At 42.8% G+C, this 72,089-nt stretch overlaps 1 protein-coding gene across 2 annotated transcripts; it reads left to right on the forward strand.

Annotated features, from left to right (window-relative positions):
• The first annotated feature begins 14,098 nt into the window (after window positions 1–14,098).
• On the forward strand, window positions 14,099–33,735 carry FAM177B (family with sequence similarity 177 member B). Of its 2 annotated transcripts, none has more exons than XM_044292341.1 (5): window positions 14,099–14,214; window positions 15,406–15,555; window positions 17,496–17,562; window positions 19,976–20,073; window positions 32,954–33,735. In XM_044292341.1, the coding sequence occupies exons 1-5, from the start codon at window positions 14,191–14,193 to the stop codon at window positions 33,134–33,136; spliced, it is 522 nt and encodes a 173-aa protein (XP_044148276.1). In that variant the 5' UTR covers window positions 14,099–14,190; the 3' UTR covers window positions 33,137–33,735. The 2 variants fall into 2 exon arrangements, with proteins under 2 accessions (XP_044148276.1, XP_044148277.1); XM_044292342.1 differs by having other exon boundaries at window positions 17,499–17,562.
• Window positions 33,736–72,089: the final 38,354 nt, after the last annotated feature.

Here is a 72,089-nt window from a genome sequence, read left to right on the forward strand (position 1 = left end):
CATATGCATTAGTGTTGGCCGAACCAGCATCTCAGAGGGTTCACCTGACAATACACTAATGGGTACGGGGGACTTAAAGGTGAGGTGGATGAATAGGATAAATGCCTGAATAGTGCTGGAGATGTGTGAGATGGTTGCTGAAAGACAACAGCTAAACACTGATTGATTTGAACTCAGAAAAAATAGAAAATATTACAGATTTAAGACACGTAGTAATTGACTTAGCATAAGTGAAAAGGAGGTATATACGGGTTTTTTAAAATTACCTTTAATAATTAAATTGGGGTAATAAGATATGCCTATTGATACAAAGTGTTACACTCACCTAACAATAACGATATATCAAATACATAACAAGGGAATGGTATAGGTATACTCTGGGGGCAGCAATATATAGTGAACTGGGCGGTTAGGAGATCTGTCCCCCCCCCTGTACCTAGGCCCTAGACCAAACCCTAAAAAAAAACTACAGAATGAAGATACCCAGCATTTCTAAATATACTGATAAAGGTATCAATAAATTGTATAGTAAACCCAACGCGTTTCTTCCGCAACCCACGGTTCATCAGGGGGTAGTTAATTAATCAGATGTTAAAGTAGGGATAATACTATAGAAGGATAAAAAAGATACTTAGCTTCTCTGAGGTCAATGTCAGAAATTAAGATGAAACAGTGCCAGTCCGTATAGAAAGCTGAAATGAGATATATTTAAACAGATAGAAATGTCACCATCAACTTGGGGTAAATTCCTGATACTGTCGCATATATATACAAAATCATACTTACTGGCAGCACACGCACAAGACCTGACCCAACGATAATGTGGGGAGCTCTACTAGCTAGTGACAGCCGCCAACACTCTGAGATTTAAACACTGGTGCCAATCATCATTTCCGGACGCCGGAAAGGACACTTCCAGAAAAGTGGAACGAATGCATGGAACAAATGCGCGTCACTTCCGGGATTCGGAGCGCATGAATGGAACACATCGTTTCAGGTATAGAGAAAGGAAGACACTAAAACCCAGACAATGACCTCAAATAGAAATAAAGGCACGGCGCTTCGATCTGATAGAAATATCTATCATTAAGATTAAAACAAATTTATAAATCATTTCTATACTATATACACAACTGCTAGGTGATCGCATGCTACTCCAACCACTGGAGGTGGAGGCTAAATGGAAGGCTCTTGACGCTGAAGAATGGGAGGAAGCTTTGTTAGTGCCCACTAAGGTTTCTCCATCGGTAAACAATAGACTGACTCAACTGTTCATACTACATAGGAGCTATTTATCCCCTCTAAGATTGTATAAAATGGGGAGATTGCCTAGCAGCAGATGTCACAGATGTCAGGAGGAGAGAGCTGACTTTTGGCATTTGATATGGGGATGCAGCTACTTACAGGTCTTTTGGGGTAGAGTTGTGGAAATTCTTTCAACGATGGTACCTGCCCCAATAGCAGTCTGTCCTAAAATATGTATCCTGGGAGTATTGGATGAGGAGAGGTGGACACATCATCAAAGAGTGTTCTTGGGGGAGACTCTCTTCCTGGCCAGAAAGGCGATAGCTTTGAGGTGGGTGGCGGACAGGCCCCCTACAGTTAATCAATGGAAAGCTTTGGTGAATCATGCCATGTCTATGGAAAAAGTGGTGTACATCCACAGGAAGTGCCCACAGAAATTTCAGAAGGTATGGGGGGAGTGGTGTTCCTCTACTCAATCCCTACATCCTACGCATCTACATTCTGTGTTAGAGGTCCCTCCTGTAATTGGTGTCTGAACACTATGTTACAGATTTGAAGTGTCTGTTGATGCCATATAGAAGACTTTGTGTGGATGATCGCCTCACTGTGCCATGTACCTTGATAATGTGCTGTGAAGCTAGTGGCTCCCCTGCGTGGGTTGTGACTGCTTCAGGATGTTATGATCCATGCCTGTTGTTAAACTTCAATAAAACGAGTTTTAAAAAAAATAAAAAATTTATAAAATTGCCCAATATTAATCACAGTCACTAACTATAGTTTATTGACAGGGGAGAATAACGTATAGGGGATAATAGTGATATGATATCGATTAGTTATGGAAGTCCCAAATTATAGTAGGGACACCAAATCACCAATCATTAGATAATGGGGACCCAGATATAAGTGGTAACCCAAACTAGAACCGGCACTTCTCGTACCGAAATAGGCCAACCAAGAGGAACACTGCCACAGAAATTACCAAAAGCTAAACCCATCAGACAAAAAGAGACCATTCTAAATAAAACACGTGAAAGTAAGTCTATCATTGAGCCCAAGTGGTGACTGGGATCGGAAACGATAGATCCATTCACTTTCTTTTTGAAGGATCCTCCGATCCCAGTCACCCCCTCTCGGAGACATTGGAACAGACTCCAATGCAGAAAAACTAATGGAATTAAGGTTCCCCCCATGATGTTTATTTACATGATTTGCAATGGGGGTGTCTTTATGTTTCACAATATCATTAACATGTTCACATATTCTCCGTCTAAATTCTCTAAACTTCTTCCCAATATAGTCTCTGGGATATGTGCATTGGCATATGTACACAACTCCCCTCGTCTTACAGTTGATAAAATCAACAATTTTTGATGTCTTAATAAACTTGCAGGCCTTACATGTGCCACATTTAAAAACTCCCACCAGCTTTCTGTCAAGCCAAGTGCCCTCTTTTTTTGGGCCAGTATAATGACTGTGTACAAGTCGATCTTTCAGGCTTCTGCCCTTCCGATAAGTAATCTGTGGAAAGGGCACAATGGCTTTGGAAAGATCTTTGTCCATAGACAGAATAGGCCAGTAGGTTTTTAAAATGTTCACCACTTCCTTATTAGCCACGTCAAATGTCCCAATCAGACGAATCAGATCATCAGTTTTTTTTGGCCTGGGTATAAGGAGATCACTCCTTTTACTACCTTCCGCTACATGAAAAGCTTCTCTTGGGGTTGGGGCAGGGTAGCCTCTGTGAGAAAGTCTATTTTTGAGTTTCTTAGATTCACAATAGAATTTCTCGTTACTTGAACAGTTTCTACGTATGCGGAGATATTGTCCTTTAGGGATACCTTTCTTGACAGTGAAGGGATGGTGACTATTCCAATGTAATATACTATTTGTAGCTGTGGATTTACGAATAACTGATGTAGTCAAGCTACCAGAAATGAGTTTGACTTCTACATCAAGAAAGGTAATCACATCAGATTGTATTTCATACGTGAAACTCTGCCCTCGTCCCCCACCAGATAAGAAAGACGTTGTCAATGTAGCGCGTCCAAAAAGGAATCTTATCACTCCACCACACTTGATGATCTGGAAAGACATATTTGTCTTCCCACCAGCCCAGGAGGAGATTAGCATATGTCGGGGCACAGGGACTCCCCATAGCCGTCCCCCTGAGCTGGTGGTAAAACAGTCCATTGAACAAGAAGAAATTATGAGTGAGAGTGTATTCTAGAAGGTGTATAATGAATCGGTTATGATTCTCACAATGAGAGCCTTTGGTCATTAGATAGTGTGCCGTCGCTGCCAAACCTCTATCATGAGATATCGATGTATACAGAGATTCTACATCTATGCTGGCGAGAAAGCAATTAGAATCTATGGAAATCGCCTCGATCTTTCGTAAGAAGTCCATAGTGTCTCTCGTATATGATGGCAGCAACATCACAAAATCCCTCAAAACTTTATCTAGATACACTCCACAATGATGTGTAAGGGAGTTTACGCCCGACACAATAGGTCGACCCTTAAGGGCATGCAGTCCCTTATGCACCTTCGGGAGACAGTAAAACGTTGCCAATTATGGAAATTTAGGTAAAAGAAATAAATATTCTGTCTTGTTGATGACTCCTTTCTCCAGACCTTCCTGAAGAATAGATTTAAATTGTTCCTGAAATAGCGTTGAGGGATCACTAGGGAGGGTCCTATAACTTTAATTATCTTTCAATAGATAAAGAGACATTTTTTGATATTGCACATGGTCCAGGATGACCAAATTACTACCTTTATCCGATGACTTTATTACAATTGTGTTGTCATTTTGGCTCCTAAGAGCTTTTGACTCACATTGGGATAAATTATACTGTGTTGATTTCGTACTCGTTAATTGCTCCAATGCGGTACTCACCAGCTGTAAAAAAAAGTATCAATATGTTCCGAATTCATCGGAGGTGGCAATCTGGTGCTCATTAGACGTAAGTTAGTAAAGGGGCCCTCACCTTGTTCTTTAAAACCTTCCCCCATAGGTCCATCAAGATCTGTAAATCTGGGAAATCATCAACATTAATTCCCAATTCAGAACATGTTTGTTTGTTGGTATTCAAATAAAACTTATGCATTTAAGTAGTCTACAAAAAAGAAAATCCATGTGAAGACATTGAATTTAGTTGTAGGTACAAACGAGAGGCCTCTCTGTAGTACATCTATCTCCAATACGGGAAGAAAGATTGATAACTTGGAGACCATGAGTTATAGACGATTGTCCCCGCCCTTTGTACGATCTCTCAGCTGAATGGATGGAGCTATCGTTTCCGATCCCAGTCACCACTTGGTCTCAATGAGAGACTTACTTTCACGTGTTTTATTTAGAATGGTCTCTTTTTGTCTGATGGGTTTAGCTTTTGGTAATTTATGTGGCAGTGTTCCTTTTGGTTGGCCTATTTCGGTACGAGAAGTGCCGGAACTAGTTTGGGTTACCCCTTATATCGGGGTCCCCATTATCTAATGATTGGTGATTTGGTGTCCCTACTATAATTTGGGACTTCCATAACTAATCGATATTATATCACTATTATCCCTTATACGTTATTCTCCCCTGTCAATAAACTATAGTTAGTGACTGTGATTAATATTGGGCAATTTTATAAATTTGTTTTCATCTTAATGATAGATATTTCTATCAGATCGAAGCGCCGTGCCTTTATTTCTATTTGAGGTCATTGTCCGGGTTTTAGCGTCTTCCTTTCTCTATACCTGGAGCGATGCGTTCCATTCATGCGCTCCAAGTCCCGGAAGTGACGCGCATGTGTTCCATGCATGCGTTCCACTTAACCGGAAGTGCCCTTTCCGGCGTCCGGAAATGATGATTGGCGCCAGCGTTTAAATCTCAGAGTGTTGGCGGCTGTCACTAGCTAGTAGAGCTCCCCACATTATCGTTGGGTCAGGTCTTGTGCGTGTGCTGCCAGTAAGTATGATTTTGTATATATATGCGACAGTATGTTATCAGGAATTTACCCCAAGTTGATGGTGACATTTCTATCTGTTTAAATATATCTCATTTCAGCTTTCTATACGGACTGGCACTGTTTCATCTTAATTTCTGACATTGACCTCAGAGAAGCTAAGTATCTTTTTTATCCATCTATAGTATTATCTCTACTTTAACATCTGATTAATACACTACCCCCTGATGAACCGCGGGTTGCGGAAGAAAAGCGTCGGGTTTACTATACAATTTATTGGTACCTTTATCAGTATATTTGGAAATGCTGGGTATCTGTTGGTTTTTTTAGGGTTTGGTCTAGGGCCTAGGTACGGGGACAGGGTGCCTCCACCATTAGGGGGGCATCCCTGGGCATAGATTTTTTTTAGGGACGGGTAGGGACAGATCTCCTAACCACCCAGTTCACTATATATTGCCGCCCCCAGAGTATATCTATACCATTCCCTTGTTATGTATTTGATATATCGTTATTGTTAGGTGAGTGTAACACTTTGTATCAAGAGGCATATCTTATTACCCCAATTTAATTATTAAAGGTAATTTCAAAAAACACGTATATTCCTCCTTTTCACTGATTGATTTGGATGCAAATATTAATTGTATAGTTCTTTGTATTTTTCTTTCTGATACCAAGAGAAATAAAATTTTTAGATAGGGCGACTGCTTGAAAAATAACTGTGGCCTTCAATACTGAAGGTGGATTTACACGGCCCGAATATCGGGCCGATGATCTGGAATGATTGTTTCTATGAATGCTTTTTACCAATTATCGGGCCAAGCTAAACACTCGTTCATCGGGTAAAGTGATCGAAGGTGCGGACACCTCAATAATCGTTTCCGGGCAGCAGATCCTGGTGTCCAAACAGCGATCTTCTGTCCCAGAGTAATGACTATGTATGAGGATGAGCCTTAGTGATCACTGTGGAGATGATCGCTGAATGTAAATGTAGAGGTCACATCCACTTAACTAGCAGCCGACTGCCAGGAAGGAACGCTTCCTTCCCGACAATCTGATGCTCATCTGAAAGTCTAAATGCAGTTTAAGACTGAAAAGTAATGGCGGTCATAAATTGTTTTAATACACTAACAAGGGCGGGTGAAAAAAAAGGGAAAAAAGAACCATATAAATTTGGAGGAATATAATCCTCACTACCGTGGAGTCGATGTATAAAATTGACAAGTTATGAAAGTCCCCACCTTTCCAAGATGCAGAAAGGTGAGGTTTACATTGGGAAAAACTGCCCATGGATGGGAAGTTTTAGTACTGGGGCTGTCTCATTCTAGTATCTCTTCCAATAATACAGTTTAGGTTAAATAACCATAAGTTTTTACTAAAAAATAATACAGTGAATATTACTCATTCCCCGCCAATATGACATTGAATACAAATTGTAATTTTTGCAAATGACCACAAGGGGTCGCCAAGCTACGTAAGGGAAAGATTAAAAAAAATTATTGCTGCCTTCACCAAAGTAATAAACAAAAATGTAAAAGCCACATAGAAAACAAACAAGGCGGATAATAAAAAAAAAATTGGTAAGACAAAATTAAAACATCCTGGGTTTTTAGTCATGAATAAAACAATATAAACTATTATCCTTTGATGATTTTATGGGATTCCGATTCTTTGATACTTTTCTCCTTTCATTCTTATTCTTCTCTCCTCCAGATAGGATCGTTTCGGAAGTTTCATTAAGCCCATATGGGTGAAGGGATTGCAGTTTGTAGATCCAATACACTTCTTGTTTGTGGAGAGCCTTGAACCTGTGCACATATGTGCAACAAGACACTTGATTCATAGAATGTGTCGGCAGATAAGAACCATTTGGCCCATCTAGTCTGCCCAATATACTGAATACTATGGATAGCCCCTGGCCCTATCTTATATGAAGGATGGCCTTATGCCTATCCCATGCATGCTTAAACTCCTTTACTGTATTTGCAGCTACCACTTCTGCAGGAAGGCTATTCCATGCATCCACTACTCTCTCAGTAAAGTAATACTTCCTGATATTACTTTTAAACCTTAATCTAGTGTTATAGGTTAAAGGTTCTATAACATTATAAGTTATATTAAGTTAAATATTTGATGATCCAGTATATAGAATGATAAAGATCCACAGGTACATTTTTCAATTTAATTTGCAAATGTTTCATGGGAATATTTTTATGGGATTTACTTTCTATACGAATGTTTGTTTTATTTTTGTTTTTCAAAAAGTGGTTTTATTTATTTATAGTGATGATTTATTATTGATACTACACACTCATACACAACTATATTCTCATATACAGAACTGTATCCTCATATACAGGAAAATATGATATATGTTATACATGATAGCAATATATTGGTCTTGATTTAAATTTAAATTTTATATATTTCAACTGAACGTTTGTAAGGTTTTCAAGATTCTTAAGTTACTTTATAGTAGACCATGTTTTGTTTATACAGGAGGGATGGCAACAGGTAGTCAAGGCATACTCATGTCTCCCAAGAGTTAAAGTCTAAGAATAATAGTTAAATTTAGTTAGTTTGAGTCAATAAGTATTGGTATATGAAAGAAAGTATGCAAATACAAGGGTATATTGAAATATTATACATTTATCAATTACACAATTGTATGAATCACCTAATCAGGATATGTGAGTATGACATACATGAACTACATGGTAATCATGAAGACACTGTAGTGTTATTTGGGATATTGTATTCCAGAGAGGCTCCAAATATGGAAGGATTTAATCCTGGATCAGTGATAGGAATTGAACCTCATTAATGGTCATTTAAATATAAGGGTCAACTATATTTGAAAGCATTTAAGCTATAGGGATTATGTTAATACATATTTGTTGCTTTCATAAATAAAGGTTTATATTTATAGCTGTATTATAATTTTAAGAAGAAAATAATGATATTTAATAGAGTAATATGTCATATCTCATGCAGAATATTACTTTATTAAAAACTTAAAGATTTGGTTTTACTGTAGAAAAATATATTTGTTGTGATCACTTAAATTAATCAATATAGTTTGTATTTATAAAAATTCCACAAACATACACAAAGATGCATGACTGAAGGAATAAAGATAAAAAAGTTACACTTACATAAAAGATTTTGTATAAGGGTAATATTTTTTATAATATATAAACATCTATATTATGCTGAAATATTATATGGTAATAAATTAATGGTATGGTACACTGTGATATTATAGGTTAGATATAATCACCAACTTCAATCAAGACTAAAGTCAATAGGAAGTGTAATGTTTTCTAGAGACTGTGATATTCATGAAGTCTATAAAAATAAAGACTGATGTGCACAGAGTCCCAGGAAAAGACTTGGATGTAAAAAAAAATCTGTGTTATATTCTGGGTAAGGTGTGAAGATAGAGGGCACTGCAGAGTGACCCAAGATAAGGGTGAAGAGCACCTGAAGCACACCTGTCCATAGACAGCTCAAGAGGTAAATTTCATATAAAGAAAGTTCTGTCAACACAGAAAGGAGGTCTGTGACAGAAGGATTGGCATAAAAAATGGAGAACTGAGCACAAGGAGAGCGAGTGCTGAAAAGTTTCACTAAGTGATTTAGATTAAGAATAGCGAGGGTTCAAAAAGTGAGATATTTAGCGCCTATGTACAGCCTAGATTGTTTTTTTTTTCATGAAAAAACTATTCCATTGGATTTCCATAAACACCTCTGTGAAGTTCAGGAATCTGCTATATTGATACTAAATCTAAAAGCTTTGTTAAAGGACTACATTAATTACACTTGATTGTCAACAATCAAGCTGAGAACCTGAAATTCTTCATATGAGGCTGAATGAACAGTTACTCCAAACTCCTTATAATGTTCTATCAAGTTATAACTGATAAGAAAGAAGCGGAATGACAAAGAAGTCACAGCTGCTCAAAGACGCTTCTGAAGAAAACCAAGGAATTCCTGATATGCAAGTCAAAATCTGTGCCCAGGAAAGCTGTGTGTCACGGTAGGGACGGAAAGGGAACACAGCAAAGCAAACAAAACAACTGACTAGGCCCCAAATGCTAGAGAACAAAGGGGTCACCTCCTAGCAATCCCTAAAACACTTTCCCTAAGCTGCTATGCCCATGTGCATATCACGATGGTAGATATGCACATGCCCACGTACCTAAGACTATAACACACTGAACCAAACACTCAGCGTAAGGGAAATAGGCACCCAGCTCCTTCAACAACTGAAGGAGCTAGCGTCACCCTAGAGGCCTAGTCAAAACAGTACCACCCCCCCACCCCCTTTCTATGGGTGACCTCCAGACACCCAGGCCCAACTTTATCCACGTGTGCCCTGCGAAAGGCCTTCACAAGGCGGCTAGCATTAACATCGGTAACCGGAACCCACATTCTTTCCTCGGGATAGTATCCCCTCCAATGCACCAGGTACTGAAGGGAACCCTGAAGAACACGTGAGTTGAGAATTCTAGAGATCTGAAACTCCAGATTACCATCAACCAAAACAGGAGGAGGAAGCAAAGGAGATGGTTCCACATATTTCTTCAACAAGGACCTGTAAAACACATTAAGGATCTTCCAGGCCTGCGGAAATTCCAGACGAAATGCCACCAGATTGACAAGGGGCAATAAATCTTGGACCCAATTTCCAAGAGGGTACCTTTAGCTTAATGTTTTTAGTGGACAACCACACCAAATCACCCACATACAGGTCCGGACCAGTCATACGTCTCTTGTCAGCCATCCGTTTAGATCTTTCACAAAAAAAATTTTCAAATTAACTTGACTCTTCCGCCAGATAGATGACAAAGAGGAAGAGAATCTCTCCTCTTCCGGTATTCCAGAAGATTCGGTCCCAGAAAAAGTACCAAACTGAACGTGAAAACCATATGCGCCAAAAAATTGTGACTTATCAGTTGACTCCTGCCTACAGTTATTCAAGGCAAACTCAGCTAAAGACAAGAACGAGGACCACTCATCCTGATTCTCAGCGACAAAACACCTCAAATAGGTCTCCAGGTTTTGGTTAGTGCGCTCAGTTTGACCATTCGACGGAGGATGAAAAGCCGAAGAGAAAGACAACTGAATACCCAGACGAGAACAAAACTCCATCCAAAACCTGGAAACAAATTGCGTCCCTCTATCAGACACCACATCAGAGGGAATGCCACGTAATTTCACAATGTTATCAATAAAAACCTGAGAAAGAGTTTTCGCATCGGGCAAACCTGATAAAGGTAAAAAGTGAGCCATCTTGCTGAAGCGGTCCACTACCACCAAAATCACAGTTTTCCCAGAGGAACTCGGCAAATCAGTAATGAAGTCCATGGACAAATGCGTCCAAGGACGAGATGGGATGGACAAAGGAAGAAGAGATCCTGATGGTCGAGTGTGAGCCACTTTCGCGCATGCACAGGTCTCATAAGCTGCTACATAACCCTCAACACCTTTATGCAACCCTGGCCACCAGAATATCCGGAAAATAAGATCTATTGTGGATCTACTTCCAGGATATCCCGCAGGGACAGTATCATGATGTTCCTTGAACACTTTGTATCGCAGTTCCGAAGGAACAAACAACTTGCCTGGAGGACAAGAATCAGGTGCCTCCTCTTGAGCCCCCAACACTTCCGTCTCCAGCTCGGGGTAAAGAGCGGAAACCACCACCCCATCAGCCAAAATCGGAGCGGGATCCTCCGAATCTCCCCTCTAGGAAAGCTTTGTGACAAAGCACCGCTTTGAAATTTTTAATCCCAGGGCAATAGGTGAACACAAAATTTGACCTGGTAAAAACAATGACCATCTAGCCTGCCTAGGATTTAAACGCTTTGCAGATTGCAGGTAATCCAGATTCTTATGGTCAGTAAATTATGTAATCGGATGAGTAGCCCCTTCTAGCCAATGACGCCACTCTTCAAAGGCCAATTTTATGGCCAACAACTCTCTATTCCCAACATCATAATTTGTTTCAGCGGCCGAGAGTTTCTTAGAGAAAAAAGCACACGGGCGCCATTTGCTAGGAGAGGGACCCTGCGACAAGACTGCTCCGACTCCCACTTCTGACCCGTCAACCCCCACAATAAAGGGTCGAGACACATCAGGTTGCATCAGAATGGGAGCAGAAGCAAAACATTTCTTAATACCAGAAAAAGCCTGTAATGCATCATCCGACCAGAGAAGACAGACCCTCATAAATATCAGGACATCAGATCAGACCCCCATAAATATCAGGACATCAGATCAGGCCCCCATAAATATCAGGACATCAGATCAGCCCACAATGTCAGACTCCCATCAGACCTTATATCAGCCCACATAGTGAGACCCCCATCAGACCTCAGATCAGATTAAAATAAAAACCATCTATTACCTGTCCTGCACCGCGGCTCCTCTCCACCTCTGGCAGAAGTTTGTTTGGGGAAAAAGTGCGTCTTTTAAATAAAAAAATACGGTAGGTCTCAGGGGACAATAGATGTCAATCAGCTGCCCAGCAAGTGCCACGAACAAACAAATGTGGCCTTTTTAGTACATTTCAGACTTGATATCTCAGAGCGTTTACTTTACTGAGCTGTGCAAACAGCGAGTGTGTACCGTGTGTACAACTCCCTTGTGCCTGGGCCAGGACTGTGATCTGACATGTGAAGAATCATGGAGCTGCCCTAAAACTAAACATGAACGAAGGAGCAGGTCCTAGTGCAGGGCACAGTGGTAGCACGCTGACACCACACTTGTGAACATATCCTTTAAGAGAATCCTTCTTTGCTGAGATTATTATCAATGGCAATAAAACCTGCCCTACCTAAAAGTGGACAATTCAAGGATCGTCCTGCATAGGCAGTGCTCCCACCACTGACTCTTGGTCTGTACATTGAGTACGTATTTACTACGCAGCATCCATGGCAGCTCCGGATATCACTGCTCAGTTAGTCACTTGGCTAAATCCAGAATGGGGTGGCATAGAGATAGGAGCTTTGGGATTAGCAGACAACTCAAACTCTGGGAAAGTTATGTTCACACAGAGTTATTTGGTGAAGGTTTTGAAGCAGGTTCTTCTGCAGGTTTTTCAGTCAAAGCCAGAAGAAGTATTGAAAGGAATTGGAAATATAAAGAAAAGGCTTGTATTTCTCCTTTCTGCTGGATCCACTTCTGGCTTTGGCTAAAAAAAATACCTGAAAGGAAACCTGCCTCAGATCCTCCTCCAGAAAACTCCTCCAGTGACCCAAGTCACTGTGGGCACACCCTTGCTCTCCATGCTTTCTCTGCCAGGCCCTCCCTCTCCTACCTGATTGGCAGGGCTAGGTCCCTGCATAGTCATCTCACCTGGTCCTGGCAATTATGGAGAGTTGAGGAGCTATTAGAGGAAGCAGGAGGAGCAAGGATGCACAAAATGGCAAGGACCCGCCTTCAGGGCTCATTTGCATATGGATTAAAAGTACCTTTTCTCCAGAATGAAACAATGGATCACTAAAGATACATTCACATGATGTGTGTGCGCTGATCAAACTCTATGACTAAGGGCAACAGATTATCTGATAGATTTTATGACCAATCGTTGGTCAGATGGCCGTTTACACACACAGATCTTTCGTTATACACACTAACTATTGATCTTATTGGACAGATTTTGGTCAGATAATCTGTTGGTGTAATACAGACCTAAGAGAGCAGACAGCTGCCCCACAGACTTTTGGACTGGAGCAGTGGGGTGCATGCTTGACCATCACTCAGTTCAAGCCATGATTGGCTCTCATGATGGGGGAAGGGGGGTCCTCAGCAGCCAAACCTCCACTTAACTAAAACCTGTATAACACGAGACGATTGTCGGGCCAATCATCGCTAACAACGTTCACAGGAACACTCAGTCTAATACTGCCGCTGGTTATCTGATGAACGAGCAAACGCTCATTCATTGGGCAATCAGGATCTTTTAGCATGTTTAAAAATCTCAGTTTGTCGGCAGCAGATTGTGCCGTCTAATCATGATCTGCTACCGGCAAACAACTAGACAGCATGGTGACGAGCGATGGAATGACGATCGCTTCCCCCATGCATGTATCTCCTCCGCTAATGAGCAGGCGAAGGCTGGGAAGGAATGCTTCATTCCTGACAATCGCCTGCAGAATCAGGCCGTGTTTCACACAAGAGATACGAACTTGAGTCATGGCCTGTTCAAGAAAACAACTGATGGTTTTAGCACACAAGTTGGATCAGTTTTCTCTGCGACTACGTTCAGTTTTTTTCCCCGTAAGGATTTTATCTGGATTGCATCCGTTTTTTCACACACAAGAAGAAAAGCTGAGGAATATCAATCTGCATCTCCTAGAAACAATCAATAAAAAACACCTTGTATCAGGATGTCTTCCGTTTTTCACACAAGCCCCATTCACTTCTATGGAGCCAGAGCTGCGTGAAGAAAGTACAATATAGAACATGCTGCAATTTTTCCTGAATGCCAAGATAAGTGAAAAACTTTCACAGACTCAAATCAATGTGTCAGTATTCAGTCTGGATGTTATGTGCTCGCAACACACATATATACGGGTAGAAAACCCACTCTTTTGAAAGAGCCCTAGAGGGGCTAAACCTGTTGTTACGGGGCACTATCCTGTTTATGACAGTTGTACCCATGGGATCAGGTGTAAATAACTCCTTAACGACGCAGGACACAATGCCCTTTCTCCCGCCACCCTGTTATAATATTTTTTTATTTGCAATCAGCATTCCTGCACAGACACGATGGGGCTGGCCCTTTAAATCTGAGAAGTTCTACATCTACACGTACTGTGGCTCATTTCCTTGTATTCCAGCCTTGTAATATTTGTCGAGCAGCCCTGTCCTGATAATATCCAGTCCAGCCTGTTCCCACCCCCGGGGAGGACGGTACAGGAACTATGAGACCTGTAACTCTTAAATCTTGATTTTCTGGTTTTTCAGAAAGCAGGTGGCAGAGAACATGACAGACGGGGACATGGCCCTGGTGAGTTACACAGGCCTTCAAGTTATTTCCTATGTTTGTGCAGGGTGTGGAGATATTTTATAAGCACCACATGAATAGAAGGATGGTGCTGACATCCAGTGAGACGGTGGGCAGCTCTCCCCAGTTACCTTTGGTAGACCTAAAGGATACCAGTATGTTAGATAATTGCTTAAAGGGCATCTGTCATTGCTAACCAGTAGGTGAAACGGCCGTCCGCTGTAGATTGGTGCTTGTCTGCAAAGTCTGATGATATCTCTGGTATCTCCATATGTGCTGGCAATCTGTAAATTAGGTCCAACAAGGGCAGTGCCGTTGCTCCGCTCCCTGTCTGCTATGCCACGGCCCCTGTGTTGTGGTGAACATATTCACTCTGGGCCCTGAAGGCTTGCTTGAGCACATTCGGCACATGCACAGTAAAGGGATGGAGACCATCGTACATATGGGCAATCTCCATCCCTTTACTGCGCATGTGCCAAACACGCACCCGCAGGCCTTTAGGGCCAGGCGGGAATAAGTTTTCAATGCCTGGCCTGCCTGCCAGAGCAGTGGGGGCACGGCATGGCAGACAGGGAGCAGAGCCTCTGGGTGCAACAATGTGCAATGACACCTCCCTCGTTGCACCTCTGGGGTAATTTGCATATTATAAAAAGCCTTTTTTCTACAGACTGCCAACACTCCCTCAACACTAGTATGTGTCGAATGAGACGTAAAAACACCTGTGTTGGCAACTATTTTTGCACAAGGGTTTAAAAAGTCACAAAAAGGGGCCATACAACAATTTTATACCAAAAAGAGGCATAAACCTGTTCGTAAATGACCCCCCAATGTCCAGATGATAGAGGCTGACAGTGCACGTGGCTGGAAGTGTATTTTAATAGGAAGAGAAAAGAGAAGCTACAGAGAAGTCTGCTTTTATGAACACTCCTCTTAGCTCTCCTTTAGAGTATACATGGTCTACTGGTCCCACTGGGAGTGACAGATGACATTTCCAGTTATTTGATCCTCGAGTTACCGTCCACACACTCAGTGATCACTCTGTATCTGGGGTGAGGGACAAAATATATTACACAGGAGCTGGAGGCAGAAGTAATTCTGCACATTATATTACACCTGAAACTGGACTGGATGCTGAGGGCAACATCTTGAACCAACATAATATAAAGGTTCTTGACATGTTCATCTTCTCTCCAGAAAGAAGTTGAACTTGGCGATGAAGAGAAGAAGAGGGTCCCCAGGAAGATAATCCACTTTGCAAGTGGAGAAACCATGGAAGAATACAGCACAGAAGAAGAGGACGAAGAAGAAGAGGACCAGAGGGTTGATTTTCAGAATGTAGACATGGTATGAAGTTCCTCCTCAAAGTTTCCAGCCTAGAAAATGCTCTGTGATCTACACATCCCGAACTCCAGACTGACAAACTGTAACCAACTTAGGCCCCCTGCACACGAACGTGTGCTTCCCGTTGCCGTATTGCGGACCACATTTGTGGATCTGCAATACACGGGTGCCGGGTCCGCAAATCCAGAATGGTACGGAACGGAACCCTACGGAAGCAGTACGGAGTGCTTCCGTGGGGTTTCGTCCCGTACTTTCGTTCCGCAAAAAGATAGAACATGTCCTATCTTTTTGCGGAACGTCCGGATCGCGGACCCATTCAAGTGAATGGGTCGGCGATCCGCTGCGGCTGCCCCACGGACTGTGTTCGTGCATTGCGGCCCGCATTTTGCGGGCCGCAGCATGACCAGGGGGTGCACATGTTCGTGTGCAGGGGGCCTAAGAAAGATCTGTACAGCTTCTACTGATGTATTTATTGTAGTTTTTTCAACCAGTAAAGGAGCTTCTTCCACAAAGAGAACACATTTTTATATTTAGAAGAGACTGTAAGCACTGAAGCTGGTCGGACCCCCACCGATCTAATATTGATTACCTCTCCTGAGGATACATCTAATATCTGGTAAATCATTTAAAGGGAATCAATTACCCCAATTTTGGACTATTATTTAAAGTAATACACGAGTAGTACTGCAGAAAAGGAGTCCAGATCACTTTTTTTTTTTTATTACTGTCTGCTATCAGCGCTCGGAGAAATACATTGTCAGGACTGTGAAGCATGCGCACAGGAGTCCTCTCCATTATGTTAGAACGGTCCAGCAGTCCTGACTGTGTATCTCAGCGCAGCTTTGAGGGGCTGTAGGAAAATAAAAAATAGTGATCTGGACTCATCTACAGGACTACTCATAAATTACTGTAGATAACAGTCCAAAATCGGGGGGTGACAGATTCCCTTTAAATGCCACAGCATCTCACAATAAAACGAGGTTCCTAGTAGTGAGGAACCTGTAGATTGTTCCTGCTGCCTGTGGTGGGGCTGGAATCTGCACAGGATTTCTTTAATATTAGGTACCCCTTCCTACAAACTAAAAACCAAATTAGCAAACTATACAATATGAATAGTTATCATTTGATATAATTTCTGCCTGTCCGTGTTGGCAGCTCTCTATCTTATGGTGGCCGTGGTGTCTTATACACCTCTATCTGATCAATGCACTGAACTACAAGCACTTCGGCACTTGCTAAAAGCAAATTAGGCCCCTTGAGAGGAGTTGCAATGGATCAGATTCTTGTACTGGCAACGTCAAGGCTTTTAGAATATACTGTCTGTGTCCACCATGTAGCCCTTCTGCGGGACAGCTGCCTTCCAACAGGTTGTACTAGAGGCGCAGCTTTCAGGTTTTTTTGTTTGGAAAGCTAATTTGCATAAACTATTGCTGGATGTATGAAACAAATTACTGCCTCATGGCTGATCCTGCACAAAATCACTGCATAAACTGCTGCCCAGTGACCATGGTCAGGCGGCATTTGTTTTACCAATCCTATGCTTAAAAATGACCTCTCCTGACTTGTCTGTTTTAGCAATTACCTGCACTCCCCATGTAATAACAATTCTGGAGCATCTATTTCTAGGACTCTATGTTGTGCCATTCCTCTAATATTCCTAGTAGAAGTTATGAATTAATTACTAGCAGTTCTCAATGAAAGTCCAGATGGGTGTTACCAGTTTGGGGTGTGTCCCTGTACAGTCTGCACAAATTCAACTGCACAGGTCCTTACCCCATATTATACATCACAAATACAACTACACTGGTCCTTCGTCCACATTACACATCACAAATAAAACTGTACTGGTCCATACCACATACTATGTATCTTAAATACAACTGCCTCGGTCCTTACCCCACGTTATACACATATTATAGACTTTGACTCTTTCCTGTTGACAGAAGCAGATGAGCTGGAGAACATACGTGCAGTTTTGGATTCTCCGAATAGCTACAACCGCCTTTTTCAGTAAGTTAAACTACTTATATATGTTATGTTTCTAGCACATAATTTCCCATGACATTATAACTTTGCCCGGCTGATAATAAGCCTAAGACAAATAATCAGACAAGAAATTACATCAGAAAAATAATTTTTATTGTTGCAAAAGGAGCTCCTTTAAAGATCAAGATCCCGAATGTTGGTTGGATAGCTGATAATTGTCCGGTCTATGGCCAGCTTACAGTGGTCATATAATTGTCCGGTCTATAGCCATCTTAAGTGGTCGTCCGATAATTGTCCGGTCTATGGCCAGCTTACAGTGGTCATCTGATAATTGGCCGGTCTATGGCTAGCTTACAGTAGTCATCTGAAAATTGGCCGGTCTATGGCCAGCTTACAGTGGTCGTCTGATAATTGTCCGGTTTATGGCCAGCTTACAGTGGTCGTCTGATAATTGTCCGGTTTATGGTCAGCTTACAGTGGTCGTCTGATAATTGTCCGGTCTATGGTCAGCCTACAGTGGTCGTCTGATAATTGTCCGGTCTATGGCTAGCTTACAGTAGTCATCTGAAAACTGTCCGGTCTATGGCTAGCTTACAGTAGTCATCTGAAAACTGTCCGGTCTATGGCCAGCTTACAGTGGTCGTCTAATAATTGTCCAGTTTATGGTCAGCCTACAGTGGTCGTCTGATAATTGTCTGGTTTATGGCCAGCCTACAGTGGTCGTCCGATAATTGTCCGGTCTATGGCCAGCTTACAGTGGTCGTCTGATAATTGTCCGGTTTATGGCCAGCTTACAGTGGTCGTCTGATAATTGTCCGGTTTATGGCTAGCTTACAGTAGTCATCTGATAATTGTCCGGTCTATGGCTAGCTTACAGTAGTCATCTGAAAACTGTCCGGTCTATGGCCAGCTTACAGTGGTCGTCTAATAATTGTCCGGTTTATGGTCAGCCTACAGTGGTCGTCTGATAATTGTCCAGTTTATGGCCAGCTTACAGTGATTGTCTGGGTTAGTCTATTGCGATATTCGATGATGATTCCCCGGGCTGGACCCCCACCTAATTGCTGGAGCAGACAGCAACTACAAAGAGGATCTCTCGCTTTTGAGGACCCAGCATTTTCATTATACAGAAAGTTCATTGCTTACAGTGAGAATATATTTTTTCATGTGTCCTAGTGGTAGGATTCACACCAGATTGAAGCTGACTACTGGTGACTACTTGGGGGAGGGTCCTAGGCAGCACAAAAAAAATAAAAGATCAGCTTTTTGTTGAAGCTAAATGTTTCAAGCACTTTTTTTCCCCAAAAATAAATCTTTCCCACAAAATGATGTACACGTGCATCAGAGAGATCCATTAGTTAAGGCAAACTAGTGTAAATGTACGTCATGGTGATTATATGGGCACGGAAGTTGCACCCAAGCAATTAACACAGGAGCCCAGTGGTGAATGACAGCTGGGCTCAGCAGTAACTCCAATCTCGGAGCTCCTCTGCTCCCCCATAACACAGGTGACTAACTAACTAACTGCCATGACTATATGCCATGTAGATAGATCACTTCTTAAGAATACAAAATCATTGCAGAAATGATCTCATATCAATTGGATAAGAATTCAGCTTAAATAAATGTTTATAAGCTATTAGGAGGGGACAGGATAGTTTTTATTTCACTCCTTAACACTTCTTTCGGGGGTGCTATCTCTCCTTGGGAAGAGAGCGCCTTAATCGGCGCGAGGAGACTTATAGGCCGTATATGCACCTCTAGGATTCTGGGAAGAAAGGGATGCAAATGAGCTCTTAACAAGCTCTGCCTCTGATGACACCAGATGTAAGGCAGCTATCCTTAACACAACACTAAAACAGACTCAGTCCTTAATGGAACTCTAATCAGATGCTAAACTACTTACAGCACTAGGTAGGGGAGAACGGGGAAAACACTATTTCTGAAGCTTTTATCATCAGGAGTAGTGTAAATATGAAATTTTATTCTGCCAGATTCTGCTCCTGCAATTGCACTGGAGGCAGGACTTCATTTGCTGCTTCACAGTCCTTCAACTCTGTTCTGAGTGGTACCTGTAGCATCCAACCAGGAGACCATCACAGCTGTTACTCAGAGCAGAGGAGAGGGGTTGTAGCTCAGTGCAGAGAGCACTTCACATTGTGCACTTGCAGAGGCAGAATCTGTCAGAGAAAAACTTTGTATTCACACTATTCCTTTTAATAAAAGCTCCACAAAAGGGATGTTTGTTCTGCTTATCCCAGCCCCTACTTGGCGCTCAGCAGATTAGCTTGGTCAAAGCTGCTGACGGACTCCCTGTAAGTGGTTAAACATACTGAACATTACAAAAACAACTCTGGCATTCCATGGAAGTGTTAACTGAATTAGGATAATTTTTAAGAATCTATTGCTAGACTTTAATCCTGTCATTTCCTTTCAGCTTGTGACTACCTTGGTGGGCAGCTGGCAAACCTTTTTGGTCTTAATGCTTCTAAATATCAGTACGCCATTGATGAATACCACAGAGCGCAGGAAGAGGTAAGAGTATACATTTCAGGAAAAATCTAAATAATCACTTAAAGGGATTGTGCATGGTTTTTATATTGGTGACCTATCTTTATGATAGGTCATCAATATCAGATCGGCGGGGGTCTGACTTCTGTCACCTCCGACAATCGGTTGTTTGAAGAGGAAGCAAGACTTGTGCAAGCGCTGCTTCCTCTTCAGGATTAGGGCTCATGCACACAACCGTATGTTTGGTCCGCCTCTGATCAGCATTCTTTGCAGATTGCATGCAGACCCATTCATTTCAATAGGGCCGCAAAAGATGCTATCGGCACACTGTGTGCTGTCCGCATCTGTTTGTCTGTTCTGCGGGCCAGCAAAAAAAAGATTTTGCGGATAGGACATTTGAAAGAAATGGTGGCATGTACACGGCTGGGATCTGTGTTCTGCGGATCCGTAAGTTGCGGAGGGAAAAACGAATACGGTCATGTGCATGAGCCCTTACACTGAGTGTTGTCTTGCTTGCAGTGCAAATGCTCTTCCCATTCAAGTGAAAGGTGTCAGCACTTGTAGTTACACTGTGCTGCTGCTGTAATCTTGAAGAGGAAGCAGTGCTCACAGGAGTGCAACCTCGTCTTCAAACAGCTGATCGGCAGGGGTGATGGACCCTTCACCGATCTGATACTTATGACCTATACTGAGGATAAGTAATCAATATAAACTTCCTGCACAACCCCTTTAAAGTTACAATTAAAGGGGTTGTCCAAATAATTTATTTGTTCTTTATATGTTTCTAACTAATCAAATGTAACAGCTTCACCATGCACTTACTGCATCTCCAGTTGCTGCTTTCTTAGATTTTACTGAGGGTCACATGACCTGTGATGTCAGCTTCTCACTCTGCTCTGAAGATGTTTCTTGCACAAGCCTGAGAGAGCAGATCTGTGTCTGTACAGGAGACGTCACTGTGCTGGCCACACCCCCCTGCACTGCAGGCTGCTGTCTGCTCTCTCACTGGATTCTTCAGAAAAAAACTTTAACCCCTTCAAGAGCACAGACTCAGGGCTTAAGGCTTTACTGAGTAGCTGCAGGCAGTAAGGAAACAAATGCTGGGCACATGAGCTGACAGACTAGAGGAGTTCTGCAGAGCATTGCACAGGAACAATTAGGGAGTAAATCTTGTGTGTATCAGCAGTGTCATCGTACAGCTGAGACTTGTAGTCCTACACATACAACATGCTGCTGAGTATCCCAGCAGTCCCATGTCACTCAGGGCAGCACTTGTATTCACTCCCTTTGCAGAGCAGGGGGAAAGGCAGAGATTGTTGTTATTGCAGGTAAAAAAAGGCCAGAGAAAAAACAGGGGAATTAGGAAATATTATTTTTTTGGGCCTAAAACTTACTTAGCTCAGTTATATATTGCTGCCCATAAGATTTACAGTGCTATATTTTTTTTTCATAACTCGGAAAACACATTTAAGAGAGTAAAATGAAAAATAAGTAGCAATACATTTAATAAATGCAATGAACTTGAGTCAGAGGTAAAAGGTTATGTACACCATGTATACTTATGTTTTGCTAAAAATCATATTTTCAATTGGCCTTTAAGAAAAATATTGAGCCATTCTGTCACAAAGGGTTCACTGTTTTTCTAACTGTGTGACTGGTGCTTTCACTTTGTGCCGGTCATCTAATAAACCATATCTCTAATTTACTAATAGGTCATAAATAGGGTTGAGCGAACCCGAACTGTAAAGTTCGGGTTTGTACCGAACTTTAGGATTTTTGGACCCCGGACCCGAACATTTACGTAAAAGTTCGGGTTCGGTGTTTTCTTGGCGCTTTTTGAAAGGCTGCAGAGCAGCTAATCTATAAGCGGTGAACTGTCTGACCTTAGAAGCCATCACAGCAGCTCTGGGACTAGCCGGTTTGACGCACATCCCTTGCATGGCGCATGTGCTGAATTTGGTGGTGCAGAGACTCCTTAAAAATTACCCCGATATGTCAGAGCTGCTGCATAAAGTGAGGGCCGTCTGTGCGCGCTTTCGGCGTTCTCACCCTGCTGCTGATCGCCTGTCAGCGCTGCAGCGTAACTTCGGCTATCCCGCTCACCGCCTCATATGCGACATGCCCACAAGGTGGAGATTGTGCGAGCAGCAGCAGGCGATAGTGGAGTTTCAGCTGCAGCATGCACAGGCGAGTAGCTTGGCGGAACAGCACCACTTCACCACCAATGACTGCCTCAATGCGAGAACTGTGTTCCCTGTTGCGCTGTTTCGAGTACTCCACCAACATGGCCAGTGCCGATAATGCCGTTCTCAGCGATACTATCCCACTTCTATGCCTTCTTGAAAAAAAAACGCTCCTGGCGATGATGGAAGAGGATGTGGCACAGGAGGAGGAGGAAGAGGGATCATTTTGTAGGGTTTCCGGACAGTCATTCCCAAGTGGCTCCGAGGGTGGGTTCCTGCACCTACAAACCCAAGGTACACAATTGTCCAGCCAGGGCACAGTTCTGGAGGATGACGAGGTGGAGGATGACGAGGTGGAGGATGAGGAGGTGGAGGAGGAGGAACCATGTTTACAGCAGGGTGGCACCCAGACCAGCTCATGGCCATCACTGGTACATGGATGGGGGGATACAGAGGACACAGACGATACACCTCTCACAGAGGACAGCTTTTCGTTGCCTCTGGGCAGCCTGGCACACATGAGCGATTACATGCTGCAGTGTCTCCGCAACGACCGCCGAGTTGCCCACATTCTAACTTGTGCTGATTAATTGGTGGCCACGCTGCTGGATCCCCGTAACAAGGACAACGTACCGTCCTTAATTCCGTCACTGGAGCGTGATCGTAAGATGTGCGAGTACAAGCGCACGCTGGTAGACGCGCTGCTGGTGGCATTCCCACCTGACAGCGGGGGCACAGTGGAAGCACAAGGCAGAGGACGAGGAAGAGGTCGCCAACGCAGCTGGGGCACCGCCAGCACCTCAGAAGGCACCCGTTGAACCAATGTGGACAAGCTCACGTTCATTAAAATGAACCAGGCATGGATCCCACAGGACTTCTCCGTACCTTGTGCAGAATAGACATGTATACCGGCACTAAGCAGCCATTGTTATACTGCAGCGCAATTGCTCATGTTTGTATTTCGGATATTTCACACTCTTTTGGAGTGTACCTTAATTTAAAAAAATTTCATTAAAACCAAAAACCTGTGTTGGCCATCTTGTCCTCCTCCACCGCCGCTTCCACCTACTCCGCTACGTCCACCGCCTCCTCAAACTCCTACTCCATTTGGAACTCCACCTCATAAATCGAAAAAAAATTGTACGTGTTTTATTTTATATAATTTCACTACTTTGTCATTAACATTTTCTTGTGAAATTAACCAATTTTTGGGTGTATAGTACCACTGCTATACTTAGTAGGGCGTTTAAAAAATAAATAAAATAAATTGTCATTAACATTTTCGGGTGAAATTCACCAATTTTTGGGTATATAGTACCACTGCTATACCTATTAGACCGGTAAAAAAAATAACAACATTTGTCAGTTACATTTTATGATCAAATTCACTAATTTTTGGGTGTAATATACCCCTCCTCTAGTTGACAGCTTAATAAATTTCAATAATTTTTATATTACGTTTTCGGGTGACAATAAACAATTGTTTTCTGTCATAACCCCTGCTCTACCAAGTAGACAGGTTAATTAATTTCTGTAATTTTTCTGTTACATTCTTGGGTTGACATTATACAATTTTAGATGTTGATAAACCACTGCTCTGCATAGGTGACTGGGAATAAAATTTCTGAAATGCTCCTTTAATTGATGCGCGCCACCTCCTTTGATTCAATGCTTTGTACCACATTTAAGCTTCAATACTTTGTCCCACATTTCCACTATACTCTTTTGGCCAACATTTGGGCTTCTGTAATTTGGCCCACATTTGCGCCTCAATAGCTTTTCCAACATTTCTTCTCGATCCCCCAAATTTTTTATAAATTTATCTCCCTTAAATTTGGGTCTCTTTTTCTCACGCTCCCTCTCCGGCCTGGAACCCTGATTCCCCGCCACCCATAATCACCATGGTAGGTGCATAAAAGAACATCGAAAGTTGATATCAAATTGGATCGTGAACATCACGGGGACGTACGACATGGTGGGGCAGTAAGTATGCACATGCCTACACAAACTAACTGACAGGGGTCAGCCCCTGCAACTTCTGGGTCTCCAAATTGGGCACATGGCCTGAGCTTGCCCTTTACGCCTTGGAGGTGCTGGCCTACCCTGCAGCTGGTGTATTGTCTGAACGTGTGTTTAGCACGACTGGAGGGTTATATTTCCCAAAGTTTTGGGGTGTACTCTAATTAAAAAAATAATAAAAAATGTAAAACAAAAAGCAGTGTAGGCTACCTCCTCCTCCTCCACCGCCACTTCCACCTACACCGCCTCCTCAACCTCCTACTTCATATGGAACTGGTCCTCCTAGATCAAGATTATCTTTTTTTTTTTACGTATTTTATGTTATTTAAAGTCATTTCCCTATCCGCACTTGCCATGCTCTTAACCACATTTTGACGACATTTGCAGCCCTCTAGCCCTTTCCATGACATTTTAGTGCTCAAAAGTTCGGGTCCCGAACTCGAACTTTATTCCGAAGTTCGGCCGAACCCGTTGAACCCGAACATTCAGGTGTCCGCTCAACTCTGGTCATAAACACTTATTTAAGCCAGATTATTATCAGTAAGATAGGAACTGCGCTATAATGATGTCAGAGAGCAGAGATAAGGAGCCTGTCTGCTGCTGGTGGAAAAAAAAGAAAATCCACAGGCTGCTGCTAGAGCATATGAGCTCTATAGCCAAAAAGGGATTACATTTTTTTTTTTTATAAAGACCAATTGAAAATTATTGTTAGCTCAAAATAAGTACAATGCTATAACAAACAAAAAAAATCCTCCCGAAGGTGTACATAGCCTTTAAAGTGCTGCAGAAGCTTCAAATAGCTGATCGTGGGGAGATTCAACCAATCTATATAAATATACTGGTAAATTCAGAATTGCTCCCTTGGAGACCTGGCAGAAACATTCTGAGATTATGGGGACCCTTTTGGAGCGCAGCAATTTTCCATTTTTGAAACAGTTAAATCAGAGCAACAGGCCCTCGACTTCTGGAACCACACAAAGAGAATATGTATAAATACATATAAATAGAATGTATTATATAGCCTAAAAGAACTCTTAAACTAGGTTAAAACAATGTATCAAAATCACAGAACATAAAATGATATAAATTATTCAAACCAATAAAGTGCAGTCCGCATGAGAATATTCCTGTAACATAAAGATATTCTTGCAACATAAAAGGTGGGAGCAAACATGCAACCGTGTATCTCAAGGAATCCACACAATTGGCTCCCCCTTACAAATGGTTGCTATTGGGATGAAGGTGGCCCTTTAAGGTGTTTTTAAAAAGTTAGGATTGTATCATTACATCCTCCGGAGGCCGTAGTATAATCCGGATAGATGTGGAATAGTTTACACCAGTTTATATGTATCTGTACTTTCAGTCCTCTATGTGCCACTACTTCTTAGATCGTGGTATTGTGTACACATATATGGTATACCTTAACCAAATGCTGGTGATGTTGTTCACACTGGCTATGGAAAGCAAACAGCTGACAACAGATGTGTCCGTTTAATTACGACACGGTCTCCATTGATTTACTGACTACTTACTATATATATAGTCCCTTTGTAAACGTAGGTGATATTATCGTATGCAGCCACTACTGCGTGGCGTCCCACGCAGCAGCCGGTGTCTGGTTGTCTATTACCTCCTTCCTGAAGACCGTTCCGACCGAGGTAGCTCACCTCCCAGCTGCGCTGAATACAGTTGTCCAAGGGCAGTAACTGGCGTCCCACGTGGTTAGGGTTTGGCATCCCACGTGTTCAATTAATCAGTCTCCGGTACGGTCTTGGCCTCAGTAAAAGGGGGCGGTTCATATGATAATTATTCGACAGGTTTCTGTGATGTAAAACAATTAGACACAGATAAATCATTTCAGAACTTGTTTCACTTTTAATGTGACCTATAAACTGTACAACTCAGTTGAAAAACAAACTGAAATCTTTTAGGTAGAGGGAAGAAAAAATATAAAAATAAAATAATATGGTTGCATAAGTGTGCACATCCTTAAACTAATACTTTGTTGAAGCACCTTTTGATTTTATTACAGCACTCAGTCTTTAGGGTATGAGTCTATCAGCATGGCACATTTTGACTTGGCAAGATTTGCCCACTCTTCTTTTCAAAAACACTCCAAATCTGTCAGATTGCGAGGGCATCTCCTGTGCACAGCCCTCTTCAGATCACCCCACAGATATTCTATCGGATTCAGGTCTGGGCTCTGGCTGGGCCATTCCAAAACTTTAATCTTCTTCTGGTGAAGCCATTCCTTTGTTGATTTGGATGTATGCTTTGGGTCGTTGTCATGCTGAAAGATGAAGGTTTTGTGCCAATATTGACTGGTATATGGAACTGTTTATAATTCCCTCTAGTTTAACTAAGGCCCCAGTTCCAGCTGAAGAAAAACTGCCACCACCATGCTTCACTGTGGGTATGGTGTTCTTTGGGTGATGTGCAGTGTTGTTTTTGCACCAAACATATCTTTTGGAATTATGGCCTAAAAGTTCAACCTTGGTTTCATCAGACCATAACACCTTTTCCCACATGCTTTTGGAAGACTTCAGATGTGTTTTTGCAAAATGTAGCCTGGCTTGGATGTTTTTCTTTGAAAGAAAAGGCTTTTGTCTTGCCACTCTACCCCATAGCCCAGACATATGAAGAATATAGGAGATTGTTGTCACATGTACCACACAGCCAGTACTTGCCAGATATTCCTGCAGCTCCTTTAAAGAGGCACACTTACAACTAACAATTGCCACTGCCTTGATTTGCGTGCGGGAGCGCTGCCACTGCATTAGGCGCCCTGGCGCTCTTGTCTTCTTGTCCCTGAAGAACCACTACTCCTAGTGGTGAAACACGTCAGACAGACTAGAGGAATATTAGTTGCCAGGGTGATTTAGTGTTAGATCTGAGGTTCCAGCGGTTGTGGGTCGCCCTTTTAAGGGCGAGTGCCCGGAATACAGCCAAATAGGGTTTTCCCCACTTACCACGACTAGTAAGGATAGGGATAAAGCCCAGGTATAATAGCCTATTTGAAAACCTGTTCCAAGAGCGACCCTATACACGAGAAAACCGCTGCCAAAAGAAATATCGGTATCCTCTGGTCACGCCTGACACTATCCTCAAAGAAGCAGTGTGATACAAACATTGTTTCACTATAAGTGTCATATATTCTAAAATATTGATAAAATAAAAGTTATGTTTTAAAGTAACTATAATATAGGTACACTCAGCACAATAATTATATTTATAGACACTTCTGAGTTATAATACACTGGGCCACGACTACAGACCTCCTGACCCTGAGTATTCTTTAATTATATTTGACAATTACAAAACGCCAATGGCAGGTTTCCTTGCAGCGAGTCCGGACCTAGAAGCTTGGGCAACAGAAGCAAAAATTGTCTTTTCTGAAACTGACTACGTACAAATTTCTTCTTCAAATAGCATAAAAAATGTATTCAGAGACCTTACTGGGGCATATAAGGACTTGATTGTGTCCTGGTGGGAGATAAAATCTCTAGAGCATTATTTAAAAGAGAATATAGTCCCAAAAGGTCTCAGAATAAATCTCACTCCTGCAGATAGACTGAGAAACATCACTCTAATCAAGAAGTGGGAAGAAGAAGCCACAGCTAGTTCACATAGATTCATGAGGCTCCTTCTCGAGGAAGAGAAAGTAAACCTTGACTCAAAACAAAAAAAAGTCAATAATCTTAGAGAACAAGCTTTAAAATTTAAAGACGAGGCACAATTTCAGAAAAAGGAGGAATATCTTCAAAACACTGTTGATAGATTCCAGTATATGGTGGGGGAACGCAAACACCAACAATATATCCGTGACTCCACTGAATTCAAAGAGAATAGAGCTTATTTATTTCTGAACAAAAACGCACAAAGAGAAGCCCAAAGTGAAATATCATCCTCTGAGGCCGAAGGGTCAGAAACAGAACAAAATAGGACAACAAGAGGTGGAGGGAGAGGTCAGAGAAATAGAGGAAGGGGAGGGGGAGGACGAGGACAAGCAAGGGCAGGTTATAAAAGAGGAAATTACCAACCATGCAACCAAGTGGACCCCTTACCATCTACTTCATCCTCAGTTTTTTTAGCTCAACCCCCCATACAAGCTCCATATCAACTCAGGAACAAAGTATAAAGGGGAGTATAGCAAATAAAAGAACTAAGAGGAATATGGAAATCATTAACCTCTCCTCCCATGTTTTAACAAGTGACGAAATCTCCCTACTCAATAAAGGTCTATCCTTTGTCCCTACGGTCCTGTACGATACATTTGAATGGAGCAAAGATTTAGCTCTCTTTATAAGAAAACTCCTCTGGCATAAGCATTTTGCCTTACAGGAGAAAAAACTGTTTGAAGAATTAAATATGAGCCCCCAGGAACTAGAAGCAACTAAGGCGCTTGCAAATCTCTTAGAGGAAGGTGAAAAAGATAGGGCAGAGGGCCCCTTTACACAACTAAGACTGAAAAGTACACAAATGCCACCTCCCCTACCAGACTCAAATATATCCATTTTTAATAAATTAGTATCCAGAGACCTAAGGCAAATTCAGACCTTTGGTTGCAGGAATAATTTAAATAAAAATGAACATGAAGCCCTGAAAAAGCTGGAGAAGGATCGGGATGTGGTAATAAAAGCCTCCGATAAGGGACATAGGGAAATATAAGAAAATGTGCTTGGATATCCTGAGCAATAGAGAGTCATATGAACTCCTACCCAAAGACCCTGGCCCTATGTAACGAATTGAGAGACATCCTGAATGAAGGACTCAGAAATAAATTAATAAATGAAGGAGAAAGGGATTTCCTTCTGCCTTACCACCCGGTCACGGCTACTTTTTACTCCCTGCCCAAGATACATAAAGGGCATCAGTCCTCTTAAAGGACGCCCGATAGTATCTGGGATAGGAAGTATAGGGCAAAATATAGGCATCTATGTAGACAGGATCATCCAGCCATTTGTAACAGCATTACCATCATATATACGAGATACCTCTGATCTCCTTTTAAAACTGAATGGCATATGTCTGGATGACTCAATGATCTTTGCATCCATAGATGTCGAAGCGCTGTACAGTTCAATCAGACATGATCTGGGCTTGAATGCAGTGGAATACTATTTATCCATGCGGGATAATAGGATGAGAGCACACAATAAATTTGTTCTAGATCTATTGAACTTCAGCCTTACAAAGAACTACTTTGTCTTTGATGATCGCCACTACCACCAGCTCAGGGGTACCGCGATGGGCAGTTCCTGTGCGCCGTCGTATGCAAATTTGCTCCTGGGCTGGTGGGAGACCAACTATATTGGGTCTGAGGCTCTAGCAGAGTGGCAGGACAGAGTAGTTCGTTGGCTGAGGTTCATAGACAATGTGTTCGTGCTGTGGAGGGGTACCGAAGAATCCTTCACTGAATTTGTTACGATTATTAATGACAATGATCTGAGCCTCAATTTTACATCCACTTGCGACAAAAACGCATTACCCTTTCTGGATGTATTGATTGAGAGAGGCATAAACCAAAGCACTGTCACCTCGGTGTACCGAAAAAGTACAGCGGGTAACAGTCTCCTTCGCTGGGATAGCGCTCACCCTTTTCCCCTACGCAAGGGAATTCCAAAGGGCCAATATTTCAGGATCCGGAGGAATTGCTCCACTATGAAAAAATTTAAAAAGCAGGCAGCGGACCTGAGAGTGAGATTCAGGGAAAGAGGCTACCCAGATGGAATTTTACGTACAGCTTTTGAAACAGCGTGCAATGAAAATCGAGACCAACTCCTCATCCCTAAAAGACAGAGAGTAGGTGCACCTACAGATCAAAATAAAATCCGAATAATCAGCACCTTTGATAGCGGACAGCGGGAAATTAAAAATGTGCTCTCCAAACACTGGGACATCTTAAAAGCGGACCCAGATTTGGATAAAGTACTAGCACCTTACCCACAGATAACCTTTAGAAAGGGTCGCAGTTTAAGAGATAGACTAGTGAATAGCCACTTCCAACCGCCAGAAAAACCAGGCAACTGGCTCTCCAGAAAGCCCATGGGCACCTTTAAATGTGGTAGCTGCACAGCGTGCAGCTATATTAAAAAAGCAAAAACATTCACCTGTTCGTCTAATCAGAAAGAATTCTATACAAAAGATTTTATAAACTGCCTCACGACAGGGGTAGTATATCTGGCCCAATGCACTTGCCCACTAGATTATGTGGGCAAGACAAAGCGCGAATTTAGAAGACGGATAAGAGATCATGTGAATGACATTCTAAATGAAAAAGACACTTCAATAGCTCGTCACGTTGTGCAGCACCATGGAGGAAACACAAAATGCCTGAAATTCATGGGCATTCAACATGTCCCTAAACCCAGGAGAGGTGGAGACTGGGATAAGCTAATCCTACGGGCAGAAACAAAATGGACCTATAAATTTAATTCTGTGACACCTAAGGGATTAAATGAATTTATTTCATATAAACCCTTCTTATAACTTCATTGTTATAACTATGAAGGAAATGGACTATATATGAGAACAACAGTGTGTCTGCAGAAAATACTAATTCATTAGGATCCCCCAAAAAAAAAATATATTATACACAGTGCCCTCTTGTCTATAGCAATAAAAATCTAACAAGGAAAATGACAAAATTTTCAATTGAATATGCGATCCTGTGAAAAATCGTGGAATCAGGCAGCTAAGGGGTTAATTTTATTATAAAAAAGATCAAAAGAGATATATCAGCGATGAAATCGGAGAATAAATATTCCCCTTCATTTAAAAATATCAATAGAGATACATGTAGGATGCACAAAGGCTTTTTACTGTGACCTGCAAGGACCTAAGCATCCTTCAATATAAATCCCCTTATTATGACCTCCAAGGACCTTAGCATCCTTTAATATAATCTTCTGAAGATCTATATATGTTGGGATATAATCCAATAACAAAAACGGCTTCTATACCTTATGGATTACCCAAGATATATAGAAAGGATTGCCCAATTCTCAAATCGGTGCCCACAGAAACAAGAAAGGATATTCCTTTACTTGTGAGCTGCCAGGACCTGCCGGGGGACGCGGCTTCAGATCCCCATAGTAACTAAGCCGCCGCCCACCGACATCACTTCCGGTTTCGGGCAGAACGCTGCTGACAGGGTAAGTAACCTTTGAGAAGCCCAATCAGCCTGCGTCTGTCCAGGAGATATGACGTGATCGGGGGGGGGGGGGGGGGGGCGGAGCGGATGAAAGTAGGACGCCCAGCAAAGAGCCCATAGGTCAACCAATTAAATGGGAGGAGCTAGGACGCCATAAAAGAGACACACGTACATCTAACAATTGCCACTGCCTTGATTTGCGTGCGGGAGCGCTGCCACTGCATTAGGCCCCTAGGCGCTCTTGTCTTCTTGTCCCTGAAGAACCACTACCCCTAGTGGTGAAACGCGTCGGACAGACTAGAGGAATATTAGTTGCCAGGGTGATTTAGTGTTAGATCCGAGGTTCCAGCGGTTGTGGGTCGCCCTTTTAAGGGCGAGTGCCCGGAATACAGCCAAATAGGGTTTTCCCCACTTACCACGACTAGTAAGGATAGGGGATAAAGCCCAGGTATAATAGCCTATTTGAAAACCTGTTCCAAGAGCGACCCTATACACGAGAAAACCGCTGCCAAAAGAAATATCGGTATCCTCTGGTCACGCCTGACACTATCCTCAAAGAAGCAGTGTGATACAAACATTTTCACTATAAGTGTCATATATTCTAAAATATTGATAAAATAAAAGTTATGTTTTAAAGTAACTATAATATAGGTACACTCAGCACAATAATTATAGCTCCTTTAATGTTGCTGTAGGCCTCTTGGTAGACTCCCAGACCAGTTTTCTTCTAGTTTTTTCATCAATTTTGGAGGGACATCCAGCTCTTGATGTCACTGTTGTGCCATATTTTCTCCACTTGATGATGACTTTCTTCACTGTGTTCCATGGTCTATCTAATGCCTTGGAAATTCTTTTGTACCCTTCTCCTGGCTGATACCTTTTAACAATGAGATTCCTCTGATGCTTTGGAAGCTCTCTGTGGACCATGGCTTTTGCTGTGGGATGCGACTAAGAAAATGTCAGGAAAGACCAACTAGAGCAGCTGAACTTTATTTGGGGTTAATCAGAGGCACTTTAAATGATGGCCGGTGTACGCTGACTCCTATTTAACATGATTTTGAATATGATTGCTTGATTCTGAACACAGCTACATCCCCAGTTATAAGAGGGTGTGCACACTTATGCAACCACATTATTTTAGGTCTTTTTTATTTTTTTGTTTCCTTCCCTCCACCTAAAAGATTTCAGTTTGTTTTTCAATTGAGTGATACAGTTTATAGGTCACATTAAAGGTGGAAAAAGTTCTTAAATGATTTATCTTTGTCTCATTTCTTTTTACATCACAGAAACCTAACATTTTAACAGGGGTGTGTAGACTTTTTATATCCACTGTATATAGTTTTTCTTGGGTTTTAATACTGAAAAAAAGAAAAACTTCTGACCCCCCAGAACTTTTTCAGTTTAACTTTTTTTTTTAGGTCCAAGTGGACCCCAACATGCAATCATATACATGCAAACATGTACATATATGGCAGATGTCGGAAGGGGTTGAAATACTATATAATATCTCGACAATATATGGAGATCTGACTTCAGGTTTATCTTACAGGACAGTGATGATGATGAAGATGATGAAAGTGTGAAGGAAACAGGAGACAAAAATTCCGAAAATGAAAGCCATTACTTACAGATGCAAAGCATGGAATATGGAACGATTAATGTCATAGACAATACGTCAGAATCGGAGGATAAGTATCAGATGGACTCTGAGATCCTTCAATCAAACAATTGACTCTAGCTACTAACTCCAAGAAGTTTTTTTACCTTCTAAAAAGTGGAGCTGGTCTCTTCAAACGCTTAGCCTAATGTAAAGATGACGCGTACACTATCTAACGTAAAGAAGTTACAGAAAAGTTGGAAAGCAATAAATATATTGTCACATGGTACAAGAAAAAGCATTGCTAATGGAGAATTTGGCACCTCATGGAGGAACCATACAGAGCGCCTTTAGAGCGTCAAGCTATGACTCATTGATTAGTCTTTTGTTTCATAATTACAGTCTTCCTTGGTTACTTTCTGCTCTGGTCTACACTTTCCGTTCTTTTGGATGGGAGGTGTACACCTTTTAATACTTGGCTTGGCTGAGTCCACCACAGCACAAGACCCTCATGCTTACTTGTTCTTTACCTAAAAGCCCTTCACAATGTCGATACACCTTAATAAGGCACACGTACAATGGTTATCTTCATGAGACAAGCCCTTAATTGCCACAGAGCTGGGCGTTTTTTATGCTTATTTAAATTTTTATCTTGATTAATATGAGTTGTGCATTTATAGTTTAATAATTTAAAAAACATCAAGCAAAATTTTTGTTAATAAATTGATGATCGTTGAAATTGATAATGGGGACTGGTTTTCAGCTGTATGAGGAGAGATGGCTGTTCTTTTTATGCCTAGCAGCCAGACGTTTAGGCTTCACGCACACAACAATATATTGTGACAGAGACAGGATCGCAACTGTCTCTGACAGCTGCACGGCATAGCTCTCCGACACGGGACCAATCAAATTGCTCCGGTGCCAGCAATCTCTGCGATTGGCCAGTCAGTGCAGACTGGCCAATCATAGCGCTGAAAGCTGTATTTGCCGGCATCTCAAGCTCTGACAAGCTCCATTCTGTCAGAAAAGGAGATCGCTACTGCAGAGATTGTGAAGCAGTGAACAACTTAAAGTGGTTATCCAAGTTCAGAGTAGTGATGAGCGGGAGGTGCCATATTCGATTTCGCAATAGTTCGCGAATATTCGTGTTATATTTGTCGAAATCGAATATTTGTAATTATTCTAATTATCGCGAATAATATGCGATTTAATTAATCGCGTATATCGATTTTTTTCTTTTTTTTTTCTTTTGATAGTATAAGGCAACGTTCCTATGACTAATTGACTATGGCTAGGCTAATATGTGTATTTTACAAATATTCTTAATATTGCTCTAACTTCGTCTTTTAGAATATTCGTTATATTCTAAAAGACGAAGTTAGAGCAATATTACGAATCTTCGTAAAATACACATAGATTGTAATTTAGCTAATATAGTGCTATAATCCTTTTTTTTTTCTCAAATTTTTTTTGCCTCTTATGAACTTAAGTTTTGTAAAATATGTACACTATTAAAAAAATTACTATAGCATTATATTAGCTAAATTACAATCTATATGTGTATTTTACAAATATTCTCAATATTGCTCTAACTTCGTCTTTTAGAATATTCGTTATATTGCTCTAACTTCGTCTTTTAGAATATTACGAATATTCTAAAAGACGAAGTTAGAGCAATATTAAGAATATACGTAAAAAGTTGAAATCGCAATTCGATTATTATAACTTGAATTAATTGAATTGCGATTTCAACTTAGCACTGCTATATTCCATATTCGTTAATTCTAGCCTAATATGGAATATAGCAGTGCTAAGTTGAAATCGCAATTCGATTATTATAACTTGAATTAATCGAATTGCGATTTCAACGTAATTCTCAAATCCGACAGTACATTCTAGTATATGGAGACGTTCCCATGGTGATGGGGACGCTCCATGAGCACGGAAGTCGGCAGAAGCGGCAACGGGCACTGACTGGAGCAGCCAGGAATCCAAAGGACAGGTAAGAACTACTTTAGGGAAGTGGGAAAGTAAAAAATATAACAAAAAAAAGAAGAAAAAAAAAGAATATTCGATTTTGCTAAAAATATCGAACTATCTTCTAAATATTCGCGAAATCTCGAAGTTACGATATTCGAGAAAAAAATTCGCAATATCTAGACTAGAGACTTTGTTTAAGTTTGATTAGCAGCTCAGGCCCCCCTCAGGGGGGTTATCCTGTCAGATGCGTTAGCTTCCAGGCCGGCTGCAGGGAGTGTGAAATGTAAACACTTTATCGCTTTTGAGGCAGGGCCACCTGTAGAATTGGTTTCCTCTGCCAGCTGCCCATCACACGGACAGAAAATGGGCAGGCATTAAATTATAACTCCACAAGTTCCTCACAGGAGGGTTTCTGCACAAGTTTTTTTAAAGGGGTTGTCCGGGTTCAGAGCTGAACCCGGACATCCCTTCATTTTCACCCCGGCAGCCCCCTGACATGCTCTCCTTTGCCCCGCGCTAATTGCAAATTGGCAAAGGCATTTTTTGGAGATCCGGTGACGTACCGGGGCTCTCCATGGGGCTGCCAGGAACCCCGGTGACGTCACCGGCACTGATGGGCGGGATTTAGCTCTGCCCTTGCCAGTTAAACGGCTAGCGCAAAGCTAAAGCCCACCCCTCAAAGCCGGTGACGTCACCCAACACAGTGCCGGGCGGAAGTTACCGCCCGGCGGTGTGTTATTGAAAACAAAAGAGACCTTGCCCTGCACGATTTAGCGCATGAGATGCTCCGATGCTAGCCTCAGGGGGGCTGTCTGGGTGAAAATAAGGGTATGTCCAGGTTCAGCTCTGAACCCGGACAACCCCTTTAAAAAAACTTGTGCAGAAACCCTCCTGTGAGGAACTTGTGGAGTTATAATTTAATGCCTGCCCATTTTCTGTCCGTGTGATGGGCAGCTGGCAGAGGAAACCAATTCTACAGGTGGCCCTGCCTCAAAAGCGATAAAGTGTTTACATTTCACACTCCCTGCAGCCGGCCTGGAAGCTAACTCATCTGACAGAATAACCCCCTTGAGGGGGCCTGAGCTGCTCATCAAACTTAAACAAAGTCTCTAGACATCATGGAATCTGGAGTTCATAAGGAATTATGAAATGACCACACAACTCAGAATATACTGTTTACGTTTTTGAGACCCTAGGACCGAGACTGATGTTCTCCCGGTCTTTGCTTATAGGAGGCAGGGAAGGTGAGATACGGAGAACTCCTAGTAGGAACCAAATTATAGCCCCATGTTTGGTCTCTAAATGCACCAGAGGTCCAAGCAGGTGCATTGGCACCAGAACCATCTCCCAATGACCTTCCGGTGAGGAGCTATGATCCATAATGGGTTTGTGGATTTTTGGCTCCCAGGACCAAAGGGAGGGGGAGTGGGATCCTCCTAGGGGGAGGGAGACAGGGATGTGACTGATTAAGGGCACTTTTCTAAAGTGAGATCACACCGTGTAATGTGGTTGGCGGTACCTGGAAATCCTGCTTATGTCACTGTTTCCCGTGTGGCTATAGCATCCAACCATACAAGATTACAGCTCTAAAGGACCACATACATATCAGGTAACTGACTTTATCTGTTAAATCTGATGGTACCATTATCTGTATATAGGACCACTGTATATAATCTCTGTGTATACAGTGATGTGTCTAGTGCGCCCTTAAGGCAATTAAACATATAATTTAATCTTGCACTGTTCTTTATCTCGATCCACGAATCCCACACATCCGTGTCTTGGTATTACATTATATGATACCTGGGTTGGTTTTTGACCTGATATAATCCCGCTAATGGACCGGGCTTATATCTAATGAGGAACTAGTGGCAGTCTACTGGGCTGGCTCTGTTTCATTGGGGCAGTGAAATGGCTTTCCCGGCTTGTCAGGGTTGTGAGCGAGTGTTGTATCACGCCGGAAGTTTGCATGGGCCACCCTCTCTAACTCCCTGTGGCCATGTGGTCAGGAAGTGTCTGTGTAAAACTGTGCCAAGCTGAACTTACGTACTCCCAGGGAGTACGTAACGTCACGTCTTGGTAACCAGTGACGAAACCATACCGCGTGATCCCGATATAGAGTGACGTCAGACGGGGGCAGTGAGGTGCAGTTCGTCACACCTCCATTCTATCCACCCATCACCCGACAAGTCACCGCACATCCACCCACCCACCTCCGTGACAATGAGCTTGTCAAAGAGGAGATCAGAGGGGATCGCAGCCGAAAAGCCTTTGAAGAGGCTCTGGGGATAAAAGTTGTAAAAAAAATTAAAAAAAAATTAGTTCTGCTCATCCACCACCCCACTAGTCCTCCACACATCCACCGCAGTGACCGCTTTAATCTTCATACAAGTCAAACAATGCTGATTCCTCCTAACAGCCGAACCCCCCACGCCATAGAGTTGCAGGTCCTGCTCTGCCCGAGCTGACATGGGTAGCGGCAGACAATTACAACCCCCAACTGCCTGATTTCACTTCCATCCCAGGCAATAAATTTGACAGCACAGGATTCGAGGCCCTAAATTCTATTAAATTTTTTTTAGATTCCCTAATAAATCCAATGGTAGAACAGACTAAGGCCTCATGCACACGACTGTTTTTTATTTTTTTTTCCGTTTACGGTCCGTATACGGAACCATAAATTTTAATGGGTCCGCAAAAAAAACAGAATGTACTCCGTATGCATTCCGTTTCCGTATTTCCATTCCATTCAAAGATAAGACATGTCCTATTATTGCCCGCAAATCACATTCCGTGGCTCCATTCAAGTCAAGGGGATTGCAAAAAAAAAAAAAACGCACACATACGGAAATGCATACGTATGTCTTCAGTATCCGTTCCGCTTTTGCAGAACCAGCTATTAAAATTTTTTATACCCAGCCTAATTTTTTCTATGTAATTACTGTATATTGTATATGCCATACGGAAAAAACGGAACAGAAAAAACGGACCGCAAAACACTGGAAAAGCCATACAGTCGTGTGCAATAGGCCTAACATTTATGCTGCTCAATTCATTGGCCAGAATCCCAGCTCTTTCTATGCCAACATACAAAAGCCAAGTATTCGCAATTATTGATCCCCAGATATATTATATAGCACTCCCTCTACCGCACACTTACGAGCCAAACCCATTTTAAGGCTATCCTCAGAATCCTTCACTTCACTGATAATAGTCTCTGTTCACCTCAGAAGACCCACATTTTGATCGACTCTATAATAAAGCCACTAATTAATCATTATTCTAGTACCTTTTCCCAAAATATTGCAGTAGATGAATCCCTTGTTTATTTTAAGGGGAGGCTCAAATTTAGGCAATATCTCCCAAATAAAAGGGCCCTTTATGGTATTAAAGGCTATAAGATCTTAGTGCCACTGGGTATACCAATCATTTCTGAATCTTTGAGGGGAAGGACAGTAAAACTGACCCCTCAGGATGCCCCCCATTACTAGGCGTTAGTGGCAAGATCGTATAGGATATCCCACATCCTCTACCGGACAAAGGGTATCACTTATATATAGATAACTTCTATAATAGTGTTCCTTTCCTGAAAGCCCTTATGTCTAGAGCCACTGCAGCCTGTGGCACAATTCGTAAGAATCAGAGGGGCTTTCCCAAAACTTTCCTGGGACTATCAATTAGCGTGAGAGAGAGCAGAGCTGTCTGCAGCGAAAATCTGCTGCTTGTGAAATATAGGGACAAGAGAGAAGTCCTGATTTTAACCACAATACAAGATGTCAGCAGCACCCATGTACAGTGTTCATTTTAGGACATGGTCAGATATCATCGTCAAGTATCAAAATAATTCCAATGTGACACCTGACCCTGACCCCTGTTTACATTTTATTAAAGGGAACCTGTCACCTGGATTTTGGGTATAGAGCTGAGGACATGGGTTGCTAGATCGCCGCTAGCACATCTGCAATAACCAGTCCCCATAGCTCTGTGTGCTTTTATTGTGTAAAAAAAAAACTATTTGATACATATACAAATTAACCTGAGATGAGTCAGAGCTTCAAAATATGACTCTTCTCTGGTCACACAAGTAAGATATGACTCTTTTATGTTAATTTGCATATGTATCAAATAGTTTTTTTTACACAATAAAAGCACACAGAGTTATGGGGACTGGGTATTGAAGATGTGCTAGTGGCCATCCAGCAACCCATGTCCTCAGCTCTATACACAAAATCCAGGTGACAGGTTCCCTTTAAGAACTAGATAAGAGGCAGATTTAAATGATGTGTGACGCTGATGTCTGACTTCCTTGACTTGTCAATGTCACAAACGATTTTAGGTTTACTGTAGTTTTGTATGCTACATCACATAGATGAACAAAAACCCCAATCTTATACAAAGGCAAGCTGGTAGCTCAGTGGTAATGCTGTTGCCCCATGTCCAGGCTTTCAAAAGTGTTCAAAACCCCTTTCAGCCTCTAAATTTTTTTTACATTTTATTAAGCCCTAGATAAGAGGCAAATTTAAATGATGTGTGACGCTGATATCTGACTTCCTTCACTTGTCAGTGTCACAAAGGATTTTAGGTTTACTGTGTTTTTGGTATACTACATCTCATAGATCAAAAAAATCACCACCTTTGGTGTCTAAAGCTATAGCTCAGTGGTAAGACACTTGCTTTGTGTAGTGTTCATGGGTTCAAAACCCCTTTCAGGCTTTTAATAAAATTTATATTTTATATTTCATTGAGCTCTATATCAGAGACAAATTCAAGTGGTGTGTGATGTAAGTGGTCCTTTTTTATTTTATTAAGAGTACATGGGCAGCACTATAGTAAAGGGGGCACTTATTTACTGTATCTTCCTCTATTTCCAGGTGACTGAGATTTTTTGTTGTTGTCTTGAAACAGTCACTGTACAATATAATAATGTATTCTTATTTCTTAGGAAGGAGTCTAATTATCAGATCTGTAAATCACTTGTCGGCATCCACCCAAACATAAGCTGCAAAGATATGACCACTAGGGGTCTCACTAGTCCGCTGTGGTTAGGCATGGTCCAGCTCTCCCAGCAAATACAAGCAGGAGGAAGTGTGGGCCTGTTCTGGAGTAGCCGATGAGGAGACTTGCCAGATTCACTGCCTCTTCACAGCAAACCAAATTATCTTACTGTAAGTCTGCTCTCCTCCGCTATCTTACATGGCTTATACATTGATTCACCTCTCTCAAGTGTGTATGCAGTTCCATATTAGCTAGAATCACTGTATTTCTGGTAGTTTTGGAAACTGTTTAGTCATGCTGTTTTTACTGTATAGCTTCCTCTAATTTGTTGTTCAGTTTCAATAATAGGTATTTTAGGCATCATATATTTTAGGCATCATATACTGTCCCTCTTTTTGACCAAAGCCCCTCTATCACTTTTTGCAACGTAAAAAAGTTGTCCAGGTTCAGCTCTGGGCCCCTGTATTCACTCATATAGCCTGTATAAGTGGAGCATCAGAGCTCCCCCTTGCACAGCACTGCATAGTGCAGGACAAGGGCTTTTTCTTTACAGGGATCTCAAGTCTCCCGGATGTTCAGGGAGTCTCCCGCTATTAGATAGCAGCTCCCTGACGCCCGCATGTGAAACAATATATCCCGGAAAGGTTTACTCGCAGTAAACCTTTCCGGCAATGTCCCCTTCTCGGCGCGTGCGCACAGTGCAAGAAGAAGCCGATGCCAGCAGTCCGCAACGGCGCATCAGGATGAGCCTGTGCGCACGCGCAGGATCTCAAAGTGGGAGGAGGGAGAGAGGCGTCACTGAGGAGTAGAAGGCGGCGCTGGGCACGAACGGCGATGCGTGCGGCCGGGCACCTTGCATCCTCCCCTGCTTGGGCACATTAATTCAATTGTGATTGACAGGTTAGTAAAAACCAGTTTTTCTGCAGAATTAAGCCACAAATAGCTTTTATAAGGCGACCTTAGAAATCAGAATGCTACCCTTGACATGAGCATATGTTTAGCTCACAGGGCTTATAGCTGGTGACAGAATCCCTTTAACCACTTCAGCTCCGCTAGCTGAAACCCCCTTCATGACCAGAGCACTTTTTACACTTCGGCACTACACTACTTTCACCGTTTATCGCTCGGTCATGCAACTTACCACCCAAATGAATTTTACCTCCTTTTCTTCTCACTAATAGAGCTTTCATTTGGTTTCATTTCATTTCATTTATTGCTGCTGACATTTTAACTTTTTTTGTTATTAATCGAAATGTAACGATTTTTTTGCAAAAAAATGACATTTTTCGCTTTCAGCTGTAAAATTTTGCAAAAAAAACGACATCCATATATACATTTTTCGCTAAATTTATAGTTCTACATGTCTTTGATAAAAAAAAAATGTTTGGGCAAAAAAAAAAAATGGTTTGGGTAAAAGTTATAGCGTTTACAAACTATGGTACAAAAATTTGAATTTCCGCTTTTTGAAGCAGCTCTGACTTTCTGAGCACCTGTCATGTTTCCTGAGGTTCTACAATGCCCAAACAGTAGAAAAACCCCACAAATGACCCAGTGGCGTACCAAGGGGGGGGCGGGCCGCCCCGGGTGCCACTCACAAGGGGGGTGCCAGGCCGCCTGTCTTTAAAAAAAATAATATATTTTTTTTATTCTTCAGGGCCGCACCGCCGATCGCCACAGGCGGCGCGGCCCTGGATGTAATTGCGGCCGTGCTGTGGGGCAGGGGAGGGAGAGGCGTGTCCCTCCCCTGTTCTTCTGATAGGCCACAGGCACTAATGCCTGCAGCCTATCAGAGGCCGGCTCAGGCAGCGCGATGATGTCATTATCATCACGACGCCTGACTCCGGCAGCACACAGCAGGGACACAGGCCGGAAAAGGCTTGCATCGCTGCTGAGCTGATGGAGGTAAGTATTAGTTTTTTTTGGTTTTTTTTCCTCTTTGCGGGGGGGGGGGGGGGGGGCCTGGCACTATGGGGGGGAGATCTGGCACTATGGGGGGGGGGAGCTGGCACTATGGGGGAACTAGCACTATGGAGGGGCACTATGGGGGAACTAGCACTATGGGGGGGCACTATAGGGGGAGCTGGCACTATAGAGGGAGCTGGCACTATAGGGGGGGCTGGCACTATGGGGGGAGATCTGGCACTATGGGGGAAGATCTGGCACTATGGGGGGGCACTATAGGGACAGCTGGCACTATAGGGGGAGCTGACACTATAGAGGGAGCTGGCACTATAGGGGGGCTGGCACTATGGGGGGGGAGCTGGCACTATGGGGACTAGCACTAGGGGGAGCTGGCACTATGGGGCTGCACTATGGGGGGAGCTGGCACTATAGGGGGGGAGCTGGCACTATGGGGGGAGCTGGCACTATAGGGGGGGGAGCTGGCACTATGGGGGCATTTCTTACTGGCACATTATGGGGGGGCACCATGGGGGAGAGGAGCACTATGGGGGTATCTGTGGGCTTTTTTTTAATTATTGGCACATTCTGGGGGGCACTATAGGGGAGAGCAGCACTATGGGGCATCTGGTGTTACTATAGGGGCATTATTTGGGGGCACTATGGGGAAGTGGGGGCTCTAAAGTGGTCTTTTGTATTGGAACATTATGGGGGGCACTGGCATTTGGTGGCACTAAGGGGGCATTTTTTACTGGCACATTATGGGAGGCACTATAGGGGAGAGCGGCACTATGGGGGAGTGGAGCACTATTGAGGCATATGGTGGCACTAAGAAGGGGCATTTTTTTACTGGCACATTGTGGGGGAGGAGCACTATAGGGGCATCTGCTGGGGGCACTAAGGGGCATTTTTTTACTGGCATATTATGGGGGACACTATGGGGAAGGGGGAGAGGAGCAGTATGAGGGCATTTACTGGGGCACTATATAGGGGTATTTTATACTGGCATACATTATGGGGACATTAGCTCAACTGCGGGCACTAAGTGGGGGTATTTCATGTACTGTCATATTATAGGGAAAATTAGTACCACTAGGGGGTATTATGGGGAGCTTTACTACTACTGGGGGCTATGAGGAACATGATTACTAGGGCACTATAGTAGTATTCCCAGGGGGACTGTTTCTGCAGTATAGTATTGGGGGTGGCAGGAAACTAATGTCTGTTTCTCAATCTCTGCAGAGACGGGAGATGGCAGAAAAATCATCATGGCGGTCTGGTCTGAATGGAGAAGATGAGGAAAGAGAACGTCTACATCAAAGGTGACATCACTGGATGTAAGAGGTATGTGGCGCTATGTAGGAGAGGAGATGCCCCTTATGAACCACTGATCACCCCATATAGACTCCCTGATCACCCCCCTGTAAGGCTCCATTCAGAGGTCCGTATGATTTTTACGGATCCACTGATACATGGATCGGATCCGCAAAACACATGCGGATGTCTGAATGGAGCCTTACAGGGGGGTGATCAATGACAGAGGGGTGATCACCCATATAGACTCCCTGATCACCTCTGTCATTGATCACCCCCCTGTAAGGCTCCATTCAGACGTCCGTATGATTTTTACGGATCCACTGATACATGGATCGGATCCGCAAAACACATGCGGATGTCTGAATGTTTTGTAATAAATATTATTGAAAACATTGAAAAAAGTTTGTGCATGTTTTCTTAACTTTCTGGGGGGGGGGGGGGTGCCAAACAAAGGGTTCGCCCCGGGTGCCAAATGCTCTAGGTACGCCCCTGAAATGACCCCATTTCGGAAAGTAGACACCCTAAGGTATTCGCTGATGGGCATAGTGAGTTCATAGAACTTTTTATTTTTTGTCACAAGTTAGCGGAAAATGATGATGATTTTTTATTTTTATTTTTTTCTTACAAAGTCTCATATTCCACTAACCTGCGACAAAAAATAAAAAATTCTAGGAACTCGCCATGCCCCTCACGGAATACCTTGGGGTGTCTTCTTTCCAAAATGGGGTCACTTGTGGGGTAGTTATACTGCCCTGGCAATTTAGGGGCCCAAATGTGTGAGAAGTACTTTGCAATCAAAATGTGTAAAAAATGACCGGTGAAATCCGAAAGGTGCACTTTGGAATATGTGCCCCTTTGCCCACCTTGGCTGCAAAAAAGTGTCACACATCTGGTATCGCTGTACTCAGGAGAAGTTGGGGAATGTGTTTTGGGGTGTCATTTTACATATACCCATGCTGGGTGAGAGAAATATCTTGGCAAAAGACAACTTTTCCCATTTTTTTATACAAAGTTGGCATTTGACCAAGATATTTTTCTCACCCAGCATGGGTATATGTAAAGTGACACCCGAAAACACATTCCCCAACTTCTCCTGAGTACGGCAATACCAGATGTGTGACACTTTTTTGCAGCCAAGGTGGGCAAAGGGACCCATATTCCAAAGTGCACCTTTCGGATTTCGCAGGCCATTTTTTACACATTTTGATTGCAAGGTACTTCTTACACATTTGGGCCCCTAAATTGCCAGGGCAGTATAACTACGCCACAAGTGACCCCATTTTGGAAAGAAGACACCCCAAGGTATTCCGTGAGGGGCACGGCGAGTTCCTAGAATTTTTTATTTTTTGTCGCAAGTTAGTGGAATATGAGACTTTGTAAGGAAAAAAGGAAAAAAAAGAAAAATCATCATTTTCCGCTAACTTGTGACAAAAAATAAAAAATTCTAGGAACTCGCCGTGCCCCTCACGGAATACCTTGGGGTGTCTTCTTTCCAAAATAGGGCCACTTGTGGCGTAGTTATACTGCCCTGGCAATTTAGGGGCCCAAATGTGTAAGAAGTACCTTGCAATCAAAATGTGTAAAAAATGGCCTGCGAAATCCGAAAGGTGCACTTTGGAATATGGGTCCCTTTGCCCACCTTGGCTGCAAAAAAGTGTCACACATCTGGTATTGCCGTACTCAGGAGAAGTTGGGGAATGTGTTTTCGGGTGTCACTTTACATATACCCATGCTGGGTGAGAAAAATATCTTGGTCAAATGCCAACTTTGTATAAAAAAATGGGAAAAGTTGTCTTTTGCCAAGATATTTCTCTCACCCAGCATGGGTATATGTAAAATGACACCCCAAAACACATTGCCCAACTTCTCCTGAGTACGGCGATACCAGATGTGTGACACTTTTTTGCAGCCTAGATGCGCAAAGGGGCCCAAATTCCTTTTAGAAGGGCATTTTTAGACATTTGGATCCCAGACTTCTTCTCACACTTTCGGGCCCCTAAAAAGCCAGGGCAGTATAAATACCCCACATGTGACCCCACTTTGGAAAGAAGACACCCCAAGGTATTCAATGAGGGGCCTGGCGAGTTCATAGAAATTTTTTTTTTTTGCATAAGTTAGCGGATATTGATTTTTTTGGTTTTTTTCTCACAAAGTCTCACTTTCCGCTAACTTAGGACAAAAATTTCAATCTTTCATGGACTCAATATGCCCCTCACGGAATACCTTGGGGTGTCTTCTTTCCGAAATGGGGTCACATGTGGGGTATTTATACTGCCCTGGCTTTTTAGGGGCCCTAAAGCGTGAGAAGAAGTCTGGAATATAAATGTCTAAAAATGTTTACGCATTTGGATTCCGTGAGGGGTATGGTGAGTTCATGTGAGATTTTATTTTTTGACACAAGTTAGTGGAATATGAGACTTTGTAAGAAAAAACAAACAAAAAAATATATATATTTCCGCTAACTTGGGCCAAAAAAATGTCTGAATGGAGCCTTACAGGGGGGGGGGGGGGGTGATCAATGACAGGGGGGTGATCACCCATATAGACTCCCGGATCACCCCCCTGTCATTGATCATTCAGACATCCGTATGATTTTTACGGATACATGGATACATGGATCGGATTCGCAAAACACATGCGGATGTCTGAATGGAGCCTTACAGGGGGGTTATCAATGACAGGGGGTGATCACCCCCCTGTCACTGATCACCCCCCCTGTAAGGCTCCATTCAGACGTCCGTATGATTTTTACGGATACATGGATACATGGATCGGATCCGCAAAACACATGCGGACGTCTGAATGGAGCCTTACAGGGGGGTGATCAATGACAGGGGGTGATCAGGGAGTGCATATGGGTGATCACCCGCCTGTCATTGATCACCCCCCTGTAAGGCTCCATTCAGACGTCCGCATGTGTTTTGCGGATCCAATCCATGTATCCGTAAAAATCATACGGACATCTGAATGGAGCCTTACAGGGGGGTGATCAATGACAGGGGGTGATCAGGGAGTGTATATGGGTGATCACCCGCCTGTCATTGATCACCCCCCTGTAAGGCTCCATTCAGACGTCCGCATGTGTTTTGCGGATCCGATCCATGTATCCGTGGATCCGTAAAAATCATACGGACGTCTGAACGGAGCCTTACAGGGGGGTGATCAATGACAGGGGGGTGATCAGGGAGTTTATATGGGGTGATCATGGGTTCATAAAGGGTTAATAAGTGACGGGGGGGGGGTGTAGTGTAGTGTTTGGTGCGACTTTACTGACCTACCTGTATCCTCTGGTGGTCGATCCTAACAAAAGGGACCGGGTAGCAGGTATATTAGACGCTGTTATCAAAACAGCGTCTAATATACCTGTTAGGGGTTAAAAAAATCAGATCTCCAGCCTGCCAGCGAGCGATCGCCGCTGGCAGGCTGGAGATCCACTCGCTTACCTTCCGTTCCTGTGAGCGCGCGCGCCTGTGTGCGCGCGTTCACAGGAAATCCCGGCCCTCGCGAGATGACGCGTATATGCGTCGTCGTGCGCAGGGCTGCCGCCTCCGGACCGCACATCTGCGTTAGGCGGTCCGGAGGCGGTTAATCATATACATAAATATGATAATTTGGGGCAGGGTAATGATCCCCAGTCCTCCACACCATAGAGCAAAGTGTGCAGATAGGGAGGCGTTGCCAGTCCCTGCCTGCCCTACCTTCTACCTCATATATCATATCAGAGACAACTTAAGTTTGCCAAAAGAGAGAGTGTGACGATCATGCAGCACCATGGCAGAATGTGCAACGCACTTCACCCCTGACTACACTAAAGTGTACCCTTGTCTAACAGCAGTGATTTTTCAATTTCCCATTATGGGTTAAATGACTGTAAGAGACATGTTGAGGTGAGTAACTTTAATATGTGTGACACTTTACAGTTAACCCCTTAATTACCAAGGACTCTTTTTCCTTTTTTGCACCCATGTTATAATCTATTTTAGGCCTGAAAATTAGTTCAAACCCCAAAACATTGTATATTTTCTGAAAGCCAAGACCCTTTAGAATAAAATAGTGGCAGTTGCAAATTTGTATGTTGCGCGATATTAGCGCAACGTATTATCAAACCCAAAACGTTTGTGAAAAATGCACTTAAGTTAAATGTAGTGCCCAACACACAATAAAATACCAATTGTTTTTACAAGATATAAAAGATAAGGTTATAATGAGTAAATAGATACCCAACATGCACAGGTTAAAAATGGTGTGCCGTCCGTGAAACTACGACAAAATTCAATACCCCCAAAAAGTCCATTACATAACACAATATAAAAGGGTACACCTTATGCTTTTATTTCTTTTAGGGACTTCTAGCATATTAGGAAGGCTAAGCACAGGGAAGGCTGCGCAAGTATTTCACAGTTCTTTTCAGCAGAAACCCAAAGTCTGACAGAGAAGGTCACTAGAGCTGAGGTATACTTTACATCTTTCGTTGTTGAGCATAACCTGCCATTCCAGGTGTGTAAGCACACAGGCAAGCTATTCAGGAAAATGTTTCCTGATTCAGAAATAGCAAAAAACTATGCCTGTTCATCAACAAAGACAGCAGCTATCGTGAACATGGCAGCTGGAAACTGAATGTTCAGAGGAACTGTACAAGTTCATTAGGATAGAAAAAAGACCATATAGTATTATGGTTGACGAAAGCAATGATATAATGTGTGAGAAGGAATGTGCCATTTTAGTCAGGTACTACAATGAAACACAGGATAAGGTAACAGTTGGATTTGTAGACATGCCAGTGTGCAATGATGCCACAGCTGCAAATATATTCAACTCCATTGCATCATCCATGCATGACAAAGGCCTTGAATGGTCGAATTGTGTAGGATTTAGCAGTGATAACTGCAATGTTATGATTGGCAAAACAACTCTGTATTGTCAAGAGTGAAAGCACAGGCCCCTCATATTTACAGTGTTGGCTGTCCAAGTCACCTGGTCAACATTTGTGCCAAAACTGTGGCTAAGGAGCTTTCAATGTCACCTGAAGAACTGCTCATTGACATCTATTACTACTTTGAGAAAAGTTCTAAGAGAAGAGAAGACCTAAAACAGTTTCAAGAGTTCTGCAACTGTTGCTCAGCAGAGAGTACAAAAGCACTGTCCTAGCACGCTGGCTTTCTTTAGGAAAAGGTTTAGGACCATCTGCTCCACCAATGGCCAGCTTTTCTATCATATTTTGAATCAAAAAGTGAGAATCTGAAGTCATCTAATATTCTGAAAAGGCTGAAAGATCCCCAAATGAAACTATAGGCATGCTTTTTACATAATGTCACACAGTGCTTTGACAAATTCAATTTGATATTTCAAAATAAGGCACCTATCCTCTTCAAGTTGAATCAGAGCGTACAAGAGCTCCTGCATGACATGGCAAGCAGATTTATTAAGTCGAAGGTATTGAGAGAAAACAACATTCGGGAAATAGATGTAAGCAACACTGAAATTTACCTTCCAGATGAAGAACTATTTGTTGGGTACCTGGCCAGGATGCAGTTGCTAAGTGAGGAAGGACAAGAGATGCCCCCTTACAAGACAAAGCAGTTCTTTAAAGATGTCAGAGCATTCTATGTCAGGAGCATTAAAAAAATCTTGGAGAAGTTCCTAATGGGAGACCAAGTCTTGAAGAATCTGTGTAGTGGTTAATATTGGAAAACCAAGATGAGGTGAAACCAGAGCGAATTTTGATTTTGGCAGAGAGATTTACAAATAGTGATCAAGGCAGATGCCAGAGAACAGCTCCACTTGGAAGTCCTGGATTATAGTCTCAACAAATCTTGAGGGACTTGTGTCAAACTACAAAAGTTTACCAGTAGATAATTTCTGGGGGAAGCTGTTCAAAGTAAAATCTGTGAGTACAGGGCAGTTGAGGTTTAAAGAGCTCCGCCAGCTGGTGAAGTTGCTTTTGGTGCTGCCAAATTCTAATTGTGATGTGGAAAGGGCATTCAGCATTGTGCGTCACCTTAAGACGGAATTCAGAAGTCAGCTGTCTCACAAAACTCTTGTGAATCTGATGTCTTGCAAAATTAACAAATTTATTGACACAGACTGCTACGAGGTTGAGACTTCCAGCAAAATGCTGAAATCTGCCAAACAAGCTACTACACAGTACAATGAAAGTTTGCAAGAAAATTAGAAAAGCTATTTCTTCCCGTGTCGTAACTGGATTTTGTAGATTGTTATAACACATGGCCAGACATGGAGCGGTGTAATCTACACCTTGAGATGTTACTGTTCTTGTTTCTATTTGGTCATACATTATATCATGTTTCACTATGTTCCCATATATGTTTTGTTCATGTTATACTTGCCTTTAGCTGTTACAGCTGCTGCATCAGCACAGTAACTTTGTTATATGTTATGTTCTGCATATGTTTGGAAAATGTAATAAAAAGTTTGTGAAAGAAAAAAAAAAGAAGACCTCCCTGAAATGAGTTTTTGCAGGTTGGGATGTCTGTCTTTACTACCGGTGACGTACTAGCAGTGAGCCCGGTGATGTCACTGTCACAAATGGGCGATCTTCAGCGCTGCCCTAGGCTGTTTTAGAGCCTAGGGCAGTACTGTAGACTCCCCATTTGTGCCAATGACATCACCGGGCTCACTGCTAGTCGGAAGTCTCTACCTAGCATACTCAAGGGAAGCCCTTTAAGACCTGTGTGTAAAATGTCAGAAAATATCCCTTATGGTTTTTTGATTTTTGTTGTACTTGTGAAGTAGCATTGATGTGATGTGTGGCAACACCCTAAGGGTAAATGCACACTATCAGGTTTGCGTGAGGATTATCTTTGCCGATTTGCATAAGGAAACTCAGCACCCTAGGTCATGTACATTGTATCCTATGAGAATTTGAAATTCTCATGCACACGATGAGGATTTTTTCCGTGTGGATATTGACCTACGATGCAGCTTTTAAAATCCACATAATTTCAATTTATTTTATTTTTGCTGAACGGATTTTCTCCATTCACTTCAACGGGGAAAGTAAAATCTGCATCAAATCTGCCCATAAATCCGCACCGATTGATGCGGATTGACCGCATGTATTTCCCTGGGAACATCAGCGGATTTTAGTGCGGATTGTCCGCAAATAAATTCTGAATCTGTGCATTTACCCTTAAGCTTTGTGTACACATAGTATTTAAATTGCTTTTAAAGTTCTCATTTTTTTTATGATCTATTCTCCGTATAGATCATATGTTTGAGAAGGCAGCGGTGCTCCAGGAGCCCTGCAGCCTCCTCTCTGTTTCCCTCAGGCCCATTGACGTCCCAACTAGTATCGCTGGCCTGGGCGGCTAAGCTCAATTTTAGTGAACTTGGCGTAGCCGCACCCAGGCCACTGTTACTAGTTATGGGCGTACAATAAACAGTAAGAAGGCCGCGGCGCTCCTGGAGCATTTTGTTGCTTCGATGCTCCCCTTTGTCATGCTAGCCTTTGTGCGTTTGAGCTGGTGATGCACTGAGCTTCACATCACTATGTTAGGCTACTTTCACACTTGCGGCAGTGTGATCCGACGGGCAGTTCCGTCGTCGGAACTGCCCGCCGGATCCGCCGATTTGGATGTGACTGAAAGCATTTGTGAGACGGATCTGGATGCGGATCAGTCTCACAAATGCATTGCAAGAACGGATCTGTCTCTCCACTTGTCATGTGGACAGACGGATCCGTCTTGTATTTTATTTCACATTTTTACCGGTCTGCGCATGCGCAGGCCGGAAGGACGGATCCGGCATTAATACATTCCTATGGGGGAAAAAAAGCCGGATCCGGCATTCAGGCAAGTCTTCAGTTTTTTTCGCCAGAGATAAAACAGTAGCATGCTGCGGTTTTATCTTTTGCCTGATCAGTCAAAACGACTGAACTGAAGACATCCTGATGCATCCTGAACGGATTACTCTCCATTCAGAATACATGGGATAATCCTGATCAGTTATTTTCCGCTATAGATCCCCTGTGACGGAACTCTATGCCGGAAAAGAAAAACGCTAATGTGAAAGTACCCTTAGGCTACATTCACACGTCAGTATTTTTCTATATCCCGAATTTCGGTCCGTTTTTTGCGGATCCGTTGTTCCTGAAAATGTTTCCGTATGTCATCCGTTTTTTGCGGATCCGCAAAAAACGGAAACATGTATAAATTTCAATAAGCAAATAAAGTTGTTTGGATTTCTTTGAAAAAAAATAAAAATAAAAAGTTTCTGTTTGCAGGATTTCATTTCCAAGAACGGAATCCGCATAAAAACGGATGACATACATAATGACATACGAATGTCTTCCGTTTTTTGCGGATCTATTGACTTTGTATTGTACCAGGATCCGATTTTTGCGGAAAAGAATAGGACATATTTTATATTTTTTCGGACATGCGGAATGGAACAACGGAAACGGACAGCACACATTTTGCTGTCCGATTTTTTTCAGGACCCATTGAAAATAAATGGGTCCAGATCTGTTCCGCAAAAAACGGAACAGATCAGGAAAGAAAAAACGGACGTGTGAATGGACCCTTAGTTGGAGACTTCCTTCCTCCAAAACAGCCTAGTGCAGTGCTATAGACTACCTATTTGTGCTGGTGATGTCACCAGGTTCACTGCTAGGTGGAAGTCTCTGCCTAGCATAGTGATCGAAACAAACACAGGCTTGCAAATTCTCCAATGCTCCTAAAATAATTAAAAAAAGCTTATATCTGGGTTCAGCCCTGAACCTAGAGAACCCATTTAACACACAGCAAGAAACCATAACAAAGCACAGGTGTCATACAACATCATTCCACAGAAAGCAAGAATGTTTTATTGCATTTAATAATGCATTGTAAACTATTATATAAAAAAATGACACAAAAAATGTTTTATTTTATTTTTGCCTGATGCAATAAACACCACCATTGTTGTATTAATGTACAAATGACATGCATTTTGTTACAGTGCCTTGCAAAAGTATTCACCCCCTTAACTTTTATTTTGGTGCCTCACAACCTGGAATTAACATGGATTGTTTGAGGATTTGCATCATTCAATTTACAGAACATGCCCACAACTTTGAAGTTCTGAAAGTGAATGTGCATAACTATTCACCCCCTAAAGTCAATACTTTGTAGAGCCATCTTTTGCTGCAATCACAGCTCCAAGTCCCTTTGGATAAGTCTCTATGAGCAGTCGCCACATCTACCACTGGGATTTTTGCCCATTCCTCCTTGCAAAACTGCTCCAGCTCCTTCAGGTTGGATGGTTTGTGCTTGTGAACAGCAATCTTTAAGACTGACCACAGATTTTCTATTGGATTGAGATCTGGGCTGTGACTCGGCCATTCAAACACATTTACATGTTTCCCCTTAAACCACCCAAGTGTTGCTTTAGCCGTGTGTTTGGGGTCATTGTCCTGCTGGAAGGTGAACCTCCGTCCTAGCCTCAAATCTCGCACAGAGTGGTACAGGTTTTGCTCATGAATCTCCCTGTATTTAGAACCATCCATCTTTCCCTCAACTCTGACCAGTTTCCCAGTCCCATCCCCACAGCATGATGCTGCAACCACCATGTTTCACAGTGGGGATGGTGTTCTTTGGGTGATGTGATGTGTTGGGTTTGCGCCAGACATAGGGTTTTCTTTGTTGGGCGAAAAGTAAAATTTTACTCTCCTCAGACCAGAGCACCTTCCTCCATACATTTTCTCTCCCACAGGCCTTTTTTGCAAATTCACAACTTGCTTTTTTGTTTTTTGCTGAAAGTAATGGCTTTCTTCTGGCCACTCTGCCATAAAGCCCAACTCTATGGAGTGTACGGCTTATTGTCGTCCTATGTACAGATCCTCCAGTCTCTGCTGTGGAACTCTGCAGCTCCTCCAGGGTTACCTTAGGTCTCTGTGCTGCCTCTCGGATTAATGCCCTCCTTGCCCGGTCCGTCAGTTTTGGTAGGTGGCCGTCTCTTAGCAGGTTTGCTGTTGTGCCATGTTCTTGCCACGGCCATGGTTATGGTCGTGACTCTGGAACCGCATGCGGTTGTCAGCGGTCTTTGGTTTGGTTGTCAATCACAGGTGAGGGCTGTGGTATTTGCCTCACCTGTGGTTGCCGCTGGCAACAGTATGTATGTGGCAGCATAGCAGGCTGAGCTGTGTCATGGCAGCTTGCTATGTTGTGCATGCGGTTGCGTGTGATGTGTGTATGTGTGCACTTGGTTTGTTATTGTGTGCACTTCCCCTTTAAGTGGTGTTTTCCCTTCCTTGGTGGTGGAAGGGTTAACTCCCTTTCTGTGTGTGTGAGACACTGGGTGTGTCTGTGTGGGTGTGGCCACTTAGGCCTATAAAGCCTCTGTGTTTGGCATGTCTGAGTGGGTTGCTTCAGCCATGCTTAGCTGGAGCAGCCTCCTGTGAACTCCATCTGCCAGTGGGGGCCACCCTTGTGGTCATAAACAAACTGTGACTCTTTAGTTTATGTCTTGATGTCCATTTGATGTTTTCCTTCATTATGTTATGCACCTATGGATCTGGGTTCCTGTGTGTTTGTGTGTGTGCTGTGTCCATTTGTGTTTGGGTGTGGACACTTGCTGTCTTGCACGGGATCCAGTCTGAGTGTCTGTGGCAGGTAGGTGTGGAAGTGCTTTTCAGCCTCCTGCCATATCCATAGGCTGTTTATGTTCCTTTCCCTGCAGCTTGGCCAGTGAGACTCCTGTTCATTCGTGTCCAGAAAGAACAGGTCGTCTTACCCTGCTCCTTGTTCCAGGGCAATCCTGAGGGCTAGTAGGGACCCCTAGGCATACGGTGTATGAGTCCTCCCACCTTCAGGGTTGACTCATATGGATAGGAGTCAGGGTCAGTTTAGGGACGCGGTAGGAGGTGACCTGCCCCCTAATACTGTCGTCCTGGTCAAGCAGCGCGTAACATCTTCTGGCATCGCACGGCTGAGGGTTTTCCCCATCCTCAGCCGTAACAGTTCTTTTCATTTGGTTATGATAGATTTGATGGTGCTCCTGGGGATCATTAAAGATTTAGATATTTTTTATAACCTAACCCTAACTTCTACTTTTCAAAAACATTGTCCCTTATTTGTTTGGAGAGTTCCTTGGTCTTCATGGCAGTGTTTGGTTAGTGATGCCTCTTGCTTAGGTGTTGCAGCCTCTGGGGCCTTCCAAAAAAGGTGTGCATATGTAATGACAGACCATGTGACACTTAGATTGCACACAGGTGGACATCATTCACTAATTATGTGACTTCCGAAGGTAATTGGTTGGACCAGAGCTTTTTATGGGCTTCCTAACAAAGGGGGTGAATACATACGCACAGGCCAATTTTCAGCTTTCTATATCTAAACAATAGTTTTATTTATATATTTTTCTCATTTTACTTCACCAACTTAGACTATTGTGTTCTGATCCTTCACATAAAATTCAGATTAACAAAACATTGAACTTAACATTGTAACAAAAAACGAAAAAAAAAAAAACAAGGGGTGTTATTACTTTTGCAAGGCACTGTAAATCACAGTCCTATAGTTGCTTAATTATTGTTTTTATTGTAATATTTTTAAACAGACTTTGAAACCATGGATAGAAAATGATGTGTTATCGAAATACGACAAATTAAAAAAGGAACTGAAAGAAGGTATGTATTGCTTTTGTTATGTAGGGAGACCTCGAACAAGGTAAAATAACTAGCAAACTGTGAACGTTGTCTTGAAGAGTTGTACAAACTGACAGTTCATTTACACGTACAGATGATTCTGCTGATTATTTAGAAGAAACTAAACGTTAATCTGATAACTGCATGATCATCAGTGGAGATGAAGGCAGTATTTACATTCATGGATCGTTTATTTTATTTTATGGGGATGTCACAGTGCGGTTCACTGTGCCACTTGTGCCCGTGTAAGCTAGCTGCCTTCTCTCTCGTGTACTGGCTGCAGACTGATTCCTGTGTGTGCTTTTTGCTTGGGGCCGTGGTCCTCTGTTTGTGCACTGTTACCTGTTTTTGTGTCCTTAAGCCTTGCTAGGTTTGCCCAGAGGGGTTTTTGCCATCAGTGGTTTCGCTAATTAAAGTATCGATGTTTCCTTGCTTTCATGTCTGTCTGCTCTGTTTTACCATGTCTTGCCTGTATCCTTGTTCATGTCAGCCTGGCAGTGCTTAACTGCTTCTGATCCTGTCCTGTTTATGTTTTACCTTTAGTAAGAGGTTGTAGCATGTTCTTTGCCTTCTTGTCTTGAAGCCTGGTCATGTTCGTTCTTCAGAGGGAGGACATTTTAGTCCATGTGTGCAGCTCTAACTAGGACCGCTATGTAACAGTGTCTTCATAGCGCATAGTTATCAGTCAGTTCTGTGTCTTGTTGTGCAGCTATGTCTGTTCGCCCATGGACTAACTCTGAATAGAGAACAGGCATTTTCTTGTCTGGTTCTGTGTATTGTCTGGTTCCTGTTCTGTCTTTTATGAACTGTGTCCTGTGTTCTGGTTGGGTTCCTGTTCTTGTGCCTGGGTTTCAGTCTAGTCTTGTGTTTGTCTGGACCACTGGTGTGTGAACCAGCATCTGTCTCTGCAGGTGAGTGTCCAAGTGCACCGGGACCATCCTGGACGTGCGACCTGGTGAGCCCTCGGCTAAGTTCATCCCCACCACCAGGGGGCTCTGTGAAGAACGGGGCTCTCTTAGTGTCCACCCTCTGGGTTTGGCCCAAAGCCAAACCAATGCACTTGGACCAGTCGTGCTTTTGCCACAGTACCCATTGCCTGCTTGTCCAGTGGTTACTGTCATGATCGTTTATAACATGTGTAATAAAGTATTCAGTAGGTTGCCTGGTCTGTTATCTGTCTCGTCATGTTTTTGAGAGGCTCTTGGGGTCTGCCTGTCCTTTGGAACGAGACAGGAATTGGTTGTCCATATAGAAATTCATTATTCCTGCAAAGCTGAGCGTTGTTTAAACAGGACGATCTTCTACATAGGAACTATGATTTTTGTTGTTGGACAGAATGACAGACACCTGTTGAACGATCATTTGCTCATTCACCATGTGATTGTCAGCCCATTTTTACACAGGTCAATTATTTGCAACAAGCGTTTCTATAAATATTTTTCTTCAATAATCTGAAATATATAATTCTCAATTTCAGAGCTTCTCCTACTCTGTAACATGTTGTCTCTATTTCATACACCATGTTTAATGTGAAAAAATTCAGTATAATGTCTTTTTTGAAGAAGCACCTACCAAAAAACTAGTTGTTACACCACTTTACACACATTAAAGTGATTTTCTGGGATTATAATTTTGATCAGTGTGGGTTTGACTACTGGCACCTCAGCTGTTTGAGGAGACTTCAGCACTCCTGTAAGGCTACTTTTCACATTAGTGTTAGCAGTGTCCGGCAGGCTGTTACGGCAGGGGCATGGGAGTAGGAAGCAGGGGGGAAGCGCCCATTGTGGAAGCACTCATCTCCATAGTGATCTGTTTGTATCGCCAGGGGAGCAGGGGAGAGATGTGTCCCTCTCCTGTTCCTCTGATAGGCTGCGCGATGACGTCATCGCGCCGCCTGAGCCGTACAGCATGGGACACAGGCCGGAAGAGGCCTGCATCACATCGCTGCCAAAGAGGTAAGCATAAGTGTTAATTTAAAAAAATATATATACAATATTTTTACTGGAACATGATGGGGGGGGGGGGCGGGCCCTGTTATTGCACATAATGGGGGGGGGGCTGTTATTACTGGCACATAATGGGGGGGGCTGTTATTACTGGCACATAATGGGGGGGGGCCCTGTTATTACTGGCACATGATGGGGGGGGCTGTTATTACTGGCACATGATTGGGGGGGCTGTTATTACTGGCTGATGAGAGGCACTGGGGGGCTGCAGGAGAGGCACTGGGGGCTGCTATGAGGCATGGGGCTCTTATCTGAGGTCTGATTGGGGGTCATTCATATTGGGGCTGTTAGCTGAGGTCTGATTAACATTGGGGGTCTGATTGGTGGTCTGACCTGAGGTTTAATGAAAAATATTTTTTTCTTATTGTGCCCAGAGCACTGATCCGGAGCAGCTTGGAGAAAAAGGTCTCAGTCTCCCACACTCCTTCTGCCCGGCCAAGCCTATCAGCACCCCTGAGGCCAAGCCTGTCAGCACCCCTGAGTCTTCAGAACTGTAAGTAAATTATATATAAGGGGAGATTATTGTTTCGGCGGGCGGAAGGGGGGGGTGCCAGAGAAAGTACCCGCCCCGGGTGCCAAATACCCTAGGCATGCCACTGCCCCCAGGTTAGGAATCTAAATCTTTTGTTATCATTCTTCTTCAAATGTTGTCTTTTCTGGAACCTCAGCTTTATGCTTAAAAGTCAGTTTGAGTGAAGAAAGTCAGAATGGATATCTGCAAGTTTTTTACAAAGCCTAGTAAAGCAAATACATCCTCATCAAGCTCAGAAGCATGTCAACAAAAAGAGATCATCACCAGTCAGGCATCATTTTGTTAAGCCAGAAAAGGAATATGCTGAGACAGTGTCGTTAGAAGCAGTTGGCCTCATACACCTAATCTGCCAGTGTAGGACTGTAGATGAAATACAGGGGCAGCTTTTCCTGTGCTGCACATAAGTCTGAATCCCCCTTAAGGCACTTTTAGTGTCCATTTAACAATTGACATCAACTTAAATATCTTATTCTTTTTCTTGTGCTCCTATTGCTATGTATGTTGCGGATAAAACCCACCAGCATATCAAATGATCATCAAACACCTATGTCACACTGGACCTGTACAGCTTGAGCAATATTGAGCTGTTTTTTCTAAGTTCATTCGCAGGTCTCATCTGCACAGTGTCCTAGCTGCTCTGTCCCAGGTCTAGATGCAGCACTTATTTGTACAGCTCTCCAGCCACTCACCCGTGTTGTGAGTGCCGCTCCCTCTAAGTCCAGGCGCAGCTTCCATCAGCGCAGCCTCTCTGCTGCCGACTCTGGGGGTCCATTCGCACGTCCGTAATTTGGGTCCACGATCGTTCCGCAATTTGCGGACCCATTCGCTTTTTATTAGGGCTGGAACGGATGCGAATCCACATTTCCTGGATCCGCATCCGCTTTTTCAGGATCCGCATCCGTTTTTCGGGATCCGTTTTTTCCGGATCCGCAGTTTCATTCCTGAAAAAGATTGAGCATGTCCTATTCTTGTCCGCAATTGCGGACCAGAGGAGGCATTTTCTATTATAGCATCTGTGATGTGCAGTCCGCAAGTTGCGGATCACACATTGCGGGTGTCAGTGCTTTGCGGATCCGCAGTTTGCGGATCCGTGGGACACTTGCGGATGTGTGAGTGGACCCTAAGTGTGAGCGTAGCTCCTATCGGCGCAGGCTCCCGACATCAGTTTAAGTCCGTGCGCACCTGAATGTAGCGCAGCACATGCGCACTGGAATCACTCTGGGCCGTTTGGCCTAAGTGTCTGCGCAACTCCGTTTGCGCAGCGCGGACTTGATGACGTATGTAGGAGGCGACAGGCATCAAGGTTTGACCCCCCCTGTGGGTGTGTGCTAACTAAGGCAATAGGTCAAATCAGTTAGTTGCTGCCAATCTTACTGGACGAAGGTCCTGTCAATCATTAAACAGTGCATTTAACCCTCCAAACTTGTGGCGACACCCATTGCTGCCCATTTCCCCTGATGAAGCCAGAATACTGGTGAAACATGTCGGGGGGCAGTTGTAGTTTGTAGTTTTTAGATTCAGTCTTCCACTCCATTGTGATCCAACTGTGTTCAGTCCGGCTGGACTACATCTCAGTAGAGATAACAATCAAGCTATTCAGTTCTATCTGTGGTCTGGCATCAAGCTGACCTCATGTGCATAAGGGGGTCATTAGTATCCCTCTGACAGTGGGTTGATGTCGCCTGTTCCCCACTGCTTTACACTGCCATACTGACAACAATATTCAGTTGGCAACAGCCCTGCACTAAGTAACACGGCATTGCCCTGCATTACAAGTAATAGGGTGGGAGGTAGTGCACCCCTCCACGCCCCGTCATTGCCGTTCAACATCTCAATTCTCTAGTGGGGTGCTGACTGTATTTTTAATATAGTATTTTTTTTGTTTGTAAAATAGTTAATAAAGGTAAATAAAATGAGCACCCATTTAGTAATTCAGATTTTAATATATATAATAATAAAAGTGAAGTATTAAATTTCACCTGGGTCAAGATAGGTCATATTGCCTTCCTAGGCATTTGTAAAATGATTTGTTAATAAACCTTACCCAGGTTAGGTCCTAACCATATTTATTCTGGCCTCATGAGTGACTCACGTAGTGATGGTGAGGAAGACCATGCTTGTGGTCCTGCAATCAAAACTGTAGAAGATGTTCATAGTAAATCTAAAACATACATTTCTCTTCCAGCTGATGATGAGAAAACATTACGAACGGCAGTGGTACCAAATCAACCAGACTACAAAACAATTCCGGCTCAGACCTTTGTAACGCAAAAGGCAAAGAAGCATGTTCTACATTTTCAAGAGTGCTGGTTCCAAAGCTTTCCATGGCTGCACTATAGTTTTACTCTTGAAGGGGTACTATGTTTCTACTGTGCAAAAGCAGCCGTCCTGAATCTGACTCAACTCGAAAAGAACACTGAGCCAGCATTTGTGTGTCTAGGCTTTAAAAATAGGAAAAAAACTATTGAAAAGTTTAAAAAACATCAGAGTTGTTCTGCTCATACATATTCTATAAAGCAACTATTGCATCATAAAGATTCGCAACCCATTAATGCTCAGCTTTCACTACAAATTCAACAGCAACAGAATGATGCATGGCTGTGTCTCATCAAGATACTACAAACAATAGCCCTGTTGGCAAAACAAGGTCTCCCTCTTCGTGGCCATGAAGACAATGATGGCAATTTTAAACAGTTTCTGCTTGCACGAGCAGATGATGTGTCTTATCTAAAATATTGGATATCACACAAACCAGAATACATGACTCCCGAAATTCAAAATGAGATTTTGAAGTTATTGTCTCACATCGTATTACGCCTTATTCGGAAACAGATTGGGAATAATGTCTTGATGGCACACAAGATATATCTGGTCAAGAACAAGAAAGTTTCTGTATCCGCTATGTTGATGAAGACTTGTACCCACATGAGGACTTCATAGGCTTATATCAAGTTGATGAAACAAGTGGATCTGCAATCGCACAGATTGTCAAGGATGCTTTATGCCGTAATGGGCTTTGCATGTCAATGTTGCGTGGGCAAACATATGATGGAGCTTCAAATATGGCTGGTAAATATCATGGTGCCCAGGCAATAATCAAGCAGGAACATCCACTTGCCATTTATGTCCATTGCGGTGCACAGTGCACAAATTTAGTTATGCAGGCCGCAGCACATCAATGTCCAATAATGGAAGATGCACTTATGTGTGTGCAAGATCTTGGCAAACTCTTTGGGAAATCTATGAAATGCAGAACCACACTTTCAGAAATTGTGCATCATGAAGCTGAAGGGCCTCTTAAAGTCTTGCATATTAAACCATTGTGCCCAACACGCTGGACTGTTAGAGTGAAGCCTGTGAAAAAAATTCTGGATAATTACCAGCTGATTTTGGAAACACTTGAAGAAATTGCAAATACCAGAAGTAGTGGAGATATAAATCCACGTGCACGTGGCCTACTACAACAATTTAGGCAAGGGAAAAACTCTACTAGGTCTTCAAATCTCTCTTAGCATCATGGAGATCTTAGAATGCCTGAATGTAGCCTTGCAAGGCAGAGAACAAACCATATCAGGACTTTTAGCAAGTGTACAACGGACCCATGATGCTATACAAAAGTTACGATGTGACACGTCCTTTCAAAGAGTTATTTAGTGGAAAAATACCAGCTAAAAGAGGTTACTGTACCAAGGCAACCTCATATTCCTAAACGTCTTCAACATGGGCCAACTGAACAATTTCATGCAAAGACTGAAGGAATACTATTGTCCTCAGTATTTCCAAATAATGGATATTATATCGACGCAGTTAATGCAGCGCTTTGACCAAGAGGGCTTACTTGTATATGAAAAACTGGAACATTATCTGTTGACAGGACAAGCTAGTGAAGTTCTTCCCCAGTATCCAGAGATTTAATATCATCTTCTATCTGCCCAGATAACCACCGTATCAAGTGCTTATAAGTACACTTCAGTCTCTGAGGTTGTAGATATTTTGCGAAAGATGCCTGCCAGAGAAAGATGCTTTTTCTCTCAAGTAGAAAAAATTGTCAGAATCCTATTAACTATTCCTGCTTCTTCCTGTGAAGCTGAGAGAAGTTTTAGTGCACTGCGTAGATTAAAAACCTGGTTGAGGTCCACAATGACCCAGAAACATTTGAACCATGTTGCTATATGCAACATCCATAGAGACATAATGGATAAAGTAGACATCGAAGCCATAGCAAAGGAATTTGCAATGTGTTGTGATCGCCGCAAAAAAGTTTTGGGATTTTAAAAACTTACGTTCTTTAGATTTGGCTTAAAGGAAACTTTATGGAGGGCACTTATTTGTTCCATAAAAAAAAAACACTACTAAACCATTACAAATAAATATATTTATTAATAAAATAAACTCACCCTTTTCCATCACCAAGACAGTCTAATTGATGCAGCACAATCCACCCTCGCTGAGATCATCATGATTAATGATGTCCAGTCATATCTAATGCTTCTCATACAGCACTATAACCATTAAAGCCTACATTAGTTCTTATGGTGCTAGGGCAATGTTCCTGTAAATATAATTTTAATTCCTCCACCTAAGCTTCCTGCTCACTGACACCATATGGGAAAGCCTGCATGCTCACGCCATTCACCTCAGGTTCCACTACTTGCAGGAGCCGGTCTGTCAGTGCAAACAGCACAGTTCCCTGTTCCGCTCAGAGTACCGTGTACTGAGCTGGATAGGGAACAGCCTTGTGTGAATGTGTGCACACTTACCACACATCTCCTGTAGCTTTAGTGTGTGAGCTGGCAGGGGCAGGCACACATTTACAGGAACAGCTAGCTTGCACCTAGTTAGCTGAAGTACGCTGCAGTGGTTGTGGTGCTTGGAGGGTTTCTATTTATATAGTTATAGTAATTAATTGCATCTATTCAAGATCTTTTGTTTTGTTAAAATCAGTCAAAAGTGCATTACTTAAAGTATTATTACCACTAGTTTTAAGTGGAATAACTGAAATATATGTCATTTCTGTGACCTGATAAACAAAGAACTGTTCCTTTTGCATATTTTTTTGTTGTGAGATTTTTCACACACACACACTTAAAATTTAAATACAGTGGGATGCGAAAGTTTGGGCAACCTTGTTAATCATCATGATTTTCCTGTATAAATCGTTGGTTGTTACGATAAAAAATGTCAGTTAAATATATCATATAGGAGACACACACAGTGATATTGGAGAAGTGAAATTAAGTTTATTGAATTTACAGAAAGTGTGCTATAATTGTTTAATCAAAATTAGGCAGGTGCATAAATTTGGGCACCAGAAAAAAGAAATGAAATCAATATTTAGTAGATCCTCCTTTTGCAGAATTTACAGCCTCTAAAGGCTTCCTGTAGGTTCCAATGAGAGTCTGGATTCTGGTTGAAGGTATTTTGGACCATTCCTCTTTACAAAACATCTTTAGTTCATTCAGGTTTGATGGCTTCCGAGCATGGACGGCTCTCTTTAAGTCACACCACAGATTTTCAATTATATTCAGGTCTGGGGACTGAGATGGCCATTCCAGAACATTGTACTTGTTCCTCTGCATAAATGCCTTAGTGGATTTTGAGCAGTGTTTAGGGTCGTTGTCTTGTTTAAAGATCCAGCCCCGGCGCAGCTTCTGCTTTGTCACTGATTCCTGGACATTGGTCTCCAGAATCTGCTGATACTGAGTGGAATCCATGTGTCCCTCAACTTTGACAAGATTCCCAGTCCCTGCACTGGCCCCACAGCCCCACAGCATGATGGAACCACCACCATATTTTACTGTAGGTAGCAGGTGTTTTTCTTGGAACGCTGTGTTCTTTTTCCTCCATGCATAGCGCCCCTTGTTATGGCCAAATAACTCAATTTTAGTTTCATCAGTCCACAGCACCTTATTCCAAAATGAAGCTGGCTTGTCCAAATGTGCTTTAGCCCACCTCAAGCGGCACTTTTTGTGCTGTGCGCGGAGAAAAGGCTTCCTCTGCATCCCTCTCGCATACAGCATCTCCTTGTGTAAAGTGCACCGAATGGTTGAACGATGCACAGTGACTCCATCTGCAGCAAGATGATGTTGTAGGTCTTTGGTGCTGGTCTGTGGGTTGACTCTGACTGTTCTCACCATTCGTCGCTTCTGTCTATCCGAGATTTTTCTTGGTCTGCCACTTCGAGCCTTAACTTGAACCGAGCCTGTGGTCTTCCATTTCCTCAATATGTTCCTAACTGTGGAAACAGAAGCTGAAATCTCTGAGACAGCTTTCTGCATCCTTCCTCTAAACCATGATGGTGAACAATCTTTGTCTTCAGGTCATTTGACAGTTGTTTGGAGACCCCCATGTTGCTACTCTTCACAGAAAATTAAAAGAGGAGGGAAACTTACAATTGACCCCCTTAAATACTCTCTCATAATTGGATTCACCTGTGTATGTAGGTCAGGGGTCACTGAGCTTACCAAGCCAATTTGAGTTCCAATAATTAGTTCTAAAGGTTTTGGAATCAATAAAATGACAACAACAACAGTGACCAAATCTATGCACCTGCCTAATTTTGTTTAAACAATTATAGCACACTTTCTGTAAATCCAATAAACTTCATTTCACTTCTCAAATATCACTGTGTGTGTCTCCTATATGATATATTTAACTGCCATTTTTTATCGTAACAACCAACGATTTATACAGGAAAATCATGACGATTAACAAGGTTGCCCAAACCTCCGCATCCCACTGTATATAAACAACTCGCAGTTTACTGAATAAGAATATACCAAGCGAGCAAAAATGCTGTCCCCCCAGATTTTTGGGGGTTCCTACACCCATGGGCCGGGGAACAGACTGCCAGATCCGTACTAACGCTAGCCCACGTGTGCCACTGGAAGTCCACTCCGTCCCCATTCACTACAATGCTGAGATCCAGCCGCAGCACGGCAAACATGCCAAAAGGATTACGGACAAAAACCATAGCATGTTTGCTGTGCTGCTGCCGGATTTCCGGCTCGCCCCTATTATCATGAATGGGGCCGGAGTGGACTTCGGGCGGCACCCATGGGCTACCGTTAGTACAGATCCAGCAGGCTGTTCCCCTGTTGAAACAGCCTGCCGGACAAACCTAACGCTAATGTGAAAGTAGTCTGAGTGCTGCAGCTTACCCAGCACAGTGCCATACATTGTATAGAGGCTGTGCTTGGTATTGCAGCTCAGTCTCACTTGAATGGTGCTGAGCTAGGCCACATGACTGATAAACGTGATGTCACTGGAGTAGGAAGGGGCCTAAGCGCTCACCAAGTTCTGCAGACTGCTCATATAGCTAATTGTCCAGCGTCATGACAGTCAGACCCCAACTAATCTCATATTGATGACTTATACTGAGGGTAAGTAATCAATATGAAAATCCAAGAAAAACACTTTAATCACAAATTTTCGTTATGACTTTCTGCAACATTTATATTTAAAATCTTAGTTTTATTTCTTTTTTGTTGCATTGTCAGGAATGATTACTGAGAAGGGGTTCGATGCAAAAGTGAAACATCTGCTGAGAGAAGTAAAGGTACTCATTTAACATTCATTGTTAACTTTAATAGAACTGACTAGTTTATTTGTGCAATTATAATTAGAGATCTGAGATGGATGCCCTGTTATCCCTTGAACGTTATTCATCGATTGTGATGAAGCCACCTGATAAGGGGGAGAACATCGCAATCATGGGATGGGAACAATACAGGGCTATGTGCCTCAACATCCTGAATGACAGTAGTTGTTACAAAATGTTGGATATCAATCCTACTGATAAGTTTAGGTGTGTACTGAGGAACATTCTTATGTCAGTGCTGGCGGAGAATTTTATAAATCAAGCGGAATTTGATTTTCTGCTCCCTAAGCACCCGGTAGTTCCCTAAGGGAGTTACTCCCTTGAAAGGGAGACCTATAGTTCCAGGAATTGGTAGTCTCACAGAGGGCATAAGCATATACGTGGATAAGATCTTGCGACCGTTTGTGTTGGCCCTTCCGTCATATGTGAGGGACACAACGGATGTAATCAATAAATTGGATGGTATTCAGATTGATGATCAGACTTTACTCGGTAGCCTGGATGTGGAGGCGCTCTACAGCTCCATACCCCATGTCAAAGTGTGTGGGGCTGTGGGGACCTTCTTACAGGAACGAGGTACATATCTGTGGCGACATGGCGAGTTTGTACTACAACTGCTGCAGTTCATTTTGGAACATAACGTGTTCCTATTTGACCGCCGACTATACCACCAGCTCAGGGGAGTCGCAATGGGGAGCCCTTGTGCACCAACCTTTGCCAACCTCTATCTGGGCTGGTGGGAACGGGAGATTGTCTTTGCGGAGGAAACATATGAATGGACCCAATACATAGGGTTGTGGCTACGTTATATCGATGACGTGCTGATCCTTTGGTCAGGGAGTGAGGGTGACTTTAAGAACTTTGTCACCTACCTCAATAAAAATGACCGGGGTCTGTATTTTACGTCAGAGATTCAGAAAAATCTGATTACATTCCTGGACCTCACAATATTCAGAGATATGGAGGGGAATCTCTGCACACGTCTTTTTTGTAAAACGATGGCCACAAACAGTCTCCTCCAATGGGACAGCTGCCACCCTCAGGCCTTAAAAAAAGGTATACCAAAAGGGCAATAATATCGGGGGTTGGGCAGAAATTGCTCCAGGCTTACTGACTATCAGGTGGCAGCAAGGGACCTACAAGGTCGTTTTGAAAAGAGAGGGTACCCACGTCAGGTCCTGAAAAGTGCATATCAACACTCTTTGGCGGTTAACCGGGATGTACTATTGAAACCACGGGCCAGAGAGGATGAGTCAAATCAAATCCGTATCATTGCCACGTTTGATGAAGCACACAGAAGTGTGCTAGATGTTCTCACTCAGTTCTGGGGTATTTTGAAAACAGACCCAGATGTGGGACATCTGGTGGGGACCACTCCCACGATTACATTCTGCCGTGGTTGAAATCTGAAGGATAGGCTGGTCCACAGTTTTTTGCAAACCCCACAGCCAGGAACGTGGCTCGATCGGCAACCTAGGGGGACCCAAAGGGGGCAAAACTTTACCAGCACAGTGACACAGAGACAAATTACTATTCTATCCTTCATAAATTGCAGGACCAGCGGGGTCATCTATTTAGCCACGTGTACGTGTGGTCTGCAATATGTGGGCAAGACGGTACGGGAGTTCAGGCGGAGGATAGGATGAGCACCTCAATGATATCCGCAATGGTGCGGACACTCCCATCGCACGCCATGTTTCCACTGAACACAATGTGGGGGCTATTAAGTTCCAGGGCATTGAAGTGGTCAATAGGTCTGTAAGAAGTGGGGACCATGATAAGAGACTGTTACAAAGGGAGGCAGAGTGGACTTTCAGGTTGCGCACTGTGCCTCCTGAGGGCCTGAATGAACATATATCTTATGTCTGTTTTCTGTAATTATACAGTGGCCCCCAGAATAATATCTTAGGGGTATATATACAGGGAGTGCAGAATTATTAGGCAAATGAGTATTTTGACCACATCATCCTCTTTATGCATGTTGTCTTACTCCAAGCTGTATAGGCTCGAAAGCCTACTACCAATTAAGCATATTAGGTGATGTGCATCTCTGTAATGAGAAGGGGTGTGGTCTAATGACATCAACACCCTATATCAGGTGTGCAGAATTATTAGGCAACTTCCTTTCCTTTGGCAAAATGGGTCAAAAGAAGGACTTGACAGGCTCAGAAAAGGCAAAAATAGTGAGATATCTTGCAGAGGGATGCAGCACTCTTAAAATTGCAAAGCTTCTGAAGCGTGATCATCGAACAATCAAGCGTTTCATTCAAAATAGTCAACAGGGTCGCAAGAAGCGTGTGGAAAAACCAAGGCGCAAAATAACTGCCCATGAACTGAGAAAAGTCAAGCGTGCAGCTGCCAAGATGCCACTTGCCACCAGTTTGGCCATATTTCAGAGCTGCAACATCACTGGAGTGCCCAAAAGCACAAGGTGTGCAATACTCAGAGACATGGCCAAGGTAAGAAAGGCTGAAAGACGACCACCACTGAACAAGACACACAAGCTGAAACGTCAAGACTGGGCCAAGAAATATCTCAAGACTGATTTTTCAAAGGTTTTATGGACTGATGAAATGAGAGTGAGTCTTGATGGGCCAGATGGCTGGATTGGTAAAGGGCAGAGAGCTCCAGTCCGACTCAGACGCCAGCAAGGTGGAGGTGGAGTACTGGTTTGGGCTGGTATCATCAAAGATGAGCTTGTGGGGCCTTTTCGGGTTGAGGATGGAGTCAAGCTCAACTCCCAGTCCTACTGCCAGTTTCTGGAAGACACCTTCTTCAAGCAGTGGTACAGGAAGAAGTCTGCATCCTTCAAGAAAAACATGATTTTCATGCAGGACAATGCTCCATCACACGCGTCCAAGTACTCCACAACGTGGCTGGCAAGAAAGGGTATAAAAGAAGAAAATCTAATGACATGGCCTCCTTGTTCACCTGATCTGAACCCCATTGAGAACCTGTGGTCCATCATCAAATGTGAGATTTACAAGGAGGGAAAACAGTACACCTCTCTGAACAGTGTCTGGGAGGCTGTGGTTGCTGCTGCACGCAATGTTGATGGTGAACAGATCAAAACACTGACAGAATCCATGGATGGCAGGCTTTTGAGTGTCCTTGCAAAGAAAGGTGGCTATATTGGTCACTGATTTGTTTTTGTTTTGTTTTTGAATGTCAGAAATGTATATTTGTGAATGTTGAGATGTTATATTGGTTTCACTGGTAAAAATAAATAATTGAAATGGGTATATATTTGTTTTTTTGTTAAGTTGCCTAATAATTATGCACAGTAATAGTCACCTGCACACACAGATATCCCCCTAAAATAGCTAAAACTAAAAACAAACTAAAAACTACTTCCAAAAATATTCAGCTTTGATATTAATGAGTTTTTTGGGTTAATTGAGAACATGGTTGTTGTTCAATAATAAAATTAATCCTCAAAAATACAACTTGCCTAATAATTCTGCACTCCCTGTATATATATTTATGTGACTACACCACGGATCCAATACACCTAACTGTCCGTCCTATTGGTCTCTGTCCCAATTGAACTGAGTCATCATCCTCTATATTTTCTATATATGAGCTCATGTGTATGTGTTTCTATTACATCAGCACACATGGGGTTAATGTATCTGATAGGGAACTCAGGTACATGGATGACTGGTTGCCAATATGTAGTACTGCTTCTATCAGCACTATTTCTATTCTGTCCTAATCTGACCTCTTTCATGGGCATTATAATAAAATAATCACTGATTGTTCCCTGCTAAATATATATCTTTTGAGTGTATTGACACTCAGTGCAGGATCGCGGCATGAAGAGGGGTGGGTCTCTTATACACCCACCTCATGTGACTCGCCAGCTGCCGCTGGATCCGCCCAGCCGTGGGAGGGGTTTTCTCCCTATTTAGTGTACATTCACACGACCGTTTTTTTTTTTCCGTTTCCGATCCGCATCCGTTTCCGATTTTAGCGGTATACATGCGGATCTATTCATTTCAATGGTCTAAAATTATGTACGGACAACGTTCAGTATGTTGTCCGATTCCGTTCTACCGTTTTTATGTTCCGTCAAAATATGAAGCTTGTCCTACTATTGACCGCAGATCTCGGTCCGATTCCCCATTCAAGTCAATGGATCCGCAAAAATCGGAGGACAAACGGAAACATTTCCGTATGTGTTCCGATTTTTGCGGATCCGTTTCCGTTTTTTTATTAACATAATTTATTGTAGGCTCTGCCCTCTGGGGTTGTGGCTTAAAAATTCATATCTACCTAGCCATAACGATTTGGGAGCCCCCTAAAATCAAGATGCCTAGGGTAGATGTCTCCAAACTGATTGTGTTAATACAAGAAAGGCCAGAAATCTGGGATTCCAGAAAGGATCTGTACCATGATCGGGTACGAAAGGACCGGGCATGGGAAGAGGTGGCGCAGGAGCTGGTGCCTGAAGATTGGGCCAGATGCAGATCCGATAAGCGTTCTGGAATTAGTAAGTATACATTTTAATATATTAATGTAATATTCTGTGTATAAAATCTATAGTTATTTTCAAGTCCTGTAGCATCCCTGATTGCAATCTCTAGGGCAGTGTTCAGACGTCTGCACTAGAAATTAGCATGGGCCTTGTAAAGTGACATAGCAGACTTTTATTTATTTTTTGCAAAATCCTTTGATGCCTATCACTTTTTATATAATGCATCTCTGCACATTTGCAAACTTTCCTGTGTCACTTTGCTTGGCCTTTGTGCACATGACTGCAAGGATGGAGCACTGACCTTGCAAAAGTAATCAGGGGATGCTATGGGACTAGCTATGGTGCAAAGTGACCTTACAAAGTGACATAGCAGACTTTTTTAAAATTTAAATCCTTTGATGCCTATCACTTTTTATATTGGATACTTTCACACTTGCGGCAGGACTTATCCAACAGGCTGTTCACCATGTCGGATCCGTCCTTCCGCTATTTTGCCAGACCGCCGCTCTGTCCCTATTGACGATAATGGGGACCGGGGTGGAGCTCTGGCACAGCACGGCGGTGGATGGCAAAAGCCGCAGGACTAAAAAGTTGAATATGCTGTACTTTTAGTCCTGTGGCCTTTTGCCGTGCACCGCCATGCTGCGCCAGAGCTCTGCCCGTCCCCATTATAGTCAATAGGGACAGAGCGGCGGTCTGGCAAAATAGCGGAAGGACGGATCCGACATGGTAAACAGCCTGTTGGATCCGTCCTGCCGCAAGTGTGAAAGTAGCCTCATGCATCTCTGCACATTTTCAAAATTTCCACTGTCACGATTTCTTGTGCACACGTCTGCAATGATGGAGCACAGTTTTCTATCCTTTGAAGATGTATGAAATAGAAGATGTCTTTTAAATATTGTAAACAAAGAAAATCATTGAAAATTTTTATTTTTTTCAGTCAAACAAATAAAAACAAAGTGGAATTCCTGTCGGGATCAATTCCGACGGGAATTTAATGCAGCAAAGGGCATAGTGGCGACGGGAAGCCCAAGAAAAAGCCCTAACTCTATACCAAGGACTTACAGTTCCTCCTGCCTGTAATGGACCTGCGACCGTAAGTTTTCAGTTACTGTATGGAAACTGGGGAACATGGCTGTAAGTAGTCCATCGTATCCTAACCTGGCATCCTGCTGAGAGTTTTAGCGCACAGCGTTATTGTTTTCCATGACGCTGTGCGCTTTGTGCAGCTGCTGCAGTACAGTAATACACTCATATAGATCATACAAGTGTATTACTGTACTGCAGGGGGCTCACGAAGCGCACAGCGTCATTGAAAACAATAAAACAACATGCTGTCCTGCTCTCTGTAGGATCCCAGGTTGGAATACCAAGGACCACTCACATCCGTGTTCAAAGGTCATGTGCGTTTTGCATGAAAATTGATGCTGATCTATTGTTACCCTATCTGCATAGATCATTACTATATGATATTCTTCAGTTTTTAAAAACGTCACTAGAGTAGCGTGATGACATATTATTTTATTATATCGGACCTCATAGTAATGACAACATTAGACAATAGTGAAACAGAGAAAAGGCTGCAGCGTCACGGCCTTGTCAAACAGCTGATTAGTGAGGATCGGGGTAGATCTATCAATAGTTGTTTTTTTTATAAAATACTTACAAGTACTTTTGATCTATTTCAGGACAGTGGACAATCTTCAGGTCGATGAAGAGTCCCCATCCACAAACATTGATGAGCCTGGTACACCTGCAGCTTCTTTTCAACCCCATGCTGGACCATCAGAGGCTGAGGAAAGGCCCGAGGAGGAAAGCCAGCAGGAGATTTCTCCGCCTCAGCCAATCCAGGCGCCAAAGTTCTCGAAGGAGGGGAGGAACTTCGAGTCAACAAACTGCGCAGATGGCTACGGAGAGATTTTAATCGATTCACAGGTCTTTGAGTACTTAAATCAAAATAAAACGGAGACCCCGGAGGAAAAAATTCTCAGAGGCCTGACTCCAGCCTTATCAAGAGTACCTCCTGAACAGCATTCTTTGGTGCTATCTTCATTAGCATCTGTTTTGTATCTATTCGAGGGGGATAGTATTCTATTCCCCTTGATGTGATTCAATTTATAGATAAGGAAAAATTGAGGCAAGCCCATATCCGGGCACAAATTAGGCCACCAATGCCATCTTCAGAAAGTGTGGCACATATTGCAGGTCCAGGACCCACACATCCTGGCAGTTCTTCAACCCCTCAAATTGTTTTCAGGGGAACAGGTCCATACACAAGGGAGCTGTTTGATTTATAATATTTTTTTTTAATTTGGTTTATATTTTCATAAAAAGTTATTTGGAATCTGGATCTTCTAGGGAGGGTCACACCGGTATTAGTGTACTCCTCCAAATTAGGTTTTATACACAATCTCATATACCCTCCAGTATGGTGTTGGTTGTGTCTCTGGGTAAATGATTATATTATTAATATTTTAGTATTTAGTGAATTAGGGAGAAGTAGTGTAGTCAATAGCCAATCCAGGGATATATGACACGCGCTTTCTAAAAAATAAAAGATTAGTATTTTAGGAATAATCAATATATAGTAAGGGACTTCACTTTACATAAAATTATTTTCCTTTTGGTTTAAATTAAA

The sequence above is a fragment of the Bufo gargarizans genome, chromosome 4 (genome assembly GCF_014858855.1).
Source record: "Bufo gargarizans isolate SCDJY-AF-19 chromosome 4, ASM1485885v1, whole genome shotgun sequence".
In the NCBI taxonomy this organism is placed as follows: Eukaryota; Metazoa; Chordata; class Amphibia; order Anura; family Bufonidae; genus Bufo; species Bufo gargarizans.

What these genes read in the sequence shown, in the direction of transcription:
- FAM177B (XM_044292341.1), top strand. Translation starts at nt 14,191, where the DNA reads ATGACAGACGGGGACATGGCCCTG. An exon ending in CAGACGGGGACATGGCCCTG is followed by an intron (nt 14,215 to 15,405) that starts GTGAGTTACACA and finishes TCTTCTCTCCAG; the next exon opens with AAAGAAGTTGAACTTGGCGA. An exon ending in ACCACAGAGCGCAGGAAGAG is followed by an intron (nt 20,074 to 32,953) that starts GTAAGAGTATAC and finishes TTTATCTTACAG; the next exon opens with GACAGTGATGATGATGAAGA.